At 38.2% G+C, this 72,089-nt stretch overlaps 2 protein-coding genes across 2 annotated transcripts; one reads left to right on the top strand and one right to left on the bottom strand.

The window, feature by feature from the left end:
• The first annotated feature begins 232 nt into the window (after nt 1-232).
• LOC115428464 (sodium bicarbonate cotransporter 3-like) lies at nt 233-33,165 on the top strand. The gene is made up of 24 exons (XM_030147522.1): nt 233-269; nt 2,508-2,657; nt 4,506-4,644; nt 5,192-5,352; nt 5,459-5,647; nt 11,018-11,133; nt 11,799-11,956; nt 13,598-13,685; nt 13,865-14,011; nt 14,885-14,991; nt 16,484-16,658; nt 17,097-17,230; nt 18,620-18,865; nt 20,827-20,932; nt 21,145-21,306; nt 21,827-21,940; nt 23,026-23,187; nt 24,097-24,348; nt 26,026-26,094; nt 26,363-26,536; nt 27,489-27,626; nt 28,417-28,514; nt 29,225-29,341; nt 30,870-33,165. Exons 4-24 carry the CDS (start codon nt 5,313-5,315, stop codon nt 30,949-30,951), a joined length of 2,874 nt encoding a protein of 957 aa, XP_030003382.1. The 5' UTR covers nt 233-269; nt 2,508-2,657; nt 4,506-4,644; nt 5,192-5,312; the 3' UTR covers nt 30,952-33,165.
• A 14,341-nt stretch (nt 33,166-47,506) lies between these two features.
• LOC115428577 (homocysteine-responsive endoplasmic reticulum-resident ubiquitin-like domain member 2 protein) lies at nt 47,507-59,254 on the bottom strand. Its single transcript, XM_030147697.1, has 9 exons — nt 59,167-59,254; nt 58,305-58,649; nt 56,560-56,637; nt 54,990-55,103; nt 54,678-54,808; nt 51,990-52,103; nt 51,594-51,881; nt 50,886-51,000; nt 47,507-48,632 (listed from the first exon to the last, which is right to left on the bottom strand). Exons 2-9 carry the CDS (start codon nt 58,449-58,451, stop codon nt 48,465-48,467), a joined length of 1,155 nt encoding a protein of 384 aa, XP_030003557.1. The 5' UTR covers nt 58,452-58,649; nt 59,167-59,254; the 3' UTR covers nt 47,507-48,464.
• Nucleotides 59,255-72,089: the final 12,835 nt, after the last annotated feature.

Raw genomic sequence — 72,089 nt, forward strand, 5'->3', positions numbered from 1 at the left:
AGTACAGTCTTTGGATGTCTGAGTTTATGTTTAACCATAAAAGAAAATGAAGAAAAAAGAAAAGAAGAAGTGCAGCTAACAATTTCCCTTTTGGAGATACTGTTTTTCTAATCAATGATGGAACAATAATTGCTGTACTTGACCATATCATGATATCTTTATCTTTTCTCTCTGTTGTTTACAGGGTCTAGATGAGAATGCAATAGTTGACCACTGGAAGACCAGCTTCACCACTCACACACTAAACTACGAGAGGGAGGAGTTAGAAAGTAAATACAAGCCTTTCCATTTGCTGTCTTTCCTTTCATGCTGAAGTTACAACATTAAGTAGGACTAGGATACTGGGTTTCTTTTGTGGGTATTTTCTTTCTTTGAGGTAAATCTTCTTTTAACACTGTGGTGTAGATTAAGTAATTTCAATTTACCTAGCCCCATCTTACAGACTATGTGATTAAGTGATGGATTAAATGAAATCAGTAAGATTACATAGTGGACAGGTCGGAGTTTTTGATTTAGGGCGTTTTCACACTGCGTACCCGAGTCCATATCCGAATACGTTTAACCCCAAAGTCCGCTTAATTTATCTGTGTGAATGCAAACGTTCCGTGCTCGAGTACCGTACCCGAGTCCAGCTGAAAAGGTTGTCCAGGTATGGACTGCGTGGACTCCAGTACAGTACGTTGCAGTGTGAAAGCGATCTGTGCCTGAGAATAGACGTGACCTAATCACCACTCTGACTTCGGAAGTGACCTAATCCCATGAGACCATAAACGGCGCTCCTGTTGTCTCCTGAAAAAGCCTCGGATCGCACGGCACGGGCTCGCCTTATCGACCGAAACCACTTGGTGATGTATTGGGACAACGAAGGTCGCTCTTCTTCACTTTCAAACAGGCTAACAGAAAAGTATTGCCTGTCTAGACAAATGATCAGAACAGTCACTCGGTTAATGACGTAAGGGTTTGTCTTTTTCTGACTTCCATGTTTGTTTGGATAGCGACAGAATTCCTTCCACCCTGCCACCTACTGTTTCGACCCTTTAAACACTCACTTGTACTCGGGCACTGGCCACAGTACGTGCTTGTGAATGCAACATCTGCGGGAAAGGTGTGATTGTGTCCAGGTATGGCATGGATCTGGATACCCAGTGTGAAAACACCCTTAGTGTCAGTCCTGTTGAAGCAGAATTATCATCATTGTATCTCCTTCATATTGAGCTGACCTCCTACTTGGTACTTTTTATTTATATGAATGACCACACTCCTCCATTCAGTGTCCATTTATACTATTTTTTTCTTTTTTTGTGAATCCCTAGAGGTTACTATTTTCTGTCCAGCTGAGTTGTCAGGTTTTCTCCTCTGCATGCTCTTTCATCTTCTGTCTATTACCTCTTCCTCTTGCTCATATGGATGCCACTTATGCCTTCCCCTGAGTGCTGCGTTTTGGTTTCATTCCTTCTGGGTTCCTCTCAAATCAAAGAGATATGACTCATCTGTGTAAAATGAATATTGGCAGAGAATGTAGGCCAAAAATAGGACGTTTGCATCTCAGAACACAGTTCCTTGGGGCAGTAACAATAATGAGGGGAAGTAGATTAAACACTGGGGGAAAACAGATGGGTGAAAATTTAAATGTTATAGTCTGGATTCTTTCAAGTTGACTCTTTATGTCATAAGAAAAGGGGAGAAAATGTATCTGGAATCTGTGTCGGTCTTTCTGCTTGTGCTGCTTTCACTATTGGAGGGTTAAATGCCTTCTTTAGCTGTCATTTTCATAAAGGTTCAACAATCTCAAATTAAATCTCACTTATGTGAATTTAGTATTCGGTTTGTATAATTGTAAGCCTTCTGGGAGACATCTGACTTGCGACTGCACTTTTGATTTGTGTGTTCTATTTGGTAAGAGAAGCAGTAATCTGATGTGCATAATGGGTGACCAGCGAAACAAAAAGGGAGGCTGCTTCAAATAAATATGAGTTTTATCTACAAAAACCTCTGAAAGTAGGAAAATAGACAAATCAAATTGTGTATAGAAGCAAATTGTTCTATTAATATATTCTTTGAAGGTAAAATGGGAGTAACCGTCCTATACTTGTTCGATTTAGCAAATATCTCCCCTCGGATCTTCTAGCTATTTGTCCTGTATGTGTAAAAAAAAAAAAAAAAAAGATGTGTTTTTCCACAGCTCCTGACTCTAAAGTGAAATCTACCACTATTACAGCCAATGAGCAACAGGGGCGTTCCCAGAGTAGTAGCAAAATCTCAGTGGCTGTGGGCATTTCTGATCACTGTCTTGGCAAAGTGTGAATTTACAGGAACACTGCAGAAAGGATTGTGTTTATTTACCTGTTGAGTTCACATTTATCACCCCACCTTTACGTCTCTTACAGTATAGTATAGTATAATGGGTCACAAAGCACAATTCCTCTCAGTTTATCTTGTTTTTCTCTGTGAAATTAGATGTTGGTTAAAGTTGTCTGCATTGGTTCTGTCCTTTCTTTTCTCCCCAGGCCACAGAGCCGTGTACGTCGGCGTCCATGTTCCTCTTGGTAGGGAGAGCAAGCGCCGGCATCGCCACCGAGGACACAGACACCACCGAAAGAAGAAAGAGAAAGACTCAGAGGAGGGGAAGGACGATGGCAGAGAATCCCCGACTTATGGTCAGAAAACTATTTAGAAGTTATACCATGAATGTCTCTCCAATTGGCGCTGCAGTGATTAATAAAATACATTTCGACAATTAATTTTCAAACTCGATAATTGTTTTTTTTGTAAATACTTTAAGGAAAACATTTGAATTCTCTATTACAGCTTTGTTTCTGGATTTAATACTCCTCTCTGACAATAAACTGAACCAAGTGTGATTTATGTGATTGATTGTAATTAAAATGTCACTACAACATAATGTTTTACTTTCAACCAATGCAGTAAAGAAGTGACTGGAAAATGCTGCGTCATAGCACAGTGTTGTGGTTTGTAATGAATCATACCAACCCCTCGAATTAACAGGTTATAGCACCACTTTGCTCGAACCTGCTGTTTCCTTCGGTCTTTCATACCCTTGTGAATAAAACATTCGATTCTAAAAGGCATTTAAGTCCGCTGGGAACAGGCCGCAGACAGTGACTGAAGGCTGTGACATTTTCAGCTTGGTGGACATGCTTTTGTGTGGGAAGCTGCAGCGTCACCTGAACTGCACGACGCACAAATACAAAGACAGCTCTGAAAACTGCCCTAAGGATTGAGTGATGACTAGTGCATAGTGATAATGAAAATAATAATAAATATCACATATTGCAACGAAGCTTCAGTTATGATGTACAGTCAGCTGAAATCCTCATAATATATTTTGCATCAGTGTGTGTTTTGAAGGGAGATATGCAAAGTTGGACCCAACACTGCTTCCACAAACATTTCATTGCCCATTTATTTACCTCTAGTACATAAACAGGTTTTTACAGGTTTTGGTCATGCGTTCAGCTCTTTTATCCTCCATACTAAACAGACTCTATATGCTCAAGCATGTATATACATTTTAACTCATTACAGTCATGTAGAAATGTGTTCATTTTGATAAGCTTTATCAACCTCCTGAGACCCAGCAATGCATTTTTGTCCTCTATAGTGGACAAGAGTTTCATAGTGTTACTTAAATAAATAAATAAATACATAAAAATGTCCACTGAGAGGACATTATATAAAAAATAAATAAATAAATAAATAAAAAAAAATGTATCTAAAAAAACTGTTGAATCATGCTATTTCCAATTAAGGGAATTATTTCATGTAAAATAGTGAAAATGTTTACTTACTGGGTCTCAGGAGGTTAATGCACCTTTAAATTGTTGTTACATTGAATTGCTTCACTATAAAGTACATTCATAAGGTCAGAAATTACACATCAGTCCAGACAGTGTACCCATGTGTAAAGTAATTTAGCACTCTTTCTTTTGCCTCCAGTCATTCAATTTGTGCGTCCCCACAGAGTTGTAATCTACCATATCTATTTCTGTTTTCTCTCTGGTTCCAGATGTCCTGGTACTGTCCTCTTAATTTAATTAAACATGAAAAGAATGTTGCTAGAAAGAATCTGAGTTTACACTCCACCTCTAAACATTTTACCAGCCGGAGGCCGCAGACGTATGCCTACAGTGCCTACAAAATGTGCTGTGATCTTATTGGACCTTATATAGTATATTTTCTCCAGTCTCAGAAGCAATTCGTATATTTGTTTTCCTTTCGGGCACACGCACTTTCTTTCTCCTCCAATTTACTGTAAAGGATTCTTTTTCATCTACTACGCTTTCTTTTTTCTTTGCTCATATTTCCTGCTGTGTCTCCGATCTTGTATTTTATAGAGAATACATAGATCGGTAAGTCACTACAAGGAAAATACTTGGACTGTATATGAAGTGTATGTGAAAGCATCCACCACTGTTTCTTATGGATTTGTCAGTAGTTGTTAAAATCATTGTAAATATGACCTTCTGCCTTTGCCTACTCTCTAGATACCCCCTCCCAGCGGGTCCAGTTCATTCTGGGGACGGAGGATGATGACCTGGAGCATGTCCCCCATGACCTCTTCACTGAGCTAGACGAGTTGTCCTTCAGAGACGGCAGTGCAACTGAGTGGAAGGAAACTGCCAGGTCTGAAAGATGTGAACGCTGAAACAAAACGATAAGCCCATTTTTAATGTGGCTGTATGATCGCTTTGTAGCATAATCATGTATACTGAAAATTACAAGTAAATTGGAAACCTTTATCAGATTATGTGTGTTTCATGCAGAACTAATCATGCTTGCGGGTAGGAAGTTCTTTGCATGATTAAAATTCTTTCTTCATCACTGAACGCCTTAAAAGTTTGCTTTTGCATCCCTCAGAATCTGCAGCAATCTGAACACATTATTTTATTTATCTTCCATAAGCTCAGTTGTAATTTCAGAAGATGTGGTTAATACTGAACAGTTTAGTAAAACCGCAGTTTGAAAATTTTAACTTCACTTGGCTGACAATTTAAGAACATGTTCCATCACTGATTTTACTTGGACTTATGAGTCATTCAGCTTCCAGGGCTTTAAGTTACAGTCAAAAATCAGAAAAACAATTAGGCCAAGCCGTGCACATAGAAACAACGTGTTCTTGAACTCTAATGCGGCTAATCCTTTGAATACATTGGCTGGTGTTTATCTACAGATGGCTGAAGTTTGAGGAGGATGTAGAAGATGGCGGTGAGCGGTGGAGTAAACCTTATGTGGCTACGCTGTCACTACACAGCTTATTCGAACTACGCAGCTGCATACTCAATGGCACAGTCATGCTGGATATGAGAGCCAACAGTATTGAGGAAATTGCTGGTAATTATGGAGTGTATTTTCCTACTATTTCTGCTGCATTTTATCATGTTCACTGTGGCCCATATCTAACTTCTGTTTTTCTTCATGTTGTGTTTGTGTGGCTCAGACATGGTTATAGACAGCATGGTGGCTTCAGGCCAGTTGAAAGAGGACCTACGTGACAAGGTGCGGGAAGCCATGCTGAAGAAACACCACCACCAGAATGAGAGGAAGCTCAGCAATCGCATCCCTCTGGTGCGCTCCATTGCTGACATAGGCAAGAAACATTCTGACCCACTCTTGCTTGAAAAAAATGGTGAGACTCAGTGACGCACTCGAATTTCTTTTTCCTCCATATTTTCCATCAGTGTCTGGGGAACTGTTTCTTAAATAAAAATGTTCAAATCCCCCAATGCCAGCGTAGAAGGTGGATGAGAAAAGTGAGTAGAATCTAGAGAATGATCTACATTGAAGCAGTCAGTCCCCTACTGAAAGAGAAATCTGGGTGCTATTGATTGTGCTAACCTGTACGGCTGGCCTGGCTTGGGGTTTGAATAATGATTGTTTTTACTCCTTAAGGTGACATTCAAGAAATAAGGCTTTACCTGCAACTTAAGTCAGCATTGTGTGTTTTTGAGACTGGGCATGGCCACAGCAGTGTTAATGTGTGATGTGCATTTAAAGATGATGGGTGTCAGTCTGAGGTGTTAAGAATGACACAAATATCACATCCATTTCTGTGCTTGTCGTCCTTGTTGGGCTTGCGATTTCATATCATCAAACCTGAAAGGCAAATGTCAGATGTTAAAATTGATTAGAAGATATTAATGGTTGGGTATTTTTGAGTGATTGTAAGAGTTGCAGTGTGAAATATGTGTGTCCTGTTCCACCTGAATCTATACTGTGCATTTATGACGATTGATGTGCTTGTGGTCGAGCACACGTGCACTGACATCGCACTGCATACTGATCCTCTCTTGCATGCAAGCCTCTCTGAAATCTACGTTTTGCTTTCTTGCAGTCATATCTTGTGTGATTGGTTTGTTTGGAGTTAAGGGAAACAAGTTGTTGGATCCTTACAAACCCTCCTACACACTTCACTTAATCATTTGTTGTGTCCTCTGCACACAGCCATGCTTTTCGCTCACCTTTATGCAAGCACAAACCTCTCTAACTCCACCTCTGCCACGCTCGTGCTGCCCACCCCCTCTGGCTACGTCTCCTCCAGATGCCATCTCTGTAATGTATTCCTACTTCATATGTTTTTCCTTTCTGCTCTACCCCCTCTTTCCCTTCCTCCTCCTCCTTTCCCTCCTTTCTCTCCTTTTTGCCATTGTCTTGTCTGTTAGGAGAGGGCTTGTCCTCTTCCCGTCTTTCTCTCCACAAGCCAGGGTCAGCCTCCGCTGGCTCCAACCTGTCCCAGAGACGAGAGTCCAAAGTCTCCATCCTGCTCAACCACCTTCTACCCTCTACTTCCTCCAACACGCCCCTTTCCACCCCACAAAATACCCCTTCGTCTTTCCGGCGTTCCGCCCAAAGCCCTACGACCTCCTATGGCGTTGGCCTCGGCCCTCAAGGCATCCCTGAGGTGGTGGTATCACCTCCTGAGGACGACGACCTGCCCAACTCTGCAGAGGAAGAAGCAGCATCGCCACAGCTCAGCCGTCGAGCATCCTCGGCATCCCAGGGCCTCGAGCTGCTGCCCTTAGAAGGCAAATATCTGTGTAGCCTGCCAGTGTGAGTCACGGCTTGAACAGAGAACACTAGCACTAGCATGAAAGCTCTGCTTCCCGTTTACCTCCAACCCTCCCGATCCTGCGGCCATCTCATCTATAACCCACAGCAAGGCTCACTCGCTAAGACGCTCCTGCCACTGTATTTGTCCACAAAGTGTTGACACCACTGTCTTCTTTGCCTCATGGTTTTTGCTTTTCCTCCTTTACTATCTATTTTACTGACCCATTCTCAATCTACTAATCCTCTATCTTTGCCAGTATAACTCACTGCTCTGCTGTCTGCTTCTCTTGCCATACACATTTCCAAAACATCCCCCAGTGTCTATGCCTTGCTTGGGCCTGTCCATCTAACACCTCCCCCATTGTGGCTGCATGGCAGTCTGACAAAATATTCTAGTCTATCTGGTATCTTGTTCGCATACTGCACCATATGTTCTCAGTTTTTTTATTGCCACCTCACTCCTATCAATCAAGCCACAGGACTTTAATGATGATTAATGATTTAATGAGATTTTTTTTCATATTTCTCCCCTTAATCATCATTTTATCTTTATCTGATGATGTATTTTACACAGTAAATCACTGTTCAGTTAAACAAAAGAAAGTCAAAACTCCAAATTCTGGTTAGTTCAGTGGTTTGATGTGCCAATGAGAGATTCTCTATATGAGTATTAATCTATTGTAGGAATCTTAAAGCATCTCAACACTTCTGTTGTTAACAGAATACAAAGCCTGGATCTTTTGGATATCACTACCTCCTCTGTAGTCCTTTTTAATTTGGTGTGATGTTTAATATGACAGATTAAGCCCCAAATACTTTTATCTATAACATGTTTTATCCTCAGGTGACTGTCCCATTTTGAGCATACTGTGATATAAATGCCATCCAACTTGTGCTTTTCCCATTGCATCATTTGACACCAGTGCACCTCCTCATCATCAATTCCTAAGTATAAACATTCTTTTACCTGATTAAGAGAGTAATAAGGGAAATGCATGCCAGCAGCATGGCTAAATATATGCTTGAGACCTGGGTAGTTGTACTCAATGTACAATCAAATTGTCACCTACAGTGACTTTTTGTTCTTCCCAAACCATGTCTTGTCTGTTTATTAATAGACTGTGTGCGTGTATGTGCGTCTGCGTTTGTCTCATACTGGGAATGGTTCCATTTCAAAGTAGGGGTCATTAAAGCCAGCAATCACTTGGTAGGAGGTGAATCTGAAAGGTTGGGGTGGTCTTATTATAGCTGACGGGCTTCTGTAATTGCACCCCTTCGAGGAAAATACACAGTATTTCCCAAGAGCACACGTCTCAATGTCTTCAGTGTGTGGGCTTTTCAGAGAGGGATTCCACCCATGATCATTACAGTCTAATATGGTGTAGTGTAGAACCTAAAAAAATGGTTTGCTTGTCAGTCTGACACCTTTATCTGCGTCTAGAGCAAAGGTACTGCTCTACAGTTTGAGGCTAGACAGAAGTGGCCTTATTTTGTTATTTGCAGCAATTTGTCTTACCAAAAACTGGTGTCAGCCAAATGTTCAGGCACTTTTTCACAAGCATACACTGTAACAGTTACAGGCCATTTATATATAGTACAGGTACCAATGGGTATGGGTATGGTCAGAGGTAAAATACCGTTAATACAGTTAAAACGTTAAAGGATCAGTATTTAACATTTACAAATGCTGTTCGTTTACTTAATATTCGTCACTCCATTTCTAAGATAACAGTAGCTAGGGTTGCACCCTGTTGCTACTGTTAAAGAGCAGAAGCAATGCATTGAAGCAACCGCAACTCAGTCTACAGGCTGTTATTATGAAGCCAATGTCAGTAAAGTCGATAAAGTCAGGGAAGGTGCTCATTTGGGACCCATCCATGACATGTCTGTATTGGAAGGTCAGTCTGTCAGTTGGTCAGGTCAGTCCGTGTTACACTTGAAACGTGATATAACTGCATTGGTTTAAAAAAAAAAGTCTTCAAATTTGGCACCGATATTCATTTGGACTAAAGCATGAACAAAAAAATCAATATCTTTTTTAGGAAATTAGGGGTAGACATTCACTCTGTTGTCTAATTTAATGTTCATTGTTCTCGTTAAAGATTTTTCACCGATACTTTTCTTCTCCAGTGATATATCTTGTAGCCGTGAACATGTCATCAAGGTTAGCTTCAGTCAGACCGTACCATTTTTCTATTTTCTATTGGAAAATGGTTGCATCTTGACTTATGCCAACCTAGTGTCATTACATAGCTGCCGATTGAGAGTTGTGGGAAGATACAGACATACAGATTACCAGCAACGCCATGTTTAACACTTTGATGAAAGCAAAATGAGAAATGTGTGTCAGAAAAATTCAGTACATAACGTCAAAGATTAATCTTCTTTCATTCTGTTGAATAGCCCTATGCTACCAGCGTGATATAATCTGTGTAATTTCAATCATTTATTTCTGTGCTTTTGCATACAAAACAGATAGCGCTGTGACGCCACTGTTTAAAAGGCTGGTATGGGTGAGCATTCCAGGGCTTAGCCTTACTGAATGAAGTGTGTTGGCGGATGCAACCTAAGCTAATCCCTCCCTTATTCCAAGAGGCTTTGTCGGGTATGTGAGCAATCATGCTCCTGTTCACCAGTCACAGCTACCCAGCATCCACTGGGGTTACTCCAGGGTACTGTTCAAGGGTATGGATCATCATGGAATCACATGCTGGCAGTAATGACACAAGTGATTTTAACTGAGCTTAATTAACAGTTTGACACTTTGCTTATACTTCTGAAATGTATTTTTGTTGATAATATTTTGATATACGATTAGAAAATGTGTTTAAGAAACTGAAATTGGTAAAAGAACTGTTACTCCAGAATTGCAGAGGATAGTACATATTTGCTATCCTTTGGTTTCAGTACATTCCTCCCTCATTTCATATTGCGCTCTCATGTCATCACAAGTGCTAGCGTTTGTATGGCTCAAGTCAAATGACCAGTTCTTGAATGGTGCAGCCAGTTATGCACAAAAATACTGAAGCTTCAACACTTGAATGCACTGATGTCTGATGAATTTGTACTGTCAGGCCCATCAGATGCATTCACTCACCTTCAACTCAAAGCTTACATGTTTCCCAGCTAAGCACGACTGACTCAAGCACCAGAGTAATGAGCTCAACAGACGGGGAGCAATCACTCTTATTCTGTGAAATATTCCCTCTACCCTGTGGAGAGGCATCGCAGTCTGGTTGCTCCATATCACATCCAGCAATAAATTGTCGTGAAAGGGATTCTTTCAGTTTCAGTACAGTGTCAGAGTTGATTTTCATTCCTATCAAGTGGAGGAAAAGTATTGTATACTCTTAGAATAATGCACTAACTTAGGAGACGTGACATTAACACATAACTACCTCACATGGAATCTGCGCCTGCTAAAAACAAAAATAAATTTGCAGTGTTAAAACATCTCCACCTCCAAACAGGTGTGTTGTTTGTTATTGTTCTGTAACATTACTATTAACAAAAGTGAAAAGAATCATGAGGAATGGCAAAAATTCAACTTAAACCTCAAGAAGTGAGGAAGCACCGCTTGGCAACAGAAATAAGTACATTACATTATAAATATCTCAAGAAAAACAACACATTTTGTCTAAAACCTGTAGCCCTGCTCTATAATTGTAGATATGTGAATATGTAATAGTAGTTTTAAAATGTGTATTTGTTGTATGATTGAATATGAGTAGAACTTATGTAAAATTGCCTCCCGTGTGTTGAACCTTTGGTAGATAAATACTTTGTCATTGGTGCTCTGTTGTCAGCATTATACACCATAGAGAAAAGACATGAAGAAGCTATTGATATACATATGTGTCATAATGAACCATATAGCTATTTCTGACCAGCCTCCTGACTCCTTAGTACTCACACATTGTCCATCATCACCTTGTGTCTACCCCCCCAGGACCACTGGTGTCTCCAAACTCTGTCCCAAACAACCTGGATGGCAACAAGGCAGTGGAGAGGAGGCCGTCCAAAGTAGGGGTCAGTAGAGAAAGCAGCAGTGTCGACTTCAGCAAGGTAACCTAACCACAGTACTGAGCCCAGACACAGTCCATCACGGTGAAACGGCCATGAGTCCGTCAGCATCACCTACCCATCTGCCCTTCTCTTCTGGGCAAAATACGAAGCTTCTCCAGTCATTGCTTCATCTCTAATGGAATAAGTATTGGTTACCAAAGTAAAAATCTTTGGTTGTGTAACTGTTTACTTATTAAATTCTTCCCTCGCATGGCTTTCATCCATGTTACCATTTTGTACTTCTTCATGCATTTAGTAAAATGGCAGGCCGCCATTAGTAGTTATTATTATAAAACCATCCATTATGACTGCCAAAAAACAAGGTACGCTGTTTACATGAGTCACAGGATACAAAGGAGAGATGAGGGCTGTCTTCTCTCACAGGGAGAAAAAAAAAAAACTCTAGTGTTTCTGTATTTAGGGGAACATGATAATGACTGACATTACAGCCATGGACAATCTTTGCTCAGTACTAGGAGGATTAATTTAGCTTCCAACTTATCTGTAATTCATTATCAAAGCATCCCAACGACCTGCTGCCATCCACATTTTGCACGTCTCTGTTCTTGTCTCATTATTTTTCCTTTTTATCTGGTCTTGCAGAGTATTTTTAATTTTCATCCGTAGATCCAAATTCTCAGCACCCCTGTTTCCACTGGTTTCAGGTGGACATGAATTTCATGAAGAAGATCCCTCCCGGTGCTGAAGCCTCCAATGTACTGGTGGGCGAGGTGGACTTCCTGGAGAAGCCCATAATTGCCTTTGTACGGCTCTCGCCTGCGGTCCTTATTACTGGCCTCACTGAGGTGCCTGTGCCCACAAGGTACTATGATAATAAAGAGAAAAATAAATAATAGATGAGGACAATCATTCTTCAAATTAATATTCGATGAAAGAAATCAATGTAATACAACACTCTGTAATTAACAGTAATTGGTCATATTAATTTGTAAGATCCGTATTTTATATGTAACAATATATAATAACTATGGTGTATCTGAAAACATGGGTGTAGGTTTGGTTGAACAACGGGGTAACAATTCAGTTTATAAACAGGGGCCCAAGACATTAAGCAAACAGTACAATTGATTATGAAGACAATCCCTATTTCGACCTAAGCTAAAACCTAACCCTTGTTCTCAAACAACCTAAGGTAATTCCATAAATACAGGCAGTATAGAATTTAGACAGTATCAACACATCAGCACATCAGGCACATGAGGCAAAAATACAATGACACAGGCGTAAATTAAACATATTTCAAAAGCAGTTTTTGTTTTAATTGCTTATGCATGAATTTATAACCTGGGGTTCCTATTCCTGTGGAATTTTAGGTGTCAAGTACTTTACTTCCTGCTTTAGAGTGATTTTATGCAGCAATGTATGGACCTTCTGTAGCAGCTTAGGGTGGAAAAGTGTTGAAAATGAAAAGAAAAATATGAGACACCAGGTCAAAGTTTAAAATATAACAGAAGCAAAGATGGTCCATTTACAGAGATGACATACTGTAAACTTCACCAGTTACATAAAACAGCTCACTTCCCGCTCCTACGTGGGCCAAAGGGTCAAAAACATTGTGTGGATGAAGGAAAGTAGATTAAAAAGGTCTAAATTAAATAATACTACACTGATATCACATTTTTAAGGGTAACCACCATTATTTCATCATAAGTATCATTTACTTTATCTTCTTGAATGTTTGTTCCTCCTTGAGTCAAGATTTGTGTTGCAAGATTTTGCGAGAACGGAATGCTCTGCATCTTTTGGGGTCTTTTTTAGACCTATGTATAACGTAGCCTATAGCTCTGCCTGCTGGCGACACAGTGCAGCCTGAATTATCCGTTCCAAACCATATGGACATGTACATAATTTCATTATTTGCAGTTTAGTTTTTTATGACTTTTCAAAACTTCACATCAAATTTGCTTTGGATTTAATTGAAACATTGCCACTAATACAAGAAATCTCTTTCCCTGAACAGTCTTTGGTTAAATATAATAGGCTTTCAGACACTTGTTTGTCTTCAAGTATTTATTCTCCTTCTCCAGTACATTTATTTTGGGATATAACCTCTTTCATGCATGCATGTTCATGCAGTAAATACCTCTGTTTGGGGATAGTTTTATTAATTTTTAAGCCAAATGAATATCAATAACGACACATTTTGGCTATAACTTGAAAAAAATGAAATAAAATATAGTTTTCTAGATCATTTTCATGTTTATATTGTGGGGGATAAATACACACAGACAAATATTGACAGAGGTGAGATGATGCTGGAAAAACTGAGGCTTATTACCAGAAATCCTGCTTATAATGATTTCATATTTCACATGTGGAAGGAAAGACCCAATGGTAAACATAATTCTTGAATTGTTACTTCAGTTATAACTTAGTTTTTTTGCTCCTGTAAGCAAATACAATGTTTTTTTTGTTTTTTTTATTTATGTATCTCACTTTAAAGGTTTCTTTTCCTGCTGTTGGGTCCTCATGGCAAAGGTCCTACATACCATGAGATTGGCAGATCCATGGCCACGCTGATGACAGATGAGGTGAGAGAGGAAAACATTGATCCTATTATCACTAGTTACACCAGCTTTTCTCCCCAACTCAATTTCACTTTCCTGTTGGACTGGAAATTTTTCATTTGTAACCTTGGAATGCAACCTTGCAGAGATTATTATAGTATTGATTAAATGACTCCTAACATCATTTCATCACAACCCTGTAGATTTTCCATGACGTGGCATACAAGGCCAAAGACAGAACTGATCTCCTTTCTGGGATAGATGAGTTCCTTGATCAGGTAACTGTGCTGCCTCCAGGAGAATGGGATCCCACGATCCGGATTGAACCCCCCAAGAACGTCCCATCGCAGGTGACTACAAGAGTTAACCACAAAGCTGCGCAATAACCAATCAGCATACAAGCATACTGAGCACATATTGGTTAGACACATACAGTTTACACAGATGTTATGCTGGTGTAAAGGTAAGTCAGTGGTAATTGTCTTTAAGCCTCAAACAGTTATGGTGACTATAAGGTTTTGTTTCTTTGTCAGCCTTGTTACTTGTGTAATCATATGCTCTGTGAACACTTTAGGTCACTGAACATGTTATTTTTACCACTTAGTGTTTATTAAAATGCCATTGTTAGTGTTAGTTTCAGTTTATTAATTTCACTCTTTAGATAAGACAGAAAAATTAAATCTGCTTTTACGCATCAGTAAATTGACCACATTATGAATGAATAGAACAATCTTATATTTTCTGACCCTCTTTAGCAAAATAATTGTGCTTTTACAGTAGTAATTTCAAATAGAATTGTGAAATCAACCTCGTAATACAATACCTGCCATCACTTACTGCTGCAATTAATCATTTGCAAAAAAAGAGAAAAATCAAACAACTTACTCTTTAATTTCTCATTTTCAGCCATGCAATTTGGAAAGAAAAAAAAAAACTGAAGAAAGAGCTTAAAATACTAAGGAGAAAACATGCAAATAACAAAAATAACATTTCGGATAATTTTAAACATGCAGTAATGTTTGCATGCAATGTTTGCAAATCATGTTATTGCTGTATTCTGTAGATAATTGGAGAAAATTCACGTCGGCAAACAAAACATCCACCCTCTTCCATATACCTCTTCAGCAGAAGTTCCTTGTACATTTTCTTCAAGTTATTAATGTTTGTACATTCTTTCAACTCCTTCAAATCATTTCACAAAATCACCCCATCGTGAACCGTAGATGAAGAGGAAGAGACCATCCCAGCTCAATGGTACTGCATCTCCATCTGGGGAGCTAGAAAAGGAGGATGACCATCACGCAGGCCCTGAGCTGCAGAGGACTGGAAGGTAAGTATAGAACCTTTTTTGGTGGATGGCTTACTTTAATAATATATACTTAATTGCACTTGTGCTATTTGAAACATTTAAAATGAGTCCTAGTTGAATCAGCAATCTTCTTTGCACAAATGGACATATTTAATATGTCATGTTGATGAGGCAGTTTTATTAACAGGACAAATCTAGCCTGACTAAGGTCTTCAAGGAAGAGGGAATTAATTATGAAGCATCATCAGAGGTTCAGTGTGTAGTTTTGTGTTGAAATGTAGACAGCAGATCAGAAAGTGACTCCTTAAAAATGCAGCATTTTGAGGTCTTTCTTTTAAAATTTTATGAAATGTAACACTACTTTCTGTTTGAGGAAATGCATCTCCATTGCGCTCAGTGAACCACAGATGCTGACATTTATGGATAACTCACACTGTATTTGAAGAGAACAGACCACGCAGCAAAGAGAATGTGTTTATGTGAAACCTCAGGCAGACACACACTTCTGCACACATACACAAGTCAGGAGGATCTTTATTATTTACAGAATTACACTCCTTTTCACCACTACTATAAAAGGCTCATGCCTCCAGGGAGTCTTTGGGGGGGATCGAGAAGTGTAAGAAAGTGCAAGAGGCTAATGTAAAGAAAGCAACAAGAAACAGGGACCATGAAAAAGAATCAGTAGGGGCTGTGGAGGAAAGCAGCAGAGGTTATTCCAGAGGTGTGGGAGAAGAAAAATGAAAGTAGACGTTACTGCAGAGCAATCAGGCAGGTGTCAGAGAGAAAAGAGGAAGTTATCCAAGGTGAGAAAATGGTTTCAAAAAATAGATTCCCTCAAAGTCAAAGTTTAGAGACGCAAAACTCACAGCAGAGAAGTGGTACAGCATGTGCACGAGGAGAGAATCTGACCTTATGAAGATTTATTTTTCTTTTTTACTGACCTTCTTTAAAAATAAATAAAATTAAGTCTCATGTGGTAGCCTGTGTTTCAGATTGAGCATGATGCCAGTGTAAATGTTGGCTGCTCGCCCAATACGCTCCACAACCACTTTGCGTGTTATTTAAATACTCACTCTCAGACAGAAATTGAAAACCAGAGTATCTGTTTACACCTAAGTTCCACAGCAGAGCTTTCATTGGAAACACAAGGCTTTGAGTCACACATGAGAGTTTTCCTGTTTTTTAAGATGCCTTTGCACATCCTATATAGGAAGGTTTTGTCTGTCTGTCCATATTTTGTTTAAAACATGTATCTCATAAATGGCTTCTTGGAATTTCTTTTTATTTGGCACATACAAAAATGCACTGGTACTCAGGGATGAACTGATTAGATTATTCAAGTGGATGTAAATAGCCACAAGACATATTCTACCCTGGCCAGAATGAGCATATTTGGCTCTAGATGCGTGAACCCAAATAGCAAGTACCATTATATAATTAAACTTTGTAATTCTATACTGTACTCTATAAAGTGAAAACATTGAAATCTTCCTTCCTCATCTCTGTCCAGGTTATTTGGAGGTCTGATCCTTGACGTCAAGCGCAAGGCTCCCTTCTACTGGAGCGACATCAGAGACTCTCTGAGTCTGCAGTGCCTCGCCTCCATTCTCTTCCTCTACTGCGCCTGCATGTCTCCTGTCATCACATTCGGAGGTTTGCTCGGCGAGGCAACAAAAGGCAACATAGTGAGTCTGACTGATCTGCACTGCAGAGTCACTACCTGTTTTTAATGCTGCCTTAACCTCATGTGAACAGGATTCTCTACATAAGTAGCTCTCTCTGTCTGCCTTTCCCTTCTTTACAAGGATGTTCTTACTCGACCAGGGACTGTTGGCACAGGCGCAGTCTGTGCTGGCGTGTATGATGCGTCTGAGTAAACTCAGCAGGCGAGGGCTACACAGAGTCAGCAGGGTGGAAATGCTCGTGCAGTTTATCTAGCCTCTCAGACGTAAACCCCGAGTGTCTGTTAATCAAGTTCTCTGTGCTCTGGTCGGGGTCCTCTTTCCTCGTCTCTATCTTTTTCTCCTCCAGCCTTTCCCTGTCAGCCCTCCTTTGTGTGGGTTTATCTCCCCCGTCCTCCCTTTCTCACTCCCTCACTCCCTCCCTCTCCTCTCTGTCGACAGAGTGCCATAGAGTCTCTATTTGGGGCATCACTGACAGGAGTGGCGTACTCCCTCTTTGCAGGCCAGCCCCTCACTATTCTTGGCAGCACAGGGCCTGTTTTAGTGTTTGAGAAGATCCTCTTCAAGTTCTGCAAGTAAGTTCAAGCAAGTTCACCTGTGATGTGGTGAAACACAGTAGATATTAGGAACACTTTATATTTGGGTACACATATTAACCATCAACCCTCAATGACTTAAACAGCTGCTAGCGACCAAAGACATGTACTGATCTAAAATGTTAAATATCTGTTGAACCACTAACTCTATCAATAAATAATTCAGGTCAATTGCAGTTTCTGAGTTTTTCAGTGACATTAGATGTGTCTTATTTAGACATTCAGACATTCTGTAGTGAACATGAAAACATCATCAACTTCTGCAACATTGAGCCTGTTTACATGACCATAAAAATCTGACAATTGGGAGTCATCAGATAATTGTAATAATTCAACATGTTTGCATGTACTTCAGAAATATAATAACTGAAAAACCCTGGTTTGGATGTTAGAGTCTATTACCAGATTTGTACCATGTGATGGTAGTATTAGGGAGAAATCCAGGTATATTAATCCGATTTTTCATAATCAGATAACTAGCATATCACATTATGTTGTGTACGTGAGCACTTGAATAATCTGATAACTCCAGAAATTGCGTAATGATCAGAGTATTAGTGTGCATATAAACAGGCTCATTGATTCAATAATAAAACCCATGTAATTTGACAAATGACAGCAGTTGTAGACACTTGTTTTATGTACAGTTGATAGATTTTGATGAAAAAGTCACACTTTCTTTGGTTTTCTCTGTTTCAATATGTAACCTTAGGATTTATACTTTTATGAGCATCTACATGTCTAGTAAATTAAATACAGCTGAAAAAATAACTGAAAAATGCAGATTAGTTAGGTAACAACTCATTTGGAGTTGCCACAAAAATAGTTCAAAGATTTTAAGAGTTGGCTAGTTAGTATCTTATGAATTAGTAACACATTGGCTCTTTATTAGTTATTATAAAGCTCTTCTTAAGGCCTTATTCTGTATGAACATATATTCTACAGCTACTAGGACATTAAAATTTCACACGACTTCATTTACGAATGGGGATCATATTCAGAGTTAGAAAGATTTCAATTTGAGTTATTTATGTCAAAACTAGTAACACTCAAACATTTATTGAAGCCCGATATTAAAGAAAGAATATTAATGCAGTTAAAACAGTAATTAAGATGTTTGTTGAAGTAAAACTGTTAATTATTGGCTCAGTATTTGTAGTGTGTGGTCATGAAAAATAGGACTTTAATACATATTTTATTATCAATAATAAGATGCAACGAGTTAATAGTTAATGTGTCTCTTATTAGAAAGTGTTACAAAAGTATTAATAAGTTAGAATAGCTGACATAGTTTAACACACCTAGTGGATTCTAAGAGAATAATCCGATGATGCATTTGAACCTGTAACCCTTCTCTTTCTTTTCCAGTGACTACGGCCTGTCCTACCTGTCTCTGCGGACCAGTATCGGTCTTTGGACAGCCTTCCTTTGTATTGTCCTGGTGGCCACAGACGCCAGCTCCCTGGTCTGCTACATCACACGGTTCACAGAGGAGGCCTTCGCTGCACTTATCTGCATCATCTTCATCTACGAGGCCCTCGAGAAACTCTTCCACCTGGGAGAACACTACCCTGTTAACATGCACAACGACCTGGACAACCTTACCCTGTATTCGTAAGTAGTACACCTCTGTATTTTAATTCATACCACACAGAGAATAGAACGTTCATTTACTATTCTTTTGATAGCTTGGCTGGAATAGTAATTGTTGCTATATTGTTTTTCAACCTGAGATCATATGTTATAAGTTACTTGTTACAGTAAAAAAAAAAGACCTGTCATTGATTTAAATGCAGGTTATTTCTTTATTAAATTTGTAAGACAAACATTTCTCAACCGTTTGCTATGTTCGTTTACATTTTCACACAAGAAAACAGTGATAGTTTTACACATTAAAGAAATTCCAGTGTGACTTTTTACTTCCTTGTTACAGTGGGATGATAATTATTTCCAAAGCTATACATCAAAATTCAGAGTTAAATTAGAAGTCGTCCTTAAGGAGGGATGCGTATGATTAGGCCTGCATTATATGATCAAAGTCTGTAATGTGTGGTAACTTTATTTAGAAGAATAATATTACAGTGATGGTGTGACATTTGACAGATACATACAGTTGCGGAAAAAAAATATTAGACCATCAAAAACAATGGTTATGCAATCAAGTATTAACTCCTGTGTGTATCATGTGACTAAAACAGACAGAAAAGAAAACATGGAATGCCTAAAAGCACTGTTTTTGTCAGTGCAATGCCATAGATATTGATGTAAGAACTGAAGTGATTTTGGTTATTATCAAGAAAACAATGGAAAATGGATAGATATCAGCTCTAAACTTAAACTCTTATGAGCTATTTTTGTTGTTATCATTATATTTGTCCAAACAAATGTACCTTTAGTTGTACCAGGAATTAAAATGAACAAGAAATTGAAGAAACAAGGGGTGGTCTAATAATTTTTTTTCCACAACGATGTAACTGTGTAAGCGTATAAGGGTGCATATTAGCTTTAAAGATCATATACACACACTTCAATATATTTATGCCTCCTGCTTTTATAGATACAATGCTAATATAGACCCCAAATATTAAACAGCCTCTGCAAAATGAATAAATAAATGAAATAAATTGTTTCAAACATGAACAGAAATTGCACATGTATCCTCAACCTATTAAACCAAACATCCATTTAAATAGGGCACACATATAAGAAATTGAATCTTCCTTTTCCTCTAACCCTGCGCCTTGGTTTATTAACACATTGGACCTGGACCAAAACCAAATTAGCCCCCTTTCCTCCCCATCGCTACAACACAGTGATAAACAAGAACTGTGTTTTTCTGCAGCTTTTTCCGGCTTCCTCCCACCATCCATAGACATGCACTGATAGGTTAATTGGTTAATCTAAATCACCCATCGGTGTGAATGTGAGACTGATTGGTTGTTGGTCTCTATACGTCAGCCCTGCGATGAACTGGTGACATGTCCAGGGTGTATCCTGCCTTCGCCTATAAGTAGCTGGGATAGGCTCTAGTGACCCCCGTGACCCTAGTGAGGATAAAGCGGGTTCAGATAATGAATGAATGAAACTTTCTTTTCTCCCTTTTGAATATTTTATTTCTTCCCTCTGGAAGTTGCAGTAACATTTTCCTCACTCTTATGTCCTTCCTCAGACATCATGCTAGCTACCCTTGCAGTTGCAACCAAATTGACTCCAATTAACCTGAGGGTAGCTGACAGCAAGCTGGGGCTTCATCTGATTAGCCAAATGGTGTGAATGTACTGCTCATGTATCCAGGACTCGCTCTCGTTAGGTCAGATGTTGGTGCTTGCTGATTCTGAATGCAGTATGTGTGATTAGTCAGCGTTACATATCACAGTGTTTTCTTTGTAGAAATGGTCCTCTACTTAGATTGCTGCCCTTGCTTAAGACTAATTATTATGGTTGATATCCTCCCGGGGGGAAAAATACATTTAAAATGGCTGATGTTATTACATTTGCTATGTTTTAAATAAACATTAAAACAAATGGTTTTTCTGTAGAAACACTGTGCTTAGCATTTTTTCCCTGAATCCCAGGTGTCAGTGTTCTGCTCCAGTCAATGCCTCCCAAAAAGTAATGCAGGTGTGGAACCAGTCAGGATACAGCCCAGAATCCATCCCATGGAGCAGCCTCAATGTTTCGGTGAGGACACACAGTGACCTCTAGTGATGAAGGCAGACATTACACTTACAGGCACTTTTATTTATTTATTTATTTATTTATTTATTTACTTCATTGATTAATATGCTTTGTACAGACATTCTCACAAACATACTGATTTAGTCAGACACATGAACAGTAATTGTCCAGGTGATCAATCAAGCTTATAGATCCATGTCCTTTGGTTCTCTTAGACGTGTAAGATGCTCCATGGTGAGTTCATGGGTCCGGCCTGTGGTCACCACGGACCCTACATCCCAGACGTTCTTTTCTGGTCCATCATCCTCTTCTTCACCACTTTCTTCCTGTCCTCATTCCTCAAGCAGTTCAAGACTGAGAGATACTTCCCCACAAAGGTGAGAACATTGTAGGATTTCTCCGTTGAACCATAGACATTTACGGTCACAGGATTAAATGTAAACTTGATTAGATATACATCTATATTGGGTGACTATCTATCTCCCTGTACCTGTCACTGTTTGCTGATGTGGCTAAAAGCCTCCCTCTGTGTATAAATATTTACATTGCATCAATCATTAATATGCAGGAGCAGTCTCACACAGAGAAAGAAAAGATCTTCTTGTGTCCTCCCACACAGCACCAGGCAGTCTGTTATCACTTGGTGTTCTGTGGAGGCAGGTGTTGGTATTGTCTGATTTCTAATGCTGTTACTGTTGACACAAAAGTAATAATGACTTTGGTTGTTCTTGACAGTTACTTGTAATAAAAGAGTGTTGTTGCTAGATGCTGCTTACTGATGTACCATCTATTTGTGACTGTGTTTGAGGATTAATTGAAATAGAGTGACAGCATGTATGCTCATCTGCAGTCCCTAAATAAAATAGTTTCTCTTTTGTGTGTCTGTGTATTTGGCAGATACGTTCCACCATCAGTGACTTTGCTGTGTTTATAACAATCATGATCATGGTGGTGGTGGACTATCTAATGGGGATCCCCTCTCCTAAACTCAATGTTCCAGACCGCTTTGAGGTAAACGTTTCATATATGTCATTACATTAACTTGGACTTACGTCTTCAACTGACAAGCAGAGGACTTTTCCTGTATAAATTTATACTTTTGCTGGCAAAGGTCTAAGGTCTTTTGTAAAACACTCGGTATCTGCGTATAAAAACATGTTTTCCCTGATGGCAGTGCCAGATATTTATGTTAATATTAAAGATTTTTTCATAAATATGTATGATTGAATCTGTTTATTCAAAGATCATGTAAAAATGGGCTGAAAGTCTGTATTTATAATGAAAAATTATTTGTTAAGGGGATAAATAACCACAAAAACTATATAAAGAAACAAACAGTGACATTGTGTCACCCAACGCTCAAGTCCTCATATATTCTTCGATAGTTACACAATAATTGTTTCGTAAACACAGTATATCTCTAGAAAAAAAAGACAAAAATCCAGGCACTCGGTTGGAAAAATTAGAAATTGTGAAAAGCCTTTATTTCATGAGGGCCTGTAAATTAATTATTTGGGCCTGGAGTTAAAAACTCACTGGATTTTTGTCTTTTTTTTTCTATTGTTCATGCTCTCTCCATGAGCACCTCTGGTTTGTCTAATACCAGTAGCTCCCTGTGAAATAGTTTTTATGTCTTTTTGGATTCTTTGAGAACAGTATATCTCTAGTTTAGGTTAAAATTGTGGGTATATGTCTAAGGAAAACAATTTCTTCTGAAAAACTACTAAGAAAAGCTTTTTCCATATTCCAAATAAAGAGCATGTATGTGCACAAACTGACCCACATAACAAAAAATGCTTCGTCAGACCTTGAAATGTTTGTGTTTTTCAATAACATGAATGATTTATTGTTGAAACAGTTCAGAAATCAGTATTTAATTGAATGACCCTGACAGCTTTCATTTGTCACCTCTCTGGCACATTTTTGTTGAGTGCTGCACTCAAAATATGACAGTTTGGCTTTGTTTGATGGGTTTTGCCAAACTTCATGTTTTCAGTGTAGTTAAGGTTTGAAAGGTTGAAATTTGAAACTGGTCTCTTCATGTTCTCCACAGATGTACACATACACTAACATCACGAATCTGCTTTCCCCTGCAGCCAACGTCAAAGAACAGAGGCTGGCTCATGGACCCACTGGGAGGAAACCCCTGGTGGACGCTGCTGGTGGCTGCACTTCCTGCACTGCTCTGCACCATCCTCATATTTATGGACCAGCAGATTACTGCCGTCATCATCAACCGCAAGGAGCACAAACTCAAGGTTAAACACACCTTTACAAGTTTATTTATGTTGGAGTTTGCCTCATAGCATAATTGCCTAAGGCATGTTTTTGGCCAAATTGTGATATTTGCATAAAATGAAGCAGCAGTGTTAGGAGAGTAAAGTTACGCAGGTATCACAATTTGGCCAAAAATATGACTTAGAACTAGCAGAAATTAGCCTCATACAGTTGCTGAAAAATTATCAGACTACCCCTTGTTTTCTTCAATTTCTTGTTCATTTTAATGCCTGGTACAACTAAAGGTCCATTTGTTTGGATAAATATAATGAAAACAACAAAAATAAATCATAAGAGTTTAATGTCAGAGCTGATATCTATCCATTTTCCATGGTTTTCTTGATAATAACCAAAATCACTGCAGTTCTTACATCAGTATCTTTGGCATTGTACTGACAAAAACAGTGCTTTTAGGCATTCCATGTTTTCTTTTCTGTCTGTTTTAGTCACATGATACACACAGGAGTTAGTACTTGATTGCATAACCATTGTTTTTTATGACTTATGATGGTCTAATAATTTTTTCCGCGACTGTAGTATAATTGCCTAACTCCTCTCGTTCTGATCCCCTCTCAGCCTGTTTCTTTATTCTCTACCTCTCTAACTCACTCATCCGTCTTGGTTGAACTAACATTTTCACGATCCTTGCCTTGTGTGCCTCAGGGTTCTGCTTGTTTAAAAATAAATATAGCCCACCTTGAAAATTCATGAGGCAATCATACGAGAGTCAAAATTCCAACTATGCACAGCCAAATTAAATTTTTCCTGCGTCCTGTTTTGTTTTATTGGTTTTAACTTCAGGAGAACAGCTGCTCCTCAGTCACTCATAACTACGGTAGAGCTTTGGGACTCACTCGCCGTCTCTCGTCTCCCTGTTGTGTGTCTTACAGAAAGGCTGTGGCTACCACCTGGACCTGTTGGTGGTGTCGGTAATGCTGGGTATTTGCTCCATCATGGGTCTGCCGTGGTTTGTGGCTGCTACCGTCCTCTCCATCTCCCATGTCAACAGCCTGAAGGTGGAGTCCGGCTGCTCGGCTCCGGGGGAACAGCCAAAATTTCTGGGGATCCGGGAGCAGCGGGTCACTGGGTTTATGATCTTTGTGCTCATGGGTTGTTCTGTTTTCATGACTTCAGTGCTCAAGGTGAGATGCAGAGAAGAAAACAACATATTCAATCATCCTAGCTTCTCATCCGTTTGAATGACAATGTCAAAATGTCTATCATATAAAAAAAAAAACTAAAAAAAAAACATGCACACACCATAGATGTACTAAAAAGACCTGAGGGTGTTTGAAACTAGTTTGTAAAACTATTACATTTCACTGTTGAGGTCTTCATAATTTTGCTCATGCACCATAACACACTGACAGCATCCCTGTTACTGTGATAATTAATTCTGACTTCTGCCTGCGTGTGCTGTTATTTTTCACCCGGTGAGAAAATTGATTTTTGGTTTGAGTGTTGTCAGAGATTTTGAGCAAAATCAAACTAAGCACAGACACAGTCATTTTTATAAACACACAGACTCACACAGAAAACCTGTTGGCTTCATAACCTGCTTGCTGATTTTAATTGGATGTTAGGTTTGTCTGATTTGTTTGTTACCTGTTGATGAGCTCTTATATTCACTGTAAAACTAAACACAGAATACCGACAAACAGTAATGAGTTGAGTAAATATTACTATCAACATTACTATTGTTGTGGTTTATTTGCTCATCAGATACTTGCAGAGTATTTTATTGAGTTGATATATTGGTAGATAAATCCATTGCTGCAGGTCTCATGGTATCAGAGGCTGGTTTTGCTGCACATGTGTGTATATTACCAATTGTAGTTTGGCTGCTTAGTTTGATTTTTGTCACCTTGCGTTGTAACTAACAGCACACTATAAGTTTGTGCCAAAATCAATTTACATTGTTAGCAACATAGTTAAGTAAGATTGTTTACCATAATGTTTTTAGTTTATCATAAGACTGGCAGAGTAAAATACACTATAGCAGGCCACCACAGTCTTGTTAATGGAAACACTGTGTTGTTTTCACAGTAAACAGTTCACTTGTGTGGTGTAACAACACATTTTGTATAACCTTAAAAAATGTAATGAATTTTCACCTCATTATTATAACACTTGTATTTTATCTTTTGCTACATTCTATTGTGTTCAGTAGTTCTATTTGGTTATAAGATTTTGACAGTTATTGTAGGAGTTGCACTTTTATATCATCTGTAAATATAATTCTGTATCATATTTTGAAAAGTTATGATCAATTACATGTCTCGGTTGTTAAGATAGACCACTGAAATGGCCAGTTCTGATCTCAGTTTATGTAAAAATGTGTAATACGTACATAAAATAAATGAGAAGGTCAAGCATTTATCGTATTAATCGTCCAAATACAACTAATCTCAGAGACTTGACCCTGCTGGAAATAAAAGCCACTCTGGGTTTTTATTTATTTTCGCCATTTTCCACAAAGACCTTCATCTTATCAAAATGCAGTTGCCAGAGCCATTTTGTAACTAAATGCAGGCAAATGTTCAGTCTGTTAATGAATGCAAACTGCAGCAGATTACAGAATGTGGTCATGACAGAATGAGGTGAACATTTATCCCATTTACAGAGGTATTACAGAATGCAGTGGTATTTATATCATGTTGTAGAGTGAGTTACCCATTAAAAATGTTACACAATATGTTTTCGTCAATCCAGTGGATTCTGGTGTATCCGATGTCACAACTGCCATTCCCTTCTATTTTATAGGTTAAATATTTAATGTTTTATGTTTTAATCAGTCTTTGGATGTCTCCTCGTTGCAGTTCATTCCCATGCCAGTACTGTATGGAGTCTTTCTCTACATGGGCGTCTCTTCCCTCAAAGGCATTCAAGTAAGACTGCTGTGCTGGTCTTTGAAGATAATATGCTGTTTTATTCTAAAGCAGCTGCAGTCTTCAGCTGTTAGTAAAGATAAGGTTGGCCCTTGTAGTTTAAACCTTTGATTGTCGTGTAATCAGACTCCTCTAAGGCTTTTGTTAAGTGATTCTCCTCCTCTGAATAATGCATTGCATATTCTCCATCCCTCTTCACCCCTCATCTGTACAGTCCCTTTCATGAGTGTTCCTTATCGCTCTCACCAAGCTTCTTCGCTCTCTCTAGTTCTTTGACAGGATCAAGTTATTTGGAATGCCTGCCAAGCATCAGCCTGATCTGATCTATTTGCGCTATGTGCCGCTGTGGAAGGTCCACATCTTCACGCTGGTGCAGCTCACCTGTCTGGTGCTGCTGTGGGTCATTAAGGCCTCAGCAGCAGCTGTTGTGTTCCCCATGATGGTAATGCTTTCAAATATCGTCAATTAACCTCTACATGAAAACACAAAGGACAAAGAACAGATACTAACTCACAGTAATCATGTACCATCACTGAATGTTACACTACAGTTGATTTCATAAGAACTACAATAGAATAAATGGAATGAATATTGCCAGAATACGTGATTAATATTCCCAGAGTGATTTAACCATTTTCCCTGAGATCTTATTTGCACACAATTGCATCCTAACTAGGGCTGCACAATATTGGAAAAAACTGATATTGCGATTATTTTTAACCCTGCGATATATATTGCGATATGAAAAAATACTCCAGAGGTTATAATAGCTGTGTGGTGCCGACATAAATGGTCAAACAAATTAGTTGTGTTTCCTCTTGTTGTGGCAACAGGTGCAAGGGACTGTCGACACAGAACATGTGTTTCAATATCATCCTTTGTGTAGCTGAAATAATTCCAGATAACTGATGTTGCTTTTCATTTTGGCACCAAGTCTTCATTTACTGTGATTTTCTCTTGTTCGTTGCTCATTTTTCAATATTGTTACCAGCGACTCACTCCAAACTGATTAAGAATGATTGTGATTGGTGGATCGCTGCGTGCAGTGTGTGTCAGGTGCCCCTGAAATTAGATGAGAGCACATTGAGTTCATTTGCCTCCTACATCGCAGGACCTGCAATGTGACTATTATGCACACATACATCGCGATAACGATGCTTAAATGATATATTGTGCAGCTCTAATCCTAACTGCGTATACTGTTTATTGCACTGGGCTGTACATACTGTGTTTTACCTTTCGTTTCTATATATAATGTACATGTTCCTGATATACATATTCTTGAGTGTTTTTAAATTTTTCTTTTTATGTAACCAAGAACTACCTGTAAGAAAAACTTTATGTTCGCATAATGATGATGAAAATTCTTGAATCTTGAATGTTTCCCTCTGCAGGTTCTGGCACTAGTATTTGTCCGGAAGCTTCTAGACTTTTTCTTTACAAAAAGAGAGCTGAGCTGGCTGGACGACTTGATACCAGAAAGCAAGAAGAAAAAAGAGGATGACAAGAAGAAGAAAGCACGTGAAGAGCTGGTAAAAATCACTGCTGTAAATCAAAGTCACTCCAGATCATACAGATCTTATTTTTCAGTCTGATAATCACTGTAACAGTCACTATCATTACTGTAGCTACTAAAAAACATCTTGATAGTAGACATACGACTAGTAATGTCAGGCTTTGTATGAACAAATTGGAGTGATGCAATCATGTATACCCACACTGCAAATTATTTGGTTCTTACCAAGATAAAAAAAAAGTAGATTTAGAAGTGTTAGATAATTTATCTTGTTTTAAGATTTAATTTCTTATTTTAAGTGTCCATACGTCTGTAGACACTTATTTCTAGATATGACAATCTTAATTCAATAAATCTTGTCAAGTGAAATTATCTCGCTGCATGGACAGATATTTCACTTGTTTTGTGTACCTTCTTCCTCGGATTTAGTGTTTCTGTCTTGTTTTTAGACACCCTTTTTTTGGAGTGCACCCTTGAGACTCACAGGCTCGAAGAATTCAATTCAGTTTTATTTGTAGAGGCCTATATCACAAGTTTTCCTCACAGGGCTTTACAGAATTCATTGGATATGAAAATAAACAACAGTCAAATAAACAGTAGATGAAGGAAATGGAATAGTGTTCCAGGTTTCCCCCGTCCTTAGACCCTCCTTCTCAGCAAGGAAAAACTCCAAAAACCCAGTGGGAAAAGAGAAACCTCGGAGAGCACCACAATGGAGAGAACCACTCTCATGGACGGACAGGTTGTAGATGAATTGTGTATAAGTGTAATTGCCGAACCATAATCACAATGTTGTTTTCACTCAGGAGGAAGAGTCCAGAAAACAGGAGGAAGAGATGGGGCTGAAGGTCAGTTACGAAAACCCAAATCGGCTCAACATCCCAGTGAAAACCCTCTCAGGGAGGTGAGTAGAGCCTTGAAAAAGCACAAATGATCATGTCCTTTTAATCTCTTTATCTTTATTTTAGGAACAATTGGTAAAACAAGTCCAGACTCGTGCAGACGAATGTAGATGTAGTTTAAATACTGTACATTACACATTGTAGGTGTCGTTTACCACTTGGATCTGGTAGTCAGCTGTGTGATATTATGTCCATCTTGAACAGATCATACAGAATAGGACTAGTGCCCTCCTACAACCCCCCAACGGAAAAAGAGGTAGCAGGGTTGTGTGTCTGATGCCAAACATCTGACCCACATGGCTGCATTCTAACCCTGCTCACTGATCCGTACACAGCGCATGACCCACACTGTCAGTGATCAGCTAAAAAAAAACAAAAAAAACAGAAACACCAGCCTCTGTTTTTTATCTTTTTTTATGGTTTTTTCAAGGGTAAATGGTCTCGAATGTTTTTTTACTCTTATTCTTGTGTGACTAACCATAATGAGTGTCTCATGAGGTTTGCCTGTAAAGCTAACTCCTTGTTTGGGCTCATACTGGATGTGCTCTGTGCCGTCACTTTGGTTTAATCACTGGTTTCTTTGCATGGTTGTGTCTGCTTGTTTGAAGTGTCCTGCACTGATTTGACATTTATACGTCTTCTCTTTGTGTTCACGTGTGTGTCTGTGTGTGTGTGTGTGTGTTTGTGTGTTTCTTTGCATTTTGGTGTGTAGTTCTGTGTCTGACCCCTTGGTTGTAAATATCTCTGATGAAATGGCTAAAAGTGCGGCGTGGAAAGCAGTAAACTCAAGTGCAGACTCATGTGTCCAACCTGTGAGACGTAGCAGAAGGTAGCTATGCTTCAGTTTTCAGAAGTCCCACTCCAAAGTGCATTACCCTCACAATCATTTCAAGTAAACATTCAGGAAGATCATTTTAAAGGGGTTCTATGTAGTATTGTTATTCCAAACTGTCAACAGCAGGGGGTAGTCATGTACCAGAACACACTTAGGACTGAAACCATCAGTGAATCAACGCTATGCAGAGTCCTGCACAGGTCCACTTTTCCAAACCTGCATGCACCCGCAAAGCCGAGTACCGCAACCCGACCCGCTACCCGCATTTTTTTTCATGTCCAATCTGCACCCACGTACATTAGACCCACAAACCGACCCAACCTGGGATTAAACACGTCTACACAGTAACTCACTTTTAAGGGCTTTATTTTTGGCTAAACCACATGCCATCAATAAATCTGTAATATGTGCTGCTCAATGCCATCTGTGGCCAGATGTAAACAAAGGTGAGGCTCACTTCACAATAAAACAAACAGGCTGTGGATCAACCACAGTGAAATCAGATGATCATCATCATTAAATGTCCTGCAAATTATTTTCAACCATGAATCTTTTATTTTTCCACTCCCTTGCCCGCTACCCACCCACATTACACTTAATTTTACCCGTGTCCGTGCCTGTACCCGTGGAAATTCTTTTTTTACCCGTCCCCGCGTGTTTTTGCGGGTTACCCGTCTGGTACCCGTGGGTACTTGACCTGGGGCAGGACTCTGATGCTATGTATCCACAGACTGAACTCACTGAATAAAGTATAAAGCTCATTTACACACATCTTTTTTTAAAAATTCATATCAAGTTTTCTTCTTCAAACTAAAACTTTTTTTTTGACAGAAATGGCACTATTTCAGCATCAAACTCCATCTTTTCATGTAGAGCTGTGTCCAGTGGAGAAAACAACAACAGTGTTTCTAGCTTTTAGCACTTTTTCCTGACTGTAAAAGTTGTTTCTTCATGGTTCTCATCCCATCTGGTCACTTTCTGATACTTTGGTCAAAGGCTCCATGGTGTTAGTTTTCTTTACAATGGGAGACAGGCAGTGTGACTCACTACTCCCTCTAGTGGTCACAAATATATTCAGTTCGCCTCTCTACAATCCAATACTTTGGCATCTTTGGCTGAACTTCAGAGCTGTTTAATACTTTAATGAAAATTGTAGGTCATTTTTTTTAACATTTGTAAGTAGAAATACTACATATAGCCCCTTTAAGATACTAAGGGAGGGTGTGTTTAAGTCCACAGAGAAGGCAGTGTTAGGTATTAGTCTCATTAGAAAATGTAAGAAGAAGCTGATAGATATTCAAAGTCATTTTTACAAGCAGCATACTTTAACACAGTCCTTATATAAGCAGAACATTTACAATTTACTCTCTAGGCCATGGAATCATGTTCTAAGAGCATCGTGAACCAAGTCCCATCCTTCATCTGTTTTCCCAAACCTCATAACGACAGCTGCTTAAAACTGGCCCCTCTGTGCACAAGCATCATCTCACCCGTGTCCCGTCTGCTCTGTTCTGTACAACAGTCAGGAGAAGGTGGCGTGCGTTAGAGTGGACGTCAGCCCAGACACACCAGGAGGAGGTTCCACAGCAGAGACCTTCCTGTGATGAAGGGGGAGGGGGTCCTTCTTTCCCTCCAGATACCTTCGTCCCACACAACACTTTACCCTGACAGGCACTGTCCTAGTGGGAGAAGGAGCATAGAAGTGGAGAAGCACAACCCGCCTGCAGAGCTCCTCCCTCCAGGACGACAGGCGACTTCCCCCGGGGGCTGAGTCCAATCATGTCCTAAACGTACAGCGCGAACACAAACGCCTGCCGCGATATATCGTGCACATCTCCGGGGAAACATGGATTATTTGTTTGCTCTTACTGCCCACCGACGCTCACTGTTTGGGAAACTGTCTCCATTTAGCAATTTTTTTTGAAAACACCCATAGAAACCTCCGATGCCAAAGGTAAGGGCCTCACTGGTGGGGATCTTGGACTGTTTGAGTCAAATTCTACTTTTATCCCGCTGTATATTTTCATTTCAGTTTTTCTGTTTTTTCCAATCACTGTACTGTACTTTTTTTTTTTTTTTTTTGTCATGCCTCATCGTTTTGTCCTCACTTAACAACACCAGCTCCAAAATCCATTCGAGTAAAGCCATTCAGGTACTGCCGGTGTCAGCTGGTTATTTTTCATATTACGTCTGGCACGATAAAGACACAAACCAAAACAGAGGTACTGATACATACAGATAGATGTTACTTCAACTAGTACTACACCACACTACTACTGCGCTCCTTTTTACTGGATTTCCTTTGAATCCGTCTCCTGTCACGAGGGGGGTCACTCAGTATTACTGTTATTGCTGCTCAGAAGTTCAGTTATTTTCACTGTAAACCTCACTGTCCATATGTGCTGTTACAGAAATATCATTGTATGTATGTATGTATGTACACTGTGTTGTTTTGATTTGTAACATTATAGAAACCTACTTCAGAGGCCATATAAAGTCTGTACTGTACAGTAAGCACTTTGCGTTTGCCAGTATAGTTTCTTACCTAAAATGAAATATATAGCGTGTTAATACAAAAGTTAATTCTTTTTCCCAAAGTATTTATGGAGCTCTTGTTCAAATGTCGATTAAAACTCAGGAATCTCGAAGGATTTCTGGCCGTCACTCAATATTTTTGTCACAAGGCAGTGATAATTAACTGTTCACTGTATTCCTTTCATCGCTATTTTAATAAGAAATACTGTAAATCACAAACTATAACAGGGTGCGTAATAGAAAAATAAAAAAAATAGGAGAATACCTGCACCTGTTTTTATACTGTCTGTATTATTGTTGGTAATTGTATGTGCGTGTGATGTAAAGAAAATTTGTTTAGCATTGCAAATCATTTTATGCAAAATATTTCTACAGTAAATGTAAAAAAAAAAATGGTTATATTCTATGAAGTTGTTCTTATTTTGCTACGTGCAGTCCTGTTTTAGCAATAAGTATTCCATACTGTGCACTGTATGGATCCATGACTCTAGCTAATGTTCAGGCAATGATGATTTGTATTTTTATTTTTATTTGTGAAAGGATTTCGTGTCTGTTTCATCGGCTCCGTCTGTTGTGTAGCTACTGTGACTATACGGACATTAGCTTATGTGCCTTGTCAAAGCTCTTAATGTGCAAGTCTTGTACTGATAATTTAAGTGTCCAGAGCGTATGTACAGGTCGACACGTGGCATGACAACGCCAAAGACAGACCGTCACTCTGAGGCTTATGTCTGTTGTGGTGTTTTCTTCTGCGTCTGTGTGTAACCTGAACAACCGACTGAAACCATGTAACTGGATTTACCTTCAATTTACAAATGTAACTCTAAATACTGTTTGTGTGTGTTCTACTGTCACATCGCTAGTATTTGCTCACCACATAAAAGCTCTGTAATCAATCTTGAGGTACTTCTTGAAATGAATGTCACCCTAATCTACAATCGACCCAACTTTAATCTCCATTACCTGCATTTTTGAAGGTTATGTTCCCATTTGGCAGTAAAACAGAACTTAGCTCTAAATGTTAGTGAACCCACAATGATAAATTTACCCCCCCCCCCCCCCCCCCCATTATGTCGCCCCTTCTTTTAATACTTGATCAAATGTGCACTTATAAAAACTAATTATCGACAACAGAAAGGTGGAGTTTGTAACCTCCATCTTCACTGACAAGGATATTTATTTTTGTTTTATTTGTGAAGCACATAGCATCCTGTTGTTCGCTTGAATGATGACTTTTTGTCATGGCCGACCGGTGCAAAGCAATAAAGGTGTACACATGGTGACTCCTCTGTCTTCATTTAACCCTTAAACTGCATCATAAATACTGTTGATTTTTTTAGTCCAATGGTCCAAAGGGTCTGATGGACTATCGGTGTCAGTTGGCGTCTGTCTGTCCATAACCAATTTTTCAAGAATCTTCTCCGAAACTGTCAGTCAAAATGACTTGATATTTGTTGTGGCACATCTTTGGGGTAAGGTCTACCAAGTTTATTCAAAGAAGTGAGAAATCTTGATTTTAAATTTTTTATGAATTTTTGAAATTTTAAAAATCCCCATTGGTTTATAATGGGACACATTTCAAAGTGCTATAACTCAAAAACTGTTGAAGATACTGATAAACACTATTGGCAGTAAATATGAAATCCCATATGGGCTTTTATTTGGTGCCATGACCTTTGACCTGGAAAGGTCAAACCCAAGGTTATCTATGTTCAGATTTCTAGAAACGTCTTCTCCAAAGCAGTCAGCCAGAATCAACTGAAATTCATAGCAGAGGTTCCTTGGGGTAAGGTCTACCAGTTTTGTTCAAAGAATTGAGAAACATACATTTTTGAATTTTTTGTGATTTTTTTTCAATTTTAAAGATCCCCATTGGTTTATAATGGGAAACATTTCAAAGTGTTAAAACTCGAAAAACAGTTGGAGATATTGATATAATTAGGATTGTCAGTAGATTGGAAGTCACATATGAGCTTTCATTTGGTGCCATGACCTTTGACCTTGAGTGACCTTGAAAGGTCAAACAAATGTCAATGTCTCTAAATATGCGGTTGGACTGCAGAACCCTTGGTCCTATTTTTTCATGGGTGGTTTTGAACAGAGGCTAGATGTGTATTTGTGACTCCTTTTGTTACCGTAGACTCATCACAAATGCCAAAGTGCTTGGAAATTTTGTTTGTTTACTTCATTTGCTTTTAATCTTTATAAATAACTAAATCTCAATGAAACTAGGGAGACAGTTTTTGTCACGGTTGCTTGATTTGCACAAATAGAAGGTGTAAACAAACTTCAATCTTCATCTTGTTTTTCCATGTGTTTTATTGTCCTGTTGTTGATTACTATTTGTATTATTTGTGGAACACTGAACACCTTATAAATAAAAGTACAAATCACTATTATCTGCAAGATGTAGGTAGATGATAAATAAAAGTTATTATGCAGTAAAATTATCCTCAACAGTGTTTTATTATACGAGATGTTTTTTTTTTTTTTTTTGGTTTTTTTTTTTACTCATATCACTGCTGCATTCATGTGTCTTGTATAAAATGCTGTAATTTTTTTAAGCCTAACATTTTTTCCCTACTTTCTGCATTGTTAGTTTGACCCAAGACAGTTTACCGTAATGAAACACTGAAAAGTAAGTAAAGCTGTAGTAGAAGTGCAAAAGGTGCATAAAATGGAAACAGTACGTCTAGTTTGTACTCAAACAGTCTTTTTATTTTGGACAGATGTGTGCATATTCCTTTTGTTTACATGCAACACAACTGGTAATTTAACAGTAAGAAGATTCATCTTGACCAAACATATACCTGTACAGATGCTGGTATAAACAACTCAGTTCAAATATTATCAGCTGTGATGGTTTGACTTCATCTGTCATCTGGACAGGTACGTTCTCCAAACGTTCGGCTGAAATATAAAACCTCTTGTAGAACTTGCCAACAGCGTTCTAGACCAGTTGGATATTTTTCTCTGTCCTTGTGATCCAGATCAGTTTAATACTGTGGACATGACAGATGAGGCTGCATCCGAGTGTTTTCTGTCTAAATAACCCTCAGATCTTACGTGTATGTTTGGGGTCATTGTCTTGTTTGTGTTGAAGTATGGAACCACAACGGTGTTTTCTACACTGATCTGGATCAATACTGAACCATCAAACTGGTTTTCATTGCTTAATCCACTAGAATCGTCGTCTCTACAACACAGAAACTGTCCACATAGAGTCTGGAAACTAGCATTTTGTCAACATTAAAATATTAGTCTTACAAATGTGTAGGTCTATGTATAATTTACACATTTCAGCATTGATCCAGCTCTACTCATATCTTTTGTTTTTTAAATATTTACCTCCGCCAAGGAGGTTATGTTTTTGCCAGGGTTTGTTTGTCTGTTTGTTTGTCTGTCCATTAGTGTGCAACATAACTCAAAAAGTTATGGACAGATTTTGATGAAATTTTCAGGGTTTGTTGGAAATGGGATAAGGAAGAAATGATTAACTTTTGGGGGTGATCCAGAAGAAATCCTGGATTCTGGATCACTTTGAAATTTTCGTTAACATTGTGGTAAATGGGGCCAAAATTTTCGTTTCCCCAATATCTCGCTTAATTATTGACCAAAACTCATGAAATTTAACTCAGGAATTGACAATGGGGTCCTCTATCACATTTCAAAGGCTGATCCGAATCTGATCCAGAAGGCGGATTTTATTTTAAAAAATAAATGTAGGATTTGTATCACCGATTATGTGGGGAATTTTTGTGCTTGGCGGAGGTCTGCGTTCTCAGAGTGCTTTTCTAGTTACCTCCGCCAAGGAGGTTATGTTTTTGCCAGGGTTTGTTTGTTTGTTTGTTTGTTTGTTTGTCTGTCTGTCTGTTTGTTTGTCTGTCCGTTAGTGTGCAACATAACTCAAAAAGTTATGGACAGATTTGGATGAAATTTTCAGGGTTTGTTGGAAATGGGATAAGGAAGAAATGATTAAATTTTGGTGGTGATTGGGGGTGGGGGGGCCCACGGGGGGGGCCACTGATCAGCCTTGGCGGAGGTCTGCGCTCTCCGAGTGCTTCTAGTTTATTTTGGTTTTCAAATTTTCATTTTACAAATGAAGAAAGAACAATGGAACAAACAAATGTGACAAATACTGCCCCCCTCCCTTCCTCCTCTGCTCACTCGAAAAAAAAAAAAAAAGGCTCCTGCTCTTACTTTTTGTTCAAAAGGACACATGGCATGACACAATAAGACCAGTTAAATTACAGTTGCACCTACATAGTCTAAGTAAGGTTGCCAAATTCTGACAGAAGTTTTACATGACTTTCTTAGGCTATATGTTATTTTTTCTAAAGGGACACAACTGTTCATCTCTGTGTACCATTTGGTTAAAGGAATGGGAGAATCAGACTTCCATGTAACAGCAATAATTTTTCTAGCCACTGCCAAGGCTATTTCGAGAAATTTTGTTTGATGTTTGTTTAGTGGTTCATTAATCTTCATAAAATTTCCAATTAGACAAATTTCAGGATCCAGGGGTATTGAATTCTCGGTAACATTAGACAAAATATCACACAAGCCCAGCCAAAAATCTCTGACTTTCACACATGACCAAGTACAATGTAAGAATGAGCCAATATCTACTGCACATCGGAAGCATACATCAGAGAGTTCAGGTTTAGATCTATGGATTTTTTCTGGAGTCAGATATAACTGATGCAGAAAGTTGTAATGGATAAGCCTATATCTTGAGTTTATAGTGGCTGATATGCTGTTCTCACACAAATCGGACCAGAGGGCGTCTTCAATTGTGATGTTTAAGTCTGATTCCCACCTTTCTTTGGATTTATACATCTTTGGTTTAGGACATTCTTTTTTTTTTTTTTTTTTTTTTTTTAATAATAACCACAATATATTAAAAATGACAGAAAAGGTGCTTGGCAACAACATGTCCAGTTTTTTTTTTTTTTTTTTCTCCTGTGATGGGAGTAAACAAGGCTTTGCAGATCCTCAGTTAGTTCCCTCTGATGTGAGGGCCTGGAGCAGCTCACTCCCATTCAGCTTTGGAGATCCACATCATGTAGTTTAATCTGTGTTTCAGTTCTTGATTCCTCGCCAGATTCTCTCCCATCCAGCTCTTAAACTTACCCCCCCCCCCATCCAGGTGGCATCCCCACAAATACATCCATATACAAACAGAGATAAACAAAACACCAAAAAAAAAAAAAAAGGACTCAAACCAATTTATGTTGATCATTTTGGTCATATCACCAACATTCTGGACCTCTTGCATAAGGAAAAACCAAAAAAAAAAAAAAAAAATTGTCCCAGCGGTCAAACTGTGGGCACTGAGAAGACTAAGATGGCAGTAAAAGAGTGAAGAAGACAAAAAAAAATGCATTAAGTAAAAACAAGAAGTCAGGAAAAAGGCAAGTTCCTGATATGATTTATAAACTGTGACCAGGTTCTATCATATTTATCCTCTAACCCGCAGACTGTATACCTAATTTTTTCCAGGTCCAATTTCCAGGTTTAGGACATTCTTTTATCAAAACAGAGTACACTTTAGAAATAAATTTACATGGGTCACCATTATGCAACAATTTTTCAAGCTCCGTGAGGTTGGGTAACAGTATTCTTGTCCAATGTGCTGCTTAGAAATGATCGTAATTGGAGAAAACAAAAAAAAGGTCTTGTTTGGCAAATTATATTTGCCTTTCAGTTGTTCAAAGTCAAAGATCCTTTCTCAGAGCAGTCCTCCAGGTTATGTATTCCATGTTGATACCAGGTTTCCAGAATCTTATTGTTCAGAGTCAATGGAATGAGATGGCTTTGCTTCAAAGGAGACTTTGACGACAGTTCGACTTTTTGTCCAATGCTTTTATGTATATCATACCATAATTTACTAAGGTGAAATAGAATTGGATTGTCTGTTAATTTAGGCAAGATTTTTGAGTTGTACTTATATATAAAATCACAAAAACCATTATCTCTCAAAGAATGAAAAGCAATGTATGTCCAAGATGGAACTTTGTCACCTTCAAACAAGGATAAAATAAATCGTATTTGAGCAGCAAAATAATAATTTTTGAAATGGGGCAACTGGAGCCCTCCTGATTTATAGCTCTACTCATATCTTAAAAGGGATAAACACAAGTTCACACAGTTGGATGGAAGGATGTTTTTCCATATTTAAGGCATCAGATGGCAGCAGAGGTCTGTCACACACCACTCCCCACTGATCAAACACTGCCATGATGATCACTCCAACTACATTTTACCTTTTTGGATGATTTAATGTGGAAGAAAAACCTTTTGCCGTCGAAATAATACTGTTGAGAATCATTGCAGACATTACTTTGGATGAGGTCTCAGATGGGGATGGAGAATAATTAAACTTTAACCCTTTCATGCACAGTGGTCACTACAGTGGACCGCTCTTCTACAATGTAATTTAACCTGGACGTCTATAACAGTACCTGCATGAGTGAATATAAAGGCAAGGAAAATGTTATTAATATTTAACCCATTAAGACACAGCACTTCTTTGATGGCAGTTCCCAAATGATTTTTTCCTCTCTATTTTACCTTTAAGTATTTTTCACTATTTATTATTATATTATCCTCTGTATTTAGCATGTTTTTCAGTGTAGAAAAGGTATTTTCCTATATTTAACCCTTTCATGCACGAATTATGAGAACCTTCATCAAAATTTTTTCCTGAGTGTTTTTATTCCTCTTTAGACATGAAAACAACAATGCGATTGAAAATTTTCTTCTGGAAAATAAATTATAAAATAAAATAAAAAATAATTAATTTGTTTAAAAAAAAAAAAAAAAAAAAAAAAAAAATATATATATATATATATATATATATATATATATATATATATAGAACCTATTTTTCATGAAGTTGCAAAAATATCCATTCAGCTGGACACCACACATTTAATTTTTGATGCACAGAAACATGTATTTACTGATAAATTGTGTGAAAACTATGGAGAGGGCTTGTGATTCTGGGGGTTTATGCTCAAGAGAGACCTACATAATTTTACCAATTCATGTCAGAAAAGATATGTAGTGTCTTAAAACTTTAATAAAGATATGTGTAAACAAAAACAACAACAACAACAACAACAACAAAACAGAAAAGAACAACAAAATCCATGAAAATATAAGAGAACAGCTGTAGAGTAGCTGTCCACTGTAGTGACCAGTATGCATGAAAGGGTTAATCTGCTGATCATGTTCATGTTCATTAAAACTCAGTAAATTCAAAAAGTTATTAAATCAGAAACAGGGAAAAAAGAAAAAAAAAGTGACTTCTTCAGCAAATCCATCATTAACCCTTTCATGCATGAATTATGAGAACATTAATCAAGATTTTTTTTACTTTATTCCTCTTTAGGCATTTAAAAAACAATGAGATTATTATTATTTTTAATTAAGCTATTTTTCATGGAGTTGCAAAAGTGTGCGTTTATTTTTAAAGCAACGAAATGTGTATTTACTGATATACTGCGTGAAAACTATGAAATAAAAACCTTTAATGCTGCTAATTTGATGTTTTCTCACATTTTAACATACACTACAAACAAAAAGTTATGGATATCTAAAAATTTTGGGCTGTTTTTTTCAGCTGGGATTTTTTTTTTTTTTTTTTTTTTACTTTTTTTTGTGAGTGAATTGAATTGAAACACATTTTTTTAAATGACCGGACATAGTTTTATTTACAAATGGCAAAAATGACACACAAAAAAAGACAAAAAAAGACAAAAAAAGACAAAAAAAAAAAGAAATATCCTTAACTTTGTTTGTAGTGAACTCCAATACTAGTCGCTTCATGGAGATAATATGCCAGAAAAAAAAAAGAAAAACTTTTGTTAATTACAGTCTAATAATGATAACAAGGAATTGATTTACACTCAAACATGTTAGATTTGGTTTATCAAGAACAGCAAAGTTATTATTATTATTATTATTATTATTATTATTATTATTATTATTATTATTATTATTATTGTCATTGATCCAACTCCATGGGTTTTATAGGTGAATCAATGTTCTAGAAGATGACATTGTTTCCATGGTAACTACAGAGCCTGTGAATGTCCAAATGGGTCATATCTGATGACCATGAAAAGATGACAAACTGCATTTTACACTAGTTATTTACATTTTCATGGAGTTAAAAAATGTCTGGCTGAGTGGACTTTTTTTTTTTTTTTTTTTTTTTAACTCCATGAAAAATAGGTTTGTAAAAAAAATTTCAGTTGCATTGTTTTTTTGTCATGCCTAAAGAAGAATAAAATCACTCAAGAAAAAAAAACATTGACTAAGGTTCTCATAATTCATGCGTGAAAGGGTTAAGATCAGTTTTAGTTTATTACAGCTGCTACAGGCCTGCAGTTGTTTTTAGGAATCATCAAACTGGATCACACATTCCCAGTCTGTAAAATAAATGTGCGATGTGTGTTTGCGGGTGTGAGAGAAATATTTTACCCATGAATATGTTCAGGTGGATTATTGTCTTAAACCCTTAACTGTCTAGAGCTATTTTTCTTGTGATCTCCAAATTATTTTTTCACTACATTTAAGCTTTCCTAAGTTATTTATCTGTATTATTATATATTTCCTCTGCATTTTACAGTTTTCAGTAAAAATCAGGTATTTTCCCACATTTAATTTACTGAATATGCAGATGTTCATAAAAGTAAACTTAAGGGTTATGTCAAAACAGGGAAAACTGAGGGAAGTGAGTTTTGCAGCAAAAATATATCATTAAATTGACATAAAAAGTAAGCTTCTACAGCTACTGTCATTTATTAAACTCCATGGGTTTGTTATGTTTCTGGTACACAATGATAAGGCTTGGGATAGAACTAAGAGAAACAAAAACACTCTACAAATATGGGCCAAAAGGGGCTCTAAAAAGGTGGTAGAAACCCTTACCAATTGCCAATTACTGGGGGATTAGGCGCAAAAAAAAAAAAAAAAAAAAAAAAAAGTTGTATGGTCATTTCTTTAAAAGGACAATTGGGTTTTTCCACATGTGTTAAGTAACTTCCATGTGGGTTCTTCCATAAATGACTCCAAATAAAACCCCATATATGTATAGTGATTAAAAGTTCATTAAATACAACACCCACAAAATAGAGATAGATAGATAGATAGATAGATAGATAGATAGATAGATAGATAGATAGATAGATAGATAGATAGATAGATAGATAGATAGATAGATAGATAGATAGATAGATAGATAGATTTCAATGTTTTCTACCCACACAAATGTAAATGTGCTGGTGAACCAACTTATCTACTTATATAAAATTTGTATTAACTTTTAAACCTGTACTCCCATGTTAAGAATTCTGGTAAAATGCAGTTTCTCAGCAGCTATGTTCAGACTGCAGGCAAATGTGGCCCAAATCTGATTTTTTTGCCCATATGTGACCTGTATCCGATCCATTAAAGACATAGCGGCCGGCACAAATCAGATTTTTTCAAATCCGACGAAGGCCTCTTTCATATGTGGTCCTAAATCCATATACGTAACTGATATTTTGCAATGTGACTTCAGTCTGAACGGCCAGGTTACAAGTAAATTAAATACACCACAAAACACTCACAAAACAGATTTCTTTCAGATCCCGGATGAGCCCCCAATTTGTTATGTTTCCCGAACATAAAGTTAAAACTGGAGGTAGAACTATGGGGAACTAACCGTTGCGTGAGGCCATGACATGTGCTGTCTAACCCTGTCTGGCTAACAAAAAACACTATTCAAGTATGGGCCAAAAAGGTTTTAAAAAGGTGGTAAAAACCCTCAACACCCAATAAATCTATTACAAGGATAGATAAAAAAAAGTAAGTGAACCCACAAAAAAGACTAATGTGGCTTATATCTGATTTTTTTGCCCATATGTGACCTGTATCTGATCCATTAAAGACATAGCGGCCGGCACAAATCGGATTTTTTCAAATCCGACCAAGGCCTCTTTCATATGTGGTCCTAAATCCGTATACGTAACTGATATTTTGCAATGTGACTTCAGTCTGAATGGCCAGGTTACAAGTAAATTAAATACACCACAAAACACTCACAAAACAGATTTCTTTCAGATCCCGGATGAGCCCCCAATTTGTTATGTTTCCCGTACATCAAGTTAAGACTGGAGGTAGAACTAAGGGGAGCTAACAAAAAACACTATTCAAGTATTCGCCAAAAATGGTTCTAAAAAGGTGGTAAAAACCCTCAGCACCCAATAAATCTATCACAAGGATAGATAAAAAAAAAAAAGTAACTGGACCCACAAAAAAGACTAATGTGGCTTATATCCCATTTTTTTGCCCATATGTGACCTGTATCCGATCTGTTTCAACAGCATAAATCCCAGTTTTTTAAATCCGACCCAGGCCACTTTCATATGTGGTCCTAAATCTGATACGTATCTGGTATTTTGCAATGCGACTTCGGTCTGAACGGCCAGGTCGCATTTATCCAACCTTTACGTCATGGAAATGCAACAAATGTCACAATTCTGCGTCCCAGGAGAAGGAGTGGCAGGAAAAACATATTTCCTTCCATAAACACAGTGCGTGCCTGCGTGGTCACGTATTCCATCAGGACCTCTTTTGCGCATGCGGGTCACTTCAGGGTCACATTCAGTTCATACTCAAAACTGATAGAAGTCGCATTGAATGTGCACACAAAAACATTGGATTTCACCAAAAAATCTGAATTGTGCATTAAGATTTGCTGTCTGATTGTAGCCTAGGTGGAAATCAAATTAATTGGTGAGTGGGGAACAAAAAAAAAACCTTAAAAAACATATGCTCATTTCTTTTAAGGGCAATACGGGGAGATCAAATTAGGGCTGCTGTTTCTTCAGAGGTCACAACCAAACTGAACAGTGTCAGCCTTATGACACCCACATCCACTCAGGACAATTACCCTCAGCTGTGGTGGAAACACAGGTGCATCCACTCACACCAGATCAACAGAACCTGAAGGCAGCATCTGTCTGTATAAGTTTGGGCTTTTCGCATGCGTTAAGTAACTCCCATGAGGGTTCTTCCATAAATGACTCCAAATAAACTCCATATTTGTGTAGTTATTACCAAGGTTATAATAGTTTTGGATTTTTCATTATAGTTTAGTTTTATTTAGTTTTGACTTTTTTTTCTGTAATTCAGTTAGTTTTAATTAGTTTTTAGAGCACGTTTGCTAGTTTTTTATTAGTTTTCTTTCTTTTTTTTTTTTCCCTAAATGCTTAGTTTTAGTTTTTTTATATCTTTTATCTTTCTCGTCGTCATATTCACATAAATCCCATTCAGGACTCTGCTGCTCTCTCCTAACTTTAGTCTCCATGTTTCCAGGTAGAGTGGGGACGAGGAGCCAACGCTGAACGACAAGTGGCAAGAAGTGACGGACCGTGAAGTGCCGTACGGTGCCGCCAGCTAAAATTGCTCAAGCTAAATAAATCTATGGCTATTTCATATCAATCCGACATTGACAAAGACGAAAACAAAAGGAATTTTATCCATAATTTTCAGACATTTTAATTAGTTTTCTAAGCACACAATGCAGTTTCAGTTAGTTATTGTTTTTTCTTTAAATTATAGTTTTTATTTATTTCAGTTAAAAATGTTTTTTCCAATTCTAGTTTTCATCATTTTGTTTTCATTAACAATAATAACCTTGGTGATCGCAAGTAAATTAAATACCCCATACAACACCCACAACTTAAATTTCTCAGATCCCTGATGAGCCCTCAGTTTGTTACATTTGCCACACATTGTGAAGGCTGGGGGTAGAACTAAGGGGAACTTACAAAAACACTATACAAATATGGGCCAAAAAGGGTTCTAAAAAGTGGTTTGGGTAGAACCCCTCACCACACAGATGAAGAATAAACAAAGAAGTCCTTAAAGCCACAAAAGCAAAGACTAAGTGGAAACCAAATGAAGGTTGGGGGGGGGGGGGGGGTGTTGTTGTTGAATGGAGCAGAGTGCAATGCTGGGTAATATGGGCAGATCAACACAGAGGTCCTGTTTCCTCAGTGGTCACAACCAAACTGAAGAGTGAGTGTCAGCCTCTTTATATCCACACCCACTCAACCCCCCTCAGCTGTGGAGGAAACAGGTGCATCCACTCACACCTGATCAGCAGAACCTGAAGGCAGCATCTGTTTACATGACCATTAAAGTCTGAAGACTGGGACTCATCAGATAATTGTAATAATCACATCTGGAATACTATAATTAAAAACTCTGGTTTAGACATTTCACTCCATTATCGGATTTCTTTACAAGTACGATAAGATAAGGTTTGTTGTTTATTGTTTACTGGGGATCCCCATTTGCTTCCACCGTAGTGGTTGCTTGTCTTCCTGGGGGAAAATTAATGACATTCTTGTGGTTCAAACATGTTCTATACATGAAATCATCTGGCATTATAAAAATGTCCTCATTAAAATTAAGTTACAATTAATTAATTAAGGTAATATAAGATATGCCTTTATTAGTCCCACAAGGGGAAATTCCAGGTTTACAGCAGCAAAGTACAAAAGCACACAAGAGCAAAAGAAGAGCAAAATCAAAACAAGAAAAGCACTCGGAGAGCGCAGACCTCCGCCAAGACAGATCTGCCCCCCCCCCCGCCCCCCCGATCACCACCAAAATTTCATCATTTCTTCCTTGTGCCAGTAACAACATTTCCTGAAAATTTCATCAAAATCCATCCATAACTTTTTGAGTTATCTTGCTAACAAACAAACACTCACACACAGCAAAGTGATCACAATACCCACAAACAAGAAAGCTGTACACACAGGGTGGGGAAGCAAAATGTACAATATTTTGAGGCAGGGATTGAAAGACAGTGTATGACCAATTAGTTTATTGAAAGTCATGAGAATTTATTTGCCACAAGAAAATTTACATAATAGAAAATGTTTTTATTCTATGTGTCCTCCTTCTTTCTCAATAACTGCCTTCACACACTTCCTGAAACTTGAGCAAGTGTTCCTCAAATATTCGGGTGACAACTTCTCCCATTCTTCTTTAATAGTATCTTCCAGACTTTCTCGTAATAGTTTTGTTCATAGTCATTCTCTTCTTTCCATTATAAACAGTCTTTATGGACACTCCAACTATTTTTGAAATCTCCTTTGGTGTGACGAGTGCATTCAGCAAATCACACACTCTTTGACGTTTGCTTTCCTGATTACTCATATGGGCAAAAGTTTCTGAAAAGGTATGGATAATAGTGTTAGGTATGATTATGACATCAATATATGTTTGGTTTCAAAACAATTGATGTAGTGCCTGCTGAGAAAAAAACAACTAAATGTTCATTGTAAATTTTGCTTCCCCACCCTGTGTATATCATTTACAGCTGTGCACATGCTGATCATGCCGCAGGTTTATTGCACGTACGTTCATATGTAGTGATGTTAGACTCAAACTTCCTATTATTGTCTTCCACTCACATTTGACTATATTACTTCCCTTTTCTCCAGTGTAATTGTTTTTACGCATGTGGAAATGTAGAACCAAATAAATCAGATTAACCTGTATACATGCATGAAGACATCAGATTAGTGGGGAGAGATCCAGGTGTGTTAATCTGATTACTTTTATACTGCTTATATCTTTAACTTTTGATTGTATATTTAAACCTTTATATTTGCACTCTGATAGACGTCTGCATATTATTAATCCTATGTACCTGATTGAGTACAAATGGAAAATAAAACTATATTATATTATGCTGCTTACATGATGACTTGAATAATCTGATTACTCCAGAAATTGAGTACCGATCATAGTATTAGTGTCCATGTAAAGGAGGTGATGGTGTTTCCATGTTCACTAATGTCCAAATGGGTCATATCTGATGATGATGAAAATGTGTGAAACTGCAATTAATTGAATTATTTACATACGTTGATAAGATTAATGTGTCAAAAGGTACTAAATATTTTACATCATTCGAGGCTTTTGGTAGTCTTCAAAGATGTATGTATGTACTGTATTTTATTTTATTTTTTTTAACTTTTCTGGTATGTCAGTTTTGGTGTGTATGTATTTATGAATGTATATGTGATGATGATAAGTGAGGTGAACTGATCCAAGGGACTTGACTTTTCATATATTAAGCTGAGAGGAAACTAAACAGTAGACTGTAGTGTGGAGAAAGGGTGGGATTAAATAAGTTATACTTCCTTCCACTCTGTTTCGAATGTGCAGATGAAGTCATACTTTGTTTTCATGTATATGTACACAACCAGCCAAAAGTTTGGACTCACCTGGTTTTTAGCTTACCAGCTGACAGGCCGTAAGCTATTGTTGTCATGCTGCGTCCGTCGTCGTCGTCTGTCGTCAGTTACAAAAATTTCAATCGTCTTCTTCTCCAAAACTACAATTCCGATTGACTTCAAACTTGGTATACAGCTTCTTTATGATGATGTCAACAAAAGTTAGTGAAATTATTTGGATCCGGATCTGATTCTGGATTTGGTGCCACTTTCAAAAATTTCCCCATTATAAGCGATAGGAAGTGGATGGATGCAATAACTCAGTAAATATAAATGATATCAAGTGTAAATTTCTACACTACAGACGTGATGGGGAGATGACCAAAACATAATGTCCACATGCTGATCAGGATCTTCTTCTGGATCCGAGAACTTACGGAAAATTTAACATGGACTCTTATGGGGAAAAAATTTCGTCTTCTTCTCCCAAACTCCAGTTCTGATTGACTTCAAACTTGGTATACAGCTTCTGTATGATCATGTCAACACAAGGTATTGACATTATTTCGATCTGGATCTGATTCTGGATTTGGTGTGACTTTGAAAAAGTTTCCCATTATAAGAGATAGGAAGTGGATTGATCCAATAAATCAGTATCAATGATATCAAGTTGGAATTAGAATTTTTTACACATCTGATTGGAATATGACCAAAACATGGGCTATTTCTGTAATATAATAAATACACAGAACTGGGTGATAATAAATGCCATCCGGATACATTTCCCAAAGCTTTTAATTTGGCCGGTAAGCTACAGGGCCATTGGTCCTATTTTTCTTTATTTTCACGACTATTTACATTGTAGATTTGAAGGCATCGAAACTATGAATGAACACATATGGAATTATGTAGTTAAAAAAAGTGTGACATAACTCAAAGCATGTTTTATATTTTAGATTCTTCAAAATAGACACATTTTGCTTTTATTATTGCTCTGCACATTCTTGGCATTTTCTCGATGAGTTTCATGAGGTAGTCACCTGAAATGTTTTCCAACAGTCTTGAAGGAGTTCCCAGTGATGCTGTGCACTTGTTGTCCATCTGCGGTCCATCTCATGTCATTTAAATGAGCTGAGTCAAAACTTAGGAACGGTAGTGTACAGGTTTTTGTTTGTTTTCTTATAATCTGTTTCATTTGTAAGGACTAAGTAGGATTACTTTGTTTTGTTGCATATTCGATATAAACTAATAAATCCTCAAAGTGTTAAATCTGTGCGATGGCTGACGGGTTCACATAAATAATGATCAGCATTATTTTTCTGACCAAACTCAGGTGATGATTATATAAAGAATCCAGACTCAGAGCCACGACTACTTTACCTTCAAGATTAGTTTAATAAACAATGCATTTTAATATTCACTGCATGTTTAAGGTAACAGACACAGCCATTTTTACAAACTCAAAATGTGCATCCTTTCTCCTGCATAAACTATGAATCTGAATCTCACAACAACGGCAGGGAATTTACCGACTCCTTCTCATCCTCGTGACGCTTCACAACCATCCTCTGACGTTCCACGAGCAGCGGAAAAATCAATTCTTCGCCCTCTCCTGCTTCTTCTATGCTTTTAAAGCTCTTCAACTTTCAGTAGCCAACATCACTCTGGAATACACTTAACCACAGTTTACAATGTGTTCACACACATTTTAAAGGTTTCAGACAAAAATCGCTCATGGAAGCTGTTACTCGCTTCTGTTTTTTTTTTACTTTTTGAACTAAAGCGGCACTTTGAAAATGCCTTATTTTCAACCAGAACAAGAATTGAAAAAAAAAATAAAAAAATCCATTGCAATTCAGATGAAACGATTACAACAAATACTGCAGCCTTTTACAAAGAAAAAATGAGATCCAGGTTATTAAACACAAGTAGTGCTGTAATTACTATTCGATATTCAATATGTGCCTGCTGTCCCTATTTTATAAATTATACAGAAACAACGCCATGGCACACTAGGATTATTTTAACTAGGATTACAAGGCATCACTAACAGTCCCGGTTTACAGCTGTTCGGCTAATGTTCTTCTCTTCTGACGGTTTTTATTTCACACAAACAAAAACTCCCTCTGCGTGTCTTAGTGACAGGTTAGCTCGGTCGTTTCCGTTTCGGTCCTGGTCTTAGATGTGAGTGCACTACAGGGAAGAAATAACACTGCACTGCAACAGAAACAGTGTCCCCAAGCAGGCAGGATATTCACCCTCCTCTTAAAGAACAAATGTGCTTCTGTGGAGAAAACCGTGCGCCCTCCAGAGGTTCGGGTGTGGGGTGTTCAGTTAGCGGCGTTTGGCGGCCCCTCTGGGATGAGCGACATGAAGAAGGTGATGATAAAGGACCACGTAGACGACAGGAAACCCACGTGAGGGACGCTGTTTGGATCTTCTGCTCCTTCCTCTCCGCTCTCCCCGTCGTCATCTGAGCCGTCATCCGCTGCTCCTTCCTACACATGACACGTACAGCGCTTCAGACTTTAGAATGCAGCGGTGTTAATTTTAGATTTGCATTGTGGTTAAAAGATAATCAGAACGCAGGTCCGCTGGCTGCTGGTCTCCATGACGTCAGTGATGTTGTAAACTCAAGGCAACTAAACATCAGCAGAATGTACCGTACATGCACATATCTGTCTACTGTGGGCTCCATTGTAGATACTGATACAGAATCCACAAGCACAGTTTAGTCATATCTGGGCCAAGGACGTGGCAAACTGTTAGTTATGTTTAAAATCTAGGGAAACGCACATGAAAATGGGCACATGAAAATGGGCACATGAAAATACTTTGTCAAGGTCTTGCTCATCCTAATAAATATTTTCGGTTTAAAGTCATCCAGAGAAACTCCAGTGTTCATCAGCCTCCATGAGTGTTTACAATCTACACCCACTCACAGAAATACTTTAACCCTGTAAAGCCTGAACCTTTCAATCATTGACAGAAAATTCCAGTTCTTTGAAACTAGAGCCTTTATTGGTCCTTCTGAACAACCCAATTTTTTTTTTTTTTTTCAAATATCAATTTCCATGTATGAGTTTCAATGTTGTATCATATTTGATACATCAGGTCTCAATGCTCAAATATTATTATTTTTGAACAAACAAAAACACTGTAACACAAACATGTCCAACAAATTGGTAATTCCTTTTCAAAATTGACAAAGTTCAGCCTTCTTCCTCATTAATGACAATCTTGTAGTGTCACTGGAAAGGCCTCTGGTGAATGAATTCTTTCCCCCTGGTGGATTATCTGTGTATTGCATGTATCTAATTGTACACATCAGGTTTTTAAAGAAATAAAACATCACACTGATCATGTAGAGGGTTTCCAAACTCATGTATCAAATATGATACGTTTGGCGTTAAAGGGTTAAAACACATCAGTGGGAAATGTGGCAGTAGGAGGGTGCAGTTTCTTCATTGTTGTTTTGTGTGTTACTCAGGGTTCCTACAGGTTTCTACAAGTTAAATTTAAGACTTTTTAAGACTATTAATGCCCATTTCACGGCCATACTAGCAAAAATTCATAACTCCGGCAATTTAGCAAAATGCATTTATTTACTCTAGCGCTTTGATTCCCACTGTTCTGAGTCATTTTTCACCAGGGGCTGCAAAATTAGTGATAACTGGTTCCTGATTTCAATATAAATTGTCAAGTTGGAACTGAGTAGACATATTTAAACACAATACAGCCAATTAGTTTAAGGCAACATAACTGAAGCCCTACCATATCAAATGTAATACTTTTTAAGACTTTTATAAAGTATTAAAAACAAATTTGTAAATTCACAACTTTTTAAGACCACACAGGAACCCTGGTTAGTACTGAAAACAGCTGAACACCACACAGCTGTACTAAAGGCCATTAAAAACGCACAGTTAATAATCAGTCTGAAATGTATGACTTGTAGGCAAAGAGGAATAAAAAAAAAAATAGAACTGTGTGTAAATATTTGTTGAGTCATTCATTCATAAACATTATTTGAGAGTTTCAGGTCATGTAATGGCTGGAATTAGCATGAAATAACCGATGTGAAAATGCAATGGAATTGGAAATGAGTATCAGGATGGTGTCATGTATGACCATCACTGGCACCGAGAACCTGTACTGGAGATCCTGAATAAAAACAGTCTGTCTCTAATGTCTATTTAGCCTTCATTTAGGGCTGTGATGAGCTCCACAGTGTCTTACTACAGCTGTATGTACATCCAACCAAGCAGCTACCGAAGGCTTTTTCATGTTGGTTTGCACTCAAGCATGGCATCATGACTACTGATGATTATGTGGTGATGATGATTTAGTATTATCAAAGCCAGTGGTCCCTATATAAAACTCACAAACAACAAAAATGGGTTGACTTCATCGTCTTTGAAGATGTTATTAGAATTTGTAGAAATTAGAACATACTAATTTGCTGCCAACAAAAGGCCATTTAAACATAAAGTGCGGAAACAATAAAGAGCCTCTGTTAGCCATTTTTCAAGACTCATTCATTCATTCATTCAGTTACTCATTTTCTACCATTTTCTATTCATTTTCTCGACGTATACAGACAAACAACCATTCACTCTCACATGTACACCTACAGCCCATTTAGATTCAGTTATCTAACCCTAACAGTATATTTTACAAAAATAGTGCTATGAGCTGCAAACATGAACATCAGGAATGGTGAACCTCTAATGGATGAGTGAGATAGCTACCATTTCTTGTAAGTCCTGGTTTGGTTGTTCTCCGTCCACGTCGTCCTGATTGGCTCTTTCACCAGGAAGCTGCAATTCATTTTCTAAGTTGAAAGGAAACCAGCCTGCCTGGTGGCTGCGGACAAAAGCAGTACAATGACATGACTAACAGCATATGTGCGACATGAAGCAGGGATTAAATTAACCCTTTATCGGGCAAGTAACTATTTTTGGTAATTTCTGCAAACATTAAACATAGGGCCAATCCTGTGCCTCAGTGAGATCAAGAAGCACGTTGCTTTTTTTAAAACTATACAGCGATTCAGAGAGATTTTATAGAAATTTTGAAGCTGTAAACAGTGAATATGAGTGATTTTTATCAGTTTATAACCTTATAACAGCTGATTTATTGCATGTGTTTACTTTTTAGCAAGTGCTGCTCAGATGTTTGATGGCAAGAGGAGGTAAATGACAATATCCAACAACACACTAAGGTTGAAACTCTGAATATCAGTTTTTCAATGAGTGCCCTTTAAAGGGTTAACATGGGTATGCTGTCATGAATGACTGAATAATTCAAGGTTTTTCATAATGATGTGTTCAAGCACTTGTCTCTATTCACCTCTTAAAACAGCAGTATCAGCATTGTATTGACTTCTAATAAATAACCTCAAAGTAATATATTGCAGCATATATGTAATGACTGGTGGAATTAAAAGGTGCACTCACAGGTAAAGCACCACCATCGCCATCATCACCATGACAAACCGACTGAAGGACGAGTAGAAGTAAACTATGCTGAGTAATATCGCAGCACGTGAAAATGTGTACACCCAGTCCAGCCAGTCCCGGTTCAGCTCGTCCTCGTTGAGGATCTCCCCGCCCTGCGCGTTCATCTGGACTTCTGGGTTGCCATGGCGATCTGCCTGAGGTCTCTGGCTCTGAGAATCAGGCTGATTAGCCCGAGTCGAAGGCTGATCTGGCCTCATGTGTTGAGAGGAATTTGCCAATAACTGACTGCAGGAGCAAACACAGACAGCGTGTTGTTTTGATTTTTGTGCCTAGACAGAAACTCTGCAAAACATTCAGCACAAACTGAGACAAGAGAAACGTGGAGAGACTTACTAATGCATATAGTATTGCTGGGCGTACAGCTGCTGCCACCATACCAGCGACATGGGACTGTAATAAACAGGCGTGTTTGTGGGAGGAGTCAACTGAGCAGAAAACTGAGTCCAGCTACAAAAAGAGACATGAGGACATTAGATCACAGACAAAAACTGACATCCAGGATTAATTACTTACAGATATAATGTTTAGAAAGAAACATTCCTTAAAAGGGGTTGTATATAGTATTATCCCGTATATTCCAAACTCTCACCAGGTGAAGCTGTGCACCAGAACACAATTATGACTATCAATAAATCAACCCTATGTATCCACAGACTGTATCACTCACTGAATAAAGTATAAAGTTCATGGGTTACGCACATCTGTATTATGGTATCAGGTTTTTCTTCTTCGAAATAAAACTCGTAGCTGTTTATTTTGATAGTCCCTCAAAATAACACTGTATCTTACAGGGGTTGGACAAAATAATGGAAACACCTTCACCTCAAGATGATAATGCCCCAATCCATACAGCTAGAATTGTTAAAGAATGGCATGAGGAACATTCTAATGAAGTTGAGCATCTCGTATGGCCGGCACAGTCCCCAGACCTCAACATTATTGAGCATTTATGGTCAGTTTTAGAGATTCAAGTAAGACGTCGATTTCCACTGCCATCGTCTCTAAAAGAGTTGGAGGGTATTCTAACTGAAGAATGGCTTAAAATTCCTTTGGAAACAATTCACAAGTTGTATGAATCAATACCTCGGAGAATTCAGGTTGTAATTGCCGCAAAAGGCGGACCTACACCATATTAAATTATATTTTGTTGATTTTTTAAGGTGTTTCCATTATTTTGTCCAACCCCTGTATAAGCTTCATGTTCTTCATCAGCTGATAGTTTACTTTATAGCTCTGTTAGCTTAGCTCTGTTTTTAGACACAAAACAGCCACAATAACATAACGTGCTGCGCACTTTTAATACCCCTCAGTCAAATATAGTGCAAGATTCTGTTGAAAGTTACTGCCCTATAATTTAGATTTGATTGTCTTTGTGTAAAACTTATTACATACATATTTATATTAGAAAGTACTCAGATATTACAACTGCACAAGACCATTGGACCTTGAAAAAGTAGGTCAAGGTCACCTATTTTCAATAGGCTCGTGCTCCATGACAAGATGCATCCACAGTATACATTTGGTGCAGATATCTCAATGCATTCTTCGTATAATGCGATTATGTTATTGAACAGACAGACAGACAGCATAACAGTTACAATACCCCTTTGGCCAGAAGTTGGCCGATAGGTAAAAACCACAAATCACCTCCGTATTTTGTATAGTTTGAGTTGCACTAAAGATCTATTTGGAATCGTCCAAACAAAGTCAGACCTGTCACAGTTTAGTCTGAACCATAGATCGACAAACAAAAGGAACTTAACTGTCATTGCATCTTCCCACAACTCAATTATTTCCAGTTATCTCAAAAGGTATCCATGTTAGATGAATTAAAACAGCAAATTAAATAGTAAAAACTACTGGAAAAACTTAGCAAATGGCCAACTTAAAGATAATAACATCACATAATAACTTTATACCTTCATAAGCCTCATAAACAAACTCTCCCGTGTACAAGAAACCCTGCCATTTCATCATCAAACTCCATTCTTTTTATTTACAGTCCAGCGGTGAAAACAACAACAGTGATTCTAGATTTTATCACTGTGACACTGTCTTTGTGTCTAAAAGTTGTTACCCCCACCAGGAGGTATTGTGATCACTTTGCTTTGTGTGTGTGTTTGTTTGTTTGTAACTTTACGGGAAAACTATTCCAACCATCTTTACCAAATTTTACCCACAGATAGGCCTAGACCCTGGGACAAACCCATTCAATTTTGGGCCAAGTAGGCCAAAGTTCAAGGTCACAGCAAGGTCACACAAATCTCAAATTTTCCTATCTCTCATCATTGAGCAATCTTTGAAAATTCATAAAAAATTCCAGACGACTCCGATTAGCCTCCAATTTGATCCACCTGTAGTTTATAACAATATCTTGTATCTGGCACAAAATTGTCCACATCCACTGTGGAATGTGGACTCTGTGGACATTTCAATTTAACATTGAAAATCCCATTTACGACACATTTTTCATTATAACTCAACAAATATTGATTGGAATTTAATATAATTTAACATACACATGACTGGTACCAAGCGTCAACTTTTTCTGCTGTATGGAACAACCTTGAAACTGTTGAATTTAAAAAGAAAGAGTTGATCCACACATGCACACCGTTCGGGGTGCTCGGGGGAAGTTTGCGTTCTCTGAACACTTGTTTCTTAATGGTTACGATCCAATAATATGGCATCTTGGGCAGAACTTCAGAACTCTTTATTCTGAACACTTATGATACTTTTAGGTCTTGTTTTTTACTGTTTCAAAGTACAAACACTATATACAACCCCTTTGAATACAGTCTGTGGATTAATGTTAAGTGAGATATTTAAAGTTTTGACAGTTTTGGGCAGAAGGCAAAAGCATGAACAACAGATGAAATGCCACTTTACATGGATTATCCTTTGGTTGTAAAGCCATCACACACATCCATGGTTCTAATTCTTTTGGAAATATAACATAATTACACTGCAATACTGAACATCAGTGGTACACTGTCTTTATTCCAGGAGAACTTGATGTACCTGTGCATATATCCTGGGTACATCTGGTGGTATGGAAAGGCTCCAGCTCGGTGTCTGAGTCCATCACTGTTTTCTGCAGCCGACTGAGCATCTTGACCAGGAAGAGGAGGGCTATTAGAGTTCTGAAGGGTCTGTAACCAAAAAAAAAATCTAAATTTCAGTATTGTTATAATTTTCCCATTATTCTTCAGAGAGGCGAATGACGTTTTGAAAACCCTGCGAGAGGTTTAGATTACAGCAGTGAGCTGATGAAAGGAAACATGATGATGATGAAATGAATGGAAATGTGTGAACAGCATGCGGCCAACCCACCGTGGAACCGGATGAGCTCTCTTGAGGCTTGTTGCCGTGGCTGCGGGGAGGCTTCGGGGAATTGGGGGGAGTTCGTGAGGCGCAGACCAGATGGAGCATATGGTATTCATCCTGCTGTAGAAGCCAGTACAACCAGTTATCAAACACAATGTCATGCATCCAAGAGGAAAAGACATAAACTTATGAACTTACACTTAAAAGTAAAAACCATTATATATTTATAAATAGATAATATTACACTCCATTGACTTTCTAAATGAAATAACTCTACTCAATTGCATTAAAAAGTAAAATCCTCTTTAAAACACATTACATTGTTAATAGTGCAGAGGCCCTGAGGCTAAGAGACATAACTCTAATGTACACTGTTAGCCAGTATTTTATTAACCAAATAAAAAAACATTTTGTTGCCATAATGCAATCTTCCTCTCTTGCTCCTTAGATGTTTTTAACCAGTAAAAAATGGGACATGGGAAAAAAATTAGATCACGTCTCAAATGATATAAATGCAAGAGTCTTAACCCAACTTGCTCATTTCTGTCATTTACAACGACCTACGATAGAACCTTGGATTGTAATTATCCTGAAGTTCTAGAAGGCGATTAAGTCCAGTAGAAATTAATGCAATTAATAGTTTGACCTTTTCTGTTTACGTTGAGGTATAAACCAACAACTTCAAATTTTTAGTCACACTATACAGATAGATCTAATTAAGATGTACTGTACAAAAAAAAACCCAACAACATTAACATTTATATTTAATATTAAAATATTTTTTGTCTTTGTGGGTTTGTAAAGTAAAATTTCACATGGCAGATTTGGTATCAAGAATGTAAATATGTAAAGCCCATTACTGACATATCCTAATAAATAACTGATGGTGACACCAGTCAAAATGATCTGCCTCTACAGCAGACGGAGACATTAAAAAAGCCCCAGTTAAATCTCAAACTATAGAAAATGATGTGGAAATAGTGACTGAAATATGTTATTTCTATTAGGTTCACTTAGCTGTTTTTATACAAATGAAAAGAGATGGTTCATATAATTACGCAAACTAACAGGTAATAAATGTGCAAGGACTAGCTGGCGGCAGTGAAACATACATTAAGAGCAAAATAGAGTTAGGCTGAATCTGTCACAGTAAAACGCAAAGACCTGGTTCATGTGGACTGAAGTGAGCTGCCCTTAGACACCTGTTAGTGTCTAAATCCCTACAAGACAATAGTATTCACTGTACTCTAAAAATAGCATCAGTGAGATTCATTCAAGCACAATAAAACAATATGAACATTCACAGTAGTACATAACCAATGAATTTCAAAAATGATGTAATGATGAAAAGAATATGTAAACAGTTACTTCCACAGGTTATATCGACCCTAGACAAATATATATATGCTGTTGCATCAGCCTCCATTTATCTGCAAGGCATTCTAACATTATAACTTGTTTAAGTAATAACACATGAAATAAAAGTAAAGTCACATTCACCCAATTGTACATTTAAATGATTTCAATAACTTCAATAAATATGAAAATCGGGCCTTGACCTTCACTGAAAACTTACCTTCCGGAGTACATCTTTTAAGGTAAAATGATCCAAAAGCAGTTTCCCAGAATACACCAGCCTCTGGTCTTTGGAGCTCTGACACAGAAAAGAAAATATTTATTACCATCTAATTAACACTTCACTTGAAATTACATTTAGGACTAAAAACTATAAAAATAACTACATAACAAAATTATATTTAAGCAGAAACACAGTGAACTTGCAGATCACGGGATCAAAAGGCAGTAATTTTGTCTAAATAAGTAATGAGGATGAGATGATAGTAACCTCAATCAGGATAAGTGGGTCTTAACAGCGGATTAAAACGGCAGCTAGTACAACAAGGTCACAGTGTCTCCTCCTAAGCCTACATTCACTGCGCAACCATTCAGAAATTTTAATTGGCGGCTTGAAATCCTGCCCCACTTGCAACTGGAAAACTCTTATTTCAATACACTGCTAAATATGCCAAAGGTAAATTACACCAACTTTAAGTACAACCCTTGCTAAGATTACTCTCTAGTTATACAAAGGAACAGTTTGTCCCTGTATGTTTTCAATGATTGCATCAGGACAAGGATAGCAGAGGAAAGGAAAAGGAAAGAAAGAACAGTGAGATTAGGAAACACAATGCATATGGAATGTCAAAGCCCTCCTTTCAGTATGACATCAGATCCAAGGCCTTTGTCAGCAGTTTTGTGCTTATTAATGGCATTATGAGTCATAAACAGGAGGTTTAGAACTATTGAAAAAAAAAAAAGAAACTCAGGCCAGAAAATGTTGAGGTCATTTCATCGGTACACAACTGTACTTGTAGGTCTGACATTGGAACAAGGTTTAAAGACACAACATGATGACACCACTGATAGTGCAAACTATATGTAATGCAGCACCAGTTTAAACTGAAATAACCCCTCATAAAGACAATCTTATGCTTATTAATTAATGTTTCCATTTCCATGTTGTTATAATGAGAGCAAAGATTGTATAAGTCAACTTCTCACCATCTGACAATGTGGTAAGATAAATAAAAGGCTCAATTACCATCATTTCTACTGTTATTCTTAACACCACTGTGGGCTAACTTAACTATCAGGACTATATACTGAAGCAAAATACTGAGACTGACTGAGTGGAAACTGAGATTAAATGCATTATATAAGACATCTCTTAACTTCTTCTGACCTAAATCATATCTGAGTTTAATAGTTTGTGATGTCACCAGATTTAGGGCTCAGCAATGCACAGAACAGATGCAATTAATCAGGCTTTTGCTTTGGAAAAATGTGAATAATGGTGTTTGTGGCAAAAAGGTATATACAGGGTGTCCCACAAAATTTTACATAATTTCTCCTAACCATGTAGTCACTCCGATGTCATTTTTTTTGGGACACCCTGTACATGGAATAGAATATATTCACTATTTCACCAGACCTTGCCTACTAGTGATTTATTGACATGGCACACATGAAGCAAATAATGTTCTCTTGTGACAGAAATAAATTTCTTGAGAGTGAATTGACCATAACGCTAAACAAAATATGTTTCTGGTCATTCTGACCAGCAGTAGTTGGAATATTTGATGTATATTTCTACTATTCTCCCCTTGCATTTTAACTTATTTCACTGTTAAGCTGTAGAAAAGGACAAACAGACACAGGTTGTAACTTTTCTTTGCTATTCAAAGGTCATCAGTGGGTGGAGGTTGCACAATAAAGTCAAAAAAAAAAAAAAAAAAAAAAGCACCAGAGCTACACACTTACTGGTTTGCTTGGATACACATCTGACAGATGGGCTTTGAGCTTCTCCACAGTCCAGTTCTGGAAGCAGTTGATGGTCTGGTCACCGTACTTTTGGTTTGGTGCCCTGATGACAAGGGTAACGGGACCGTCCACAACAGCTTGATCCATGACTCAGACTCATTTGTCTCCAGCAGAAACCAACAAAAGAGCTGGAATACCCTTGTTGGGTATAGAATGCAGTCCTTCAAATTTTCTCGTGGCGTTCTGGTACCACTAGAGCAATATATGGTTCAATATAATCACTTTAACCAGCAACTGCAAAAGGTTCTCTGCAGTTTTTCTTTTTAGATGTCAAACACTTGGAACCTAAGGAGAGGAGAACAAGAAATATGTGACCTTAATAGCTACAATTTGTGACGTATAATGTGACATTAATAGCAAAACTGGGTTTTACTACAACTACACAAGAAGATATTTGGACTGGGTTATTTATATATTGTCGAATGTTTAGCATAATAACAATAACTGGAAACGAATAAGCCTTTGTGTCATGACTTAGATCCCCTTAGATTTAAATACCATAAATTTCCACTACAGCCAATTGAATCCGATATAAGACCATATCCGTACAGTTCTACGATCATATAAAACAGATCTTGACATGTTTGGGATGAGAGTTCTTTTGCTATCCTAGCTCAGGTGACGCTAATGCTATGTCAAAACAAGCTAAGCTAACGCTAGCTTAGGTTTTCTGCTATGACTATTTGACACCTCAGACGGGAAAAGTTTTTAGACACTTCACACAGCTGGCTAAAATATAACGACCCCGTTTGAGAAAAAAAAATCGTCTCAAAGTGAATGGTTTTACTAACAGTTTACCTACCTTGTTTACCCCCACAGAGCGTTAAAGCCTATTTAAAGCCCCTGCCTTGACTGAACCTGCTGCTCTTCTTCTACTGACACCGCCTCAGCTGTGACCAACACTAGTGCTCTATACTGACACCTGCTGGACAAATCTGTGCATTACAACAGAGCCATGCACAGAATAACTGAACACGAAATGAATAACGAAATGATCATTATGTAGCCTAAATAAAAACATGTGGGTAGTTTTATTGAATTGAATAAATTGATGATATATCACATTTCTTGATATAATGATATAATGACACGTTTCTTGATAGAATGAACTGGTTGAATCATAACTCACTGTGTTGTTTTGTGTGTTTTTGTGATGTTTTGTCTTTTTGTCTGTAGTTTTTCTTGTCACTTGCCTAGGAACTACAGATGGAAATTAGCACTATTGCTACAATCTGGCACATTTACAGCTGCAGTTGTTGTAGATGTTCATTAATATGCACTGTCCCTAATAAATAAAAAAAATTAAAAATTAAAAAATAAATGATAGTCTATAGGTATATTCTAACCATGAAGCACTGAAAGACACAGAGTCATCAAGATTTTATACGACAAGGTTTGATCATATCCAGCTGTTTATGCACATTTCAATTACCACAAATAAAACATACGATAAAGCTCTTACACTGAGTAGAGGAGTATGTCTGCCTCTATTACAGATACTACAGTACAACCTGGATACTTTAATAATAATAATAATAATAATAATAATAATAATAATAATAATAATACACCACACTTATATGGTGCTTTTTGGACACTCAAAGACGCTTCACAAACAATCAAAACAAAAAGAACAGAGAGAAAAAGAAAGAGGCTCAAGAAAATGCAAGTTTGAACAGGTGAGTTTTGAGTAGTGATTTGAAGTTTTGTATAATGAATTACACGTTACTTTAAAAAAAAAAAAAAAAAAAAGCCCAGTTCAGTTTTCTTCCTTCTGACCACTGGTATATGTTGCCAAAAAAGCAAGACCAACTGATTTAAGACCTCTTTTATTCCTATTGCTATTGCCTTTTTAAACAACTCCATGTAGGTCATTATGATATACAGGCTGTCCCAAAAAAATTGACATCATTTGAGATGTCCATATCAGAGTGACTACATGGTCAGGAGAAATGATACTTAATAGGATTTATTTTGGACATAAAATGTTTTATTCTACAAATGTCAAAAAAAAATTCTGGGGGATGGTAATTTTATAATGTTCCAGAGTTATTACAGCTGTTCAATGTAAGTCGGTAGTGCAGTTCCTGCCACATTCGCTGTACAGTTAGGTTACCCTAACCCTTAGTGCAGGGTTCTAACAAATTTACGTTGCACATTCACATTTGAGTCTGGGCATACTTCAATACACAGAATGCCTTTTCTGTTTTAGTAAACAGCATGTCTATCCCTGAAAGCAGAACAATGAAAATGATTACACAAAAAGACCAAACAAATTTTAAAAAAAATTATTAGGTGATGAAATGATGTCAATTTTTTTTAGGACACCCTGTATTTATTATCTCTTGTTCCTTGTATATGGGATGAGTAACTGCTGGCTGCAAAACTGATGACCTTTTGGGGTAATAAACATTTCCTTGACCCCTGAACCCTGACCAGAGTATTAAATATTTATACACAGTAGTTCATTTGCAAAATTGCTGGAATCTGAACTATGTAGAAATTTGTATTAATACAGTTAAAAGTTATGTATTTATGGTTTAAGTCAGTGTTTTTCAACCTTGGGGTCGGGACCCCACGTGGGGTCGCCTGGAATTCAAATGGGGCCGCCTGAAATTTCTAGTAATTGATAAAAATAAAAACGTACTAATAAAAAAAATTTTGTGAGTTGTGAGAGACAATCACAAAATATAAAAGACATGACAAACTGTGAAGCTGAAACTGAAGCACTGTGGTTCTGTTTATCTTTCAAATGTTCATTGTGGTCAGTTTCAGATGCTGCAGTTCTTTCATAATTCATAGTTTGAGTTCTTGTTTGTTCAGTATTAATTGTCAGCCTTGTAAATCCAAGCTGGACTGACTGTACATATCCTGACCAAGGAAAATTAAATTCTCACTTTGTGCAGTAATCTACACCTGGCTTTTCTGCCTCTGTCCAAAATACTTTACATTATATAGACTAAATGTTGTCTAAAATTAACATTTATTTGCAACATAGTATAGCAAAGTATTTTAGTTTTAGCAAAAAAACAAAAGAAAAAAGTCTCCGTTTTGAAGGTCTGGGGTCACCAGAAATTTGTGACGTTGAAATGGGGTCACAAGCCAAAAAAGGTTGGGAAACACTGGTTTAAATGCTGATGTACTCTTTAGAATCACTTTGTTCATAATTGTTCACCCTGCTTTTGTGTTTCACACGCATTTACCTCTGTTTATTTCTGGGTTTAGATTGGTTATTATGTCATTACTCCTGAATAATAATGTCATAATGCCATAATGTCACCTTGCAGGCAGGAGTTTGGAGGCAAGAGCAAGGAGAGTGAATGAAATGAGAGTGTAAATTATATTGCAGTGTGTGAAAGTAGACTGCTCTTCAAAGTGAATCTATCTCCCTTTTGTTGATATTTATGTGGACACGTTATCAATGCTGTGAGTCTTAAATTATGGTCTCAAATTATCTTGTAGGGCACAGATTAAACCTTCAGTCTAAGAGAAGGATTTAACAAATATATCTTGTCTGAATGCAACGTCCCTGATTCTCACATTAAGTAAACATAAGAATTATAGGAAGCTAAAGTTTCACATTTTTATTGTCCTGTGTGAGTGTCTCATGTTTCCCCTTCAAAACTGTCCAATATGTGGGACATTGTCATAGTATGTGGAATGTGGGGCAGGGGATGAAAATGCCTTTGTCCTGGTGACCCTATTCACAAGTGTCTAATCTTGTTTTATCTCATAGTTTCTACGTAAAATCTAATCATGTATTTGGTGTCTCTATGGTCTGGCATCATTTTTGTTCATTTTTAGATTGTAACAAATATAAGCAGCCATATTTATGATGCATTCATTATGAAGAAAGTCTAATCTAATTCTTTTTGAGGGAGATATGCTGGCGACTATGGCACCCTGTTATTTACAGCATGTATAATATTAAACATAATAAAAACAGATAAAACACTAGAAAGTAGCAAATATGTAAAATGCTAAACATGTTATTTTGAATTATGGAGCATGATCTGAAGGGAAACCTGTTGAGATACTGTGCCTTAAACACATACATTTCAGGGTTTGGACAAAAATCAAGTCATTACACTTCTAGAGTGAAAATAGTGTTGATAAATTGATGACAGTAAAATTATCATTGACTTAGTTTTTATTGCAGGTAAAGAGTGGAAGATAATTTGAGTTTTGACAGATATGACACACAAAATAATAATAATAATCATCATCATCATAATCATTATAATCATAATCATTATCATCATCATCATCATCATCATAATCATTATAATCATAATCATTATCATAATCAGTAAGGACTGTACACAAGGCTCAGTACTTGGAACATACAAATCCACTTTTTAGGCAATCAAAACTACTGAAACTCACAGACATCGTATCTTACCAAACAGCAATAATCATGTACAAGGCAAAAAACAGGCAATTACCACAAAATATCCAAATTTTTTTTAGAAATCGGGAGGGAGGTTATCAGTTAAGAGGGGAACATAACTTCAAAATCAAAAACAGGACAACAACCTTAAAAAGTGTTTGTTTATCTATTTCTGGTGTTAAGCTATGGAACAATCTAAGTGAGGAACTCAAGCAAAGTCCAAATATGAACCAGTTTAAGAAAATGTACAAAAATATTTTGTTTAGCAGTTATAAATTATCATTACTGACTATTGTCCTTTACTCACTGATATGGCATAGGGATTAGAGGCAGAGAAGCCTATGGGAATGTATATGTGCATGTATGTAACAGTGTATATATGAATTTGTACATGTATATGTAAGTGTATGCGCATGTGCATGTGCATATGCGTATATATATATATATATATGTGTGTGTGTGTGTGTGTGTGTGTGTGTGTGTGTGCATGTGTATGTATGTATGTATGTATGTATATATGTGTATATATATGTGTATATGTATGTATATATGTACATATTGTTGGCTTAGACAAAGGGGTTAGAGCTAATAAGCTATGCTTCCTCTCACTGCTTCTTGAATATGACTTTTTTTTCTTTTTCTTTTTGCGTGTATCATTATTTTATGCTTCCTTGAATTTTCATTTCTATATTATGTTGTGCAAAGAAGTCAAACAGTAGTAATCAGGAAGCTTGTATCATATCCATGTTCGAAATAAATCAATAAAAAAACCCAAAAACAAAATCATAATCATAATCACAGAATGATTGTGTTTCACATTTTACAGCAAGTGCACCCAAACTATGACATGCCTATAAAAATGGTTTTGCACCACAACACTAAACCTGAAAAAATAAAATAAAAAAATCAACCAACTTACAACAATAGAATCCAAGGGTAACATGAAGCCCCATTAAGACTTTCATTGAAAAACAGGAAACAGAACCTTTTTTTTTTTCTTGTTTCGTAAAACTCAACAGACGGTGAATGCCCTCGTGTCACACAAAGGTCTCAGGCTACGATTTCCTGAGATTCATTCATGTCTTTGTCAGGTTCCTTCTTTAATGCTGCCCATCAGTGTAAGGACGACTGAAGTACAGAACAAGGACACATCAAACCACAACAAATTGCTCCTCAAAATACACAGGAGTTTTCCAGGTTAGGATGAGGTTAAATTCCACACAGTTTAACCTCTTTAGAAAATAGAGCACTTCGAGACCCAGATTTTCCACAGGTGGCCCAGTTTTCTCAGGCTTTCCAAGCACATATAGTGAGGAGAATTGAAAAATCGTTCGCAGTTATGAATGTAATTTATATTGCATCTTCTGGCTTTGGAACCTTTACAGTGTGTGTCTTCATTAACGTATGTCCATGACCCTGAACTGGATAAAGAACAACAACATAACACGCCCACACTTGAAAACCCTCAGCCTTCCGTCCATAGCAAAGTTTTTACACATACAGACGAACAGAGGGATGGACAGACGGATGACAAACTGATGACAATAACCCACAGCGAAGGCCGAGGGTAAAAACTGGTGTTTCTGGTCATGTCTTTTTGAGGACTGTTTTCCTCTTCCTTATTACTGAAGGCCTACAGTGTAATTTCACCATTAACCCATAAAGACCCACTGCTACTTTGACTGTTCCCAAATGATTTTTTCCTCTATATGTAACCTTTCTTAAGTGATTTATCACCATTTATCTATGTTGTAAAAGCCAAGTAGCCTCTGTGTGTGCATGTGTGTAGGTGTATCTCGGGATTCACTCAAAATCCGGAAAGATCTGATTGCTGCAGTTTGGCATACTTATGTTGTGGTTTTTTTTGTGTGTTTTTGGTGCAGTAGATAGCACTCGTGCCTCACAGCATGACGCATTATAAACGCGTCATAAACGTTGTCGCGTGACGCGTTATAAACGTGTCATAAACGTGTCGTCGCGTGACGCGTTATAAATGTGACGTTGCGTGACGCGTTATAAACATGTCATAAACGTGTCGTGGTGTGACGCGTTATAAACGTGTCGTCGTGTGATGCGTTATAAACATGTCATAAACGCGTCGTCGTGTGACGCTTTATAAACGTGTCATAAACGTGTTGACGCATGACGCGTTATAAATGTGTCATAAACGCGTCGTCGCATGACACGTAATAAACATGTCATAAAGCGTCGTCGCGTGACGCATTATAAACGTGTCATAAACGCGTCGTCGCGTGACGCGTTATAAACGTGTCATAAACGTGTCGTCGCGTGACGCGTTATAAACGTGTCATAAAGGTGTCGTCGCATGACGCATGATAAACATGTCATAAAGGTGTCGTCGCGTGACGCGTTATAAATGTGTCATAAACGTGTCATAAACTTGTCGTCGCGTGACGCGTTTTAAACACGTCATAAAGGTGTCATCGTGTGACGCATTATAAACTTGTCAAACGTGTCGTCGTGTGACGCGTTATAAACGTGTCATAAACATGTCGTCGCGTGATGGGTTATAAACATGTCATAAACGTGTCGTTGTGTGCGTCATAAACACGTGATAAATGCGTCGTGTGAAGCGTTATAAACATGTCATAAAGGTGTCGCTGTTTGACACGTTATAAACATGTAATAAACATGTCGTCGCATAACGCGTTATAAACATGTCATAAACGTGTCGTCACGTGACGCGTTATAAACATGTCATAAAGGTGTCGTCGCGTGACGCGTTATAAACATGTCATAAAGGTGTCGTCGCGTGACGCGTTATAAACATGTCATAAAGGTGTCGTCGCATGACGCGTTATAAACATGTCAAAGGTGTCGTGTTTTGATGCATTATAAACATGATAAACGCGTCGTCGCATGACGTGTTATAAACACGTGATAAATGCGTCGTCGCGTGATGCGTTATAAACGTGTCATAAACGTGTCGTCGCGTGACTCGTTATAAACGTGTCATAAAGGTGTCGTCGCATGACGCGTTATAAACATGTCATAAAAGTGTCGTCGCGTGACGAGTTATGAAAATGTCATAAAGGTGTCGTCGCATGACGCGTTATAAACATGTCATAAAGGTGTCGTCGCGTGACGCGTTATAAACGTGTCATAAACGCGTCATAAACGCGTCGTCGAGTGACGCGTTATAAACGTGTCATAAACGCGTCGTCGCATGACGTGTTATAAACATGTCATAAACGTGTAATAAACGTGTCGTCGGGTGACGCGTTATAACCGTGTAATAAACGTGTTGTCGCTTGACGCGTATTAAACACGTGATAAACGCGTCGTCGTGTGACACGTTATAAACATGTCATATAGGTGTCGTCTTGTGACGCGTTATAAACATGTCATAAAGGTGTCGTTGCGTGACGCGTTATAAACATGTCATAAAAGTGTCGTCGCGTGACGAGTTATAAAAATGTCATAAACGTGTCGTCGCGTGACGCGTTATGAACCTATCGTCGCATGATGCGTTATAAACGTGTCATAAACGTGTCGTCGCGTGACGTGTTATAAACGTGTCATAAACGTGTCGTCGCGTGATACGTTATAAACGTGTAATAAACGTGTCGCGTGACGCGTCATAAATGTGTCGTCACCTTATGCGTTATAAACGTGTCGTCGCGTGACGCGTTATAAACGTGTCATAAATGGGTCATCGCGTGACGCGTTATAAACAGGTAATAAACGTGTCATCGCTTGACGCGTTATAAACGTGTCATAAACGTGTCGTCGCGTGACTCGTTATAAACGAGTCATAAACGTGTCGTCGCCTTACGCGTTATAAACGAGTCATAAACGTGTTGTCGCGTGACGCGTTATAAACGTGTCATGAATGTGTCGTCGCGTGACGCGTTATAAACATGTAATAAACGTGTCATCGCTTGACGCATTATAAACGTGTAATAAACGTGTCGTCGTGTGACGCGTTATAAACGTGTCATAAACGTGTCGTCGCGTGACGCGTTATAAACGTGTCATAAAGGTGTCGTCGCATGACGCATGATAAACATGTCATAAAGGTGTCGTCGCGTGACGTGTTATAAACATGTCATAAAGGTGTCGTCGCGTGACGCGTTATAAACATGTCATAAAGGTATCGTCGCGTGACGCGTTATAAACGTGTCAAACGTTTCGTCGCATGACGCATTATGAACATGTCATAAAGGTGTCGTGTTTTGATGCATTATAAACACGTGATAAATGCGTCGTGTGACACGTTATAAACATGTCATAAAGGTGTCGCTGTTTGACACATTATAAACATGTAATAAACGTGTCGTCGCGTGACGCGTTATAAACGAGTCATAAACGTGTTGTCGCGTGACGCGTTATAAACATGTCATAAACGTTTTGTCGCGTGACGTGTTATAAACATGTCAAAGGTGTCGTCGCATGACGCGTTATAAACATGTAATAAACGTGTCGTCGTGTGACACGTTATAAACATGTCATAATGGTGTCGCTGTTTGACGCATTATAAACATGTAATAAACGTGTCGTCGCGTGACGCGTTATAAAAGAGTCATAAACGTGTTGTCGCGTGACGCGTTATAAACATGTCATAAACGTTTTGTCGCGTGACTTGTTATAAACATGTCAAAGGTGTCGTCGCATGACGCGTTATAAACATGTAATAAACGTGTCGTCGCGTGACGCGTTATAAACATGTCATAAAGGTGTCGTTGCGTGACACGTTATAAACGTGTCATAAACGTTTCGTCGCATGACGCGTTATGAACATGTCATAAAGGTGTCGTGTTTTGATGCGTTATAAACATGTCATAAATGTTTCGTCGCGTGACGTGTTATAAACATGTCATAAAGGTTTCATTGCTTGACGCGTTATAAACACGTGATAAACACGTCGTCGTGTGACGCGTTATAAACATGTGATAAATGCGTCATCGTGTGATGCGTTATAAACACGTGATAAATGCGTCGTCGCGTGACGCTTTATAAACGTGTCATAAACGTGTCATAAACGTGTCGTCGCGTGACGCGTTATAAACGTGTCATAAAGGTGTCGTCGCATGACGCATTATAAACATGTCATAAAGGTGTCGTCGCGTGACGCGTTATAAACGTGTCATAAACGCGTCGTCGAGTGACGCGTTATAAACGTGTCATAAACGCGTCGTCGCGTGACGTGTTATAAACGTGTCATAAACGTGTCATAAACGTGTCATCGGGTGACGCCTTATAACCGTGTAATAAACGTGTTGTCGCTTGACGCGTATTAAACACGTGATAAACGCGTCGTCGTGTGACGCGTTATAAACATGTCATATAGGTGTCTTGTGACGCGTTATAAACATGTCATAAAGGTGTCGTCGCGTGACGCGTTATAAACATGTCATAAAGTGTCGTCGCGTGACGAGTTATAAAAATGTCATAAACGTGTCGTCGCGTGACGCGTTATAAACCTTTCGTCGCATGATGCGTTATAAACGTGTCATAAACGTGTTGTCGCGTGACACGTTATAAACATGTAATAAACGTGTCGCGTGACGCGTCATAAATGTGTAGTCACCTTATGCGTTATAATTGTGTCGTCGCGTGACGCGTTATAAATGTGTCGTCGCGTGACGCGTTATAAACATGTCATAAATGGGTCGTCGCGTGACGCGTTATAAACAGGTAATAAACGTGTCATCGCTTGACGCGTTATAAACGTGTCATAAACATGTCGTCGCGTGACTCGTTATAAACGAGTCATAAACGTGTCGTCGCCTTACGCGTTATAAACGAGTCATAAACGTGTCGTCGCGTGACGCGTTATAAACGAGTCATAAACGTGTTGTCGCGTGACGCGTTATAAACGTGTCATAAATGTGTCGTCGCGTGACGCGTTATAAACATGTAATAAACGTGTCATCGCTTGACGCGTTATAAACGTGTAATAAACGTGTCGTCGTGTGACGCGTTATAAACCTGTCATAAACGTGTCATCGCGTGACGCGTTATAAAGGTGTCGTCGCGTGACGAGTTATACACGTGTCATAAACGTGTCGTCATGTGACGAGTTATAAATGTGTCATAAACATGTCGTCGCGTGACGTGTTATAAACGTGTCATAAACGTGTCGTCGCGTGACAAGTTATAACCATGTCATGAAGGTGTCGTGTTTTGATGCGTTATAAACACGATAAACGCGTCGTCGCATGACGTGTTATAAACACGTGATAAATGCGTCGTCGCGTGACGCGTTATAAACGTGTCATAAACGTGTCGTCGCGTGACGCGTTATAAACATGTCATAAAGGTGTCGTCGCATGACGCGTTATAAACATGTCATAAAGGTGTCGTCGCGTGACGTGTTATAAACGTGTCATAAACGTGTCATAAACGTGTCATCGCGTGACGCGTTATAAACGTGTGAAACGTGTCGTCGCGTGACGCGTTATAAACGAGTCATAAACGCGTCATCACGTGACGCGTTACAAATGTGTCATAAACGTGTCGTCGCATGACGCATTATAAACGTGTCATAAACGTGTCGTCGCGTGATGCGTTGCAAACACGTAATAAATGCGTCTTCGCATGACGTGTCATAAACGTGTCGTCGCGTGACGCGTTATACACGTGTCATAAACGTGTTGTCGTGTGACGAGTTATAAACTTGTCATAAACATGTCGTCGCGTGACGTGTTATAAACGTGTCATAAACGTGTCGTCGCGTGACACGTTATAAACATGTCATAAAGGTGTCGTGTTTTGATGCGTTATAAACACGATAAACGCGTCGTCGCATGACGTGTTATAAACACGTGATAAATGCGTCGTCGCGTGACGCGTTATAAACGTGTCATAAACGTGTCGTCGCGTGACGCGTTATAAACATGTCATAAAGGTGTCGTCGCATGACGCAAGATAAACATGTCATAAAGGTGTCGTCGCGTGACGCGTTATAAACGTGTCATAAACGTGTCATAAACTTGTCGTCGCGTGACGCGTTATAAACACTTCATAAAGGTGTCGTCGCGTGACGCGTTATAAACGTGTCATAAACGCGTCGTCGAGTGACGCGTTATAAACGTGTCATAAACGCGTCGTCGCGTGACGTGTTATAAACGTGTCATAAACGTGTCATAAACGTGTCATCGGGTGACGCCTTATAACCGTGTAATAAACGTGTTGTCGCTTGACGCGTATTAAACACGTGATAAACGCGTCGTCGTGTGACGCGTTATAAACATGTCATATAGGTGTCTTGTGACGCGTTATAAACATGTCATAAAGGTGTCGTCGCGTGACGCGTTATAAACATGTCATAAAGTGTCGTCGCGTGACGAGTTATAAAAATGTCATAAACGTGTCGTCGCGTGACGCGTTATAAACCTTTCGTCGCATGATGCATTATAAACGTGTCATAAACGTGTTGTCGCGTGACACGTTATAAACATGTAATAAACGTGTCGCGTGACGCGTCATAAATGTGTAGTCACCTTATGCGTTATAATTGTGTCGTCGCGTGACGCGTTATAAATGTGTCGTCGCGTGACGCGTTATAAACATGTCATAAATGGGTCGTCGCGTGACGCGTTATAAACAGGTAATAAACGTGTCATCGCTTGACGCGTTATAAACGTGTCATAAACATGTCGTCGCGTGACTCGTTATAAACGAGTCATAAACGTGTCGTCGCCTTACGCGTTATAAACGAGTCATAAACGTGTCGTCGCGTGACGCGTTATAAACGAGTCATAAACGTGTTGTCGCGTGACGCGTTATAAACGTGTCATAAATGTGTCGTCGCGTGACGCGTTATAAACATGTAATAAACGTGTCATCGCTTGACGCGTTATAAACGTGTAATAAACGTGTCGTCGTGTGACGCGTTATAAACCTGTCATAAACGTGTCATCGCGTGACGCGTTATAAAGGTGTCGTCGCGTGACGAGTTATACACGTGTCATAAACGTGTCGTCATGTGACGAGTTATAAATGTGTCATAAACATGTCGTCGCGTGACGTGTTATAAACGTGTCATAAACGTGTCGTCGCGTGACAAGTTATAACCATGTCATGAAGGTGTCGTGTTTTGATGCGTTATAAACACGATAAACGCGTCGTCGCATGACGTGTTATAAACACGTGATAAATGCGTCGTCGCGTGACGCGTTATAAACGTGTCATAAACGTGTCGTCGCGTGACGCGTTATAAACATGTCATAAAGGTGTCGTCGCATGACGCGTTATAAACATGTCATAAAGGTGTCGTCGCGTGACGTGTTATAAACGTGTCATAAACGTGTCATAAACGTGTCATCGCGTGACGCGTTATAAACGTGTGAAACGTGTCGTCGCGTGACGCGTTATAAACGAGTCATAAACGCGTCATCACGTGACGCGTTACAAATGTGTCATAAACGTGTCGTCGCATGACGCATTATAAACGTGTCATAAACGTGTCGTCGCGTGATGCGTTGCAAACACGTAATAAATGCGTCTTCGCATGACGTGTCATAAACGTGTCGTCGCGTGACGCGTTATACACGTGTCATAAACGTGTTGTCATGTGACGAGTTATAAACTTGTCATAAACATGTCGTCGCGTGACGTGTTATAAACGTGTCATAAACGTGTCGTCGCGTGACACGTTATAAACATGTCATAAAGGTGTCGTGTTTTGATGCGTTATAAACACGATAAACGCGTCGTCGCATGACGTGTTATAAACACGTGATAAATGCGTCGTCGCGTGACGCGTTATAAACGTGTCATAAACGTGTCGTCGCGTGACGCGTTATAAACATGTCATAAAGGTGTCGTCGCATGATGCAAGATAAACATGTCATAAAGGTGTCGTCGCGTGACGCGTTATAAACGTGTCATAAACGTGTCATAAACTTGTCGTCGCGTGACGCGTTATAAACACTTCATGAAGGTGTCATCGCGTGACGCATTATAAACGTGTCAAACGTGTCGTCGTGTGACGCGTTATAAACGTGTCATAAACATGTCGTCGCGTGATGGGTTTTAAACATGTCATAAACATGTCGTTGTTTGACGCGTTATAAACATGTCTTATAGGTGTCGTTTTTTGATGCGTCATAAACACGTGGTAAACGCATCGTCGTGTGACGCGTTATAAACATGTGATAAATGCGTCGTGTGACGCGTTATAAACAAATCATAAAGGTGTCGCTTTTTGACATGTTATAAACATGTAATAAACGTGTCGTCGCATAACGCGTTATAAACATGTCATAAACGTGTCGTCACGTGACGCGTTATAAACATGTCATAAAGGTGTCGTCGCGTGACACGTTATAAACATGTCATAAAGGTGTCGTCGCGTGACGCGTTATAAA

Source organism: Sphaeramia orbicularis, chromosome 11 (assembly GCF_902148855.1).
Source record: "Sphaeramia orbicularis chromosome 11, fSphaOr1.1, whole genome shotgun sequence".
Classification (NCBI taxonomy): domain Eukaryota; kingdom Metazoa; phylum Chordata; class Actinopteri; order Kurtiformes; family Apogonidae; genus Sphaeramia; species Sphaeramia orbicularis.

What these genes read in the sequence shown, in the direction of transcription:
- LOC115428577 (XM_030147697.1), bottom strand. Translation starts at nt 58,451, where the DNA reads ATGGATCAAGCTGTTGTGGACGGTCCCGTTACCCTTGTCATCAGGGCA. An exon ending in AGAGCTCATCCGGTTCCACG is followed by an intron (nt 54,809 to 54,989) that starts GTGGGTTGGCCG and finishes TTTTGGTTACAG; the next exon opens with ACCCTTCAGAACTCTAATAG. An exon ending in TACCCAGGATATATGCACAG is followed by an intron (nt 52,104 to 54,677) that starts GTACATCAAGTT and finishes CTCTTTTTGTAG; the next exon opens with CTGGACTCAGTTTTCTGCTC.
- LOC115428464 (XM_030147522.1), top strand. Translation starts at nt 5,313, where the DNA reads ATGCTGGATATGAGAGCCAACAGTATTGAGGAAATTGCTG. An exon ending in CTTCCCTCAAAGGCATTCAA is followed by an intron (nt 26,095 to 26,362) that starts GTAAGACTGCTG and finishes CGCTCTCTCTAG; the next exon opens with TTCTTTGACAGGATCAAGTT. An exon ending in AGAAAGCACGTGAAGAGCTG is followed by an intron (nt 27,627 to 28,416) that starts GTAAAAATCACT and finishes GTTTTCACTCAG; the next exon opens with GAGGAAGAGTCCAGAAAACA.